General features: G+C 44.2%; 2 protein-coding genes across 2 annotated transcripts; both read left to right on the top strand.

Moving 5' to 3' along the window:
• Positions 1 to 12008: 12008 nt before the first annotated feature.
• Positions 12009 to 26354, top strand: LOC144328547 (uncharacterized). Its single transcript, XM_077932506.1, has 6 exons — positions 12009 to 12249; positions 12712 to 12792; positions 20279 to 20422; positions 22189 to 22338; positions 24364 to 24510; positions 26182 to 26354. Exons 1-6 carry the CDS (start codon positions 12009 to 12011, stop codon positions 26352 to 26354), a joined length of 936 nt encoding a protein of 311 aa, XP_077788632.1.
• Positions 26355 to 30121: 3767 nt separating this feature from the next.
• LOC144328548 (uncharacterized) lies at positions 30122 to 50976 on the top strand. The gene is made up of 5 exons (XM_077932507.1): positions 30122 to 30490; positions 36934 to 36940; positions 44812 to 44961; positions 48983 to 49129; positions 50804 to 50976. The coding sequence occupies exons 1-5, from the start codon at positions 30122 to 30124 to the stop codon at positions 50974 to 50976; spliced, it is 846 nt and encodes a 281-aa protein (XP_077788633.1).
• The last annotated feature ends 21113 nt before the right edge of the window (positions 50977 to 72089 follow it).

The raw sequence follows: 72089 nt of genomic DNA on the forward strand, positions 1-72089 counted from the left end.
GATTTCCCCCTCTAAAAACTAGGTGCGTCCTGTGGTCCGGTGCGTCCAATAGAGCGAAAAATACGGTAACCAGCAGCATCAGAGTGCACCTGAAAATCATTGTGGAGGTTCAAAACGTCCTGCCACAAGGATACACAATTGAATTCCTCTAGGAATTCCAGCCAAACCTGCAGGTCCGCCCGTACCTGCGCGGACAGTCACACTCGATGCTGTGGGGCCCTTAATCCAGCCGTGAGCCTGGCCAGACGGGAGGAGAAGGGGCGACCAGGCACCACCACTCTGCATGCAAAATTCAAATGACCCAATATGACTGAAGCTGCCTCAGAGTAACCTTCCGCAATGGAAGGATCTCCTGAATAACCTTACGCAATATAATTATCTTATCGGGCGTAAGCTGGATGTTTGAGCATTGGTATCCAACCGAATGCCCAAATATGTCAATTGAGTAGCTGGGCCTTCTGTTTTATCCACCACCAAGGGGACCCCCAGGTCTCCCATAAGGGAAACAAAGGCCTTCAGTAACACAGTGCAGTTGCCCGTGTCGTGTGCTGAGGCCAACAAAAAGTCGTCCAAATAATGGGACACGCCCCCCAGGCAAGCCTTAACACGCAAGGCCCAATCCAAAAAGGTACTAAAACACTCAAAGGCAGCACATGCTATGGAACAGCCCATAGGCATAGCCTTGTCAAAATAAAACTTCCCCTCAAATTGGAATCCCAACAGCCAAAAGTCCTCAGGATGAATAGGCAGCAGGCAAAATGCCGACTCAATGTCACACTTTGCCAGCAAGGCCCCAGGGCCAAATTTCCTGATCATCTTGATCGCCTGATCAAGAGATGCATATTTCACTGAACACAGCTCCGGGGGAATGATGTCATTTACTGACGTGCCTCTAGGGTGAGATAAATTATGAATAAGGCGAAATTCCCCCGCAGCCTTCTTTGGGACAATACCCAAAGGTGAAATATGCAAATTAGGAAACGGAGGTGACGTAAAAGGGCCAGCCATACCTCCTAAGGCCAACTCCTTTCCAATCTTCCTACGGGCGATGTCAGGCATCTCCCGCACTGACTTCTGATTGTGAGGATTCTGTGCCACGGGCGCCGTGGCTACAGGAATCCTAAAACCCATTGAAAACCCTTCCCTCAAATAGTCTGCAGCCTCGCGCTTAGGATAAGACTGCAGCCAAGGCAACAATGCTGACAATCTTACCGGCGTATAGGCCATAGACAATAAGTCGCTACTTTCCAGCTCCAGTGGAGGAAGCAGGGGTAGTGGCCTTTGGGGGCTGCTGGGAGCCCCCTTTCCCCCTCGAAAGGGCCACTGGCCACCCTGACAGTTGGTAGCGGGGTGACCCCCACTGCACTTCTCGCATGTATGGGGATATCTGCAGGGTTGTCGCTGACACCCTCCTTTATTAAAATCCCAACAGACTATCTTACGCCCAGGCCGAACAGGGGCTGCCTTCTGCTTGGACTGATCTAAGGTCTTCTTCTCAAAGTGTGGAACCACATAAGTGGTCCACACATCCAAATCCCTGCGGTCCCATCGAGCCGTCAGGATATGGGCAGCACGGCGTTGAAAATTTTCATCGTAATTGATAGCCGCCACCTCTCCGGCCATGGCATAAGCCGAGTGCACAATTGACATGTACACAAAGAGATGCAACGCTCTCCTTGGATAAGAAGCCGAGACGATTCCAGTGAAGACCTGGAAGTTATCCAACCAGCGCTCAAATATCCTGTCAGCCTTCTTAAGCACCGTCTGCTTCTTTGAGGTGGAAACGGCCTTATCTTGAGCGTCCAAGCTCGCGGTCGGTGGTGCCAGGTCAAAAATGTCCACATAGCGGCCATTCAAAATCCTGGACTGCAATTTGGAGGACAAATGAGCCCCCGGTATAATGTCCCTAACAGAATTAGTAGAGACCCTTACATCAGGGACCAGTCTACTATCGTGGCAATCAAGGATTGCCCAGTACCTAGCCCTATGTGAATTAGCCATGTGTTGCCAAGCCCACCCTGGCAATCCGCCGACGGCTTCTCCAAAACCCCAATAAAGGTCAAGAGAGGAGTCAGTTTCGTCCCCCGAACTCTCAGAAGACATACCAGTGGAGGAAGATGAAGTCTCGACCCTCCTCCTCTTGGAACGCCTTCTGGAACTCTTCTTACGGCGACGGTGCCCCCGGAAGAAGATTTCACAGGAACGGGCAAGTTGTCTTCCATTGAAGAGTCCGTGTCAACCCCAACTTGTGCAGCACCTGAGGTAGACTGAATAGAAAAATCCTGTGAGAGACCCGAACCAGATGGTAGAACGGGGGAGGACTGAGCTGGGAAGATTGCCCTGGCAGGAGTCGACCCCCTGGCCCACTTCCCCAAGCAGCGCCTAGCTGAATGTCTTCCCCCCCCTAGGGCCAACCTGAGGCACAGGTAAGGTAAGGGACTGAGACGGGGGTTCCGCCAACAAATCCCCAGTCCCTAATGCTTCTCTCTCATCTTCACTAGATGATGACAGAACAGGGGAAGAAGCAAACACTGTAGGAGCAGGCACCACCGAAGTCGATGGTTGGGAAGCACAGCGTCAAATAAGGCCATCCACCTCTGCAGCAAGATGCGCTAGAGCCAAAGGGTCACCTGCTATCCCTGATACCAGAGATTCCAATTGGCCTCCGGACTGAGTTAGGGTGGGAGAACGCAGGGATTGTGACGGACCCTTAATGGGCCGCTTAGAGGAGACAACCGTCACAGCCTTCTTCCCAGCAGCCTTTTCCCCAGCAGCCTTCTTTGGGGCCATGTCTGGTTAATAGAAGAATAGCAAGATTAATGAATAGCACTAAACAATGAAATAGTCTTGGTATAAGAAAAATACTAAATACTAAATACTAAATACTAAATACTAAATAATAAATAGTAAATAATAAATAATAAATAATAAATAATAAATAATAAATAAATAAAATGTAAATTGAAATAAATGAATTCATAATTAAAGTCAATAGACCGAAAGAAAATAATAACAAAATTCCAAGAAATAAAGCACCCCAGAGGGAGGGCTGCTCAAATGAAAGCAGCAGTATTAAATCTCTAAATAATATTGCAGAGTGCAATTCACCTCAGTCGCCACCAGATGGCAACCAAACACAGCAACTGAAAAATAATCTAAAAATAAAGCTGCAGTTACAGATATTGGCCACAAGAGGCCGCTGTTGCCTAAGAAATTGAAATAAGGCCTTGCTGCACAGAAATAAACTGTGCTTCGCAACGGAGGGCCAGAGAGCGTGCGCAAAAGCGCCGGCCCCTGAAATGAAGCCAGCCCCTCACCCACCTAAGGTAGGGGGAATGCCCAAAGGCTGCGGGTGCAACCCCCCATGGCCTAGATAAGTTTTTTGGGCCGAGAAAAGGCCCAACGCTGAAGGCCGAAACGGCCAAAAGAAAGCCTATGGAGTGCCCGCGCGCGCCCCAGGTGCTGGAGGAAACTAATACAAAGGGGGCCCAAAATCAAGGAATTACCTTGGGCCTACACAGGACAATAAGGCAGAAAAAACTGGGGTGCGACGACTGGCAAGGTGCACTTCGCCACTCCCCAGGAGCCTGCACAGAGCTGCCTCGCCCAAGAACGGCAGTAGGCGGCGGCAAAAGGAAAAGGTAAGCCCAGGCATAGAGGCCTAAACTCCGATAAGGCTAGGGCCAGGGACAGGACCCCCCCCCCGGAAGCGCAAGGGTGCCCTTTCAGAGGCGACCCCAGGTAACGGTGGGGAGGTATGGGGGGATAGGGTAAGTAGAAAGAAGGAAAATTGAGTAAAATAAAGGTTTTAAAAGGTACAAATATCACCAATTTCTCTCGCTGCAACTGCACTGATCCAACTGATCCGATGCACTCTGCAAAGAGAAAGAGAAACCAGAGTGCACCAATATTTAAAGACTATGGTCCCACCCACCCAATTTACAACATACAATTTGCCCCAACAACCCGGTTATCCAATCACAATGCCAGGCAACAAGTATTAACCTGCCTGGCAACAAGAGGCCTGGCCCAGCGGCCCACACCGCAACACGTGCTCTCATTTATTGGAGAACACGCTTTGGAAAAATGGCATAGTCCTGAGTAAAACTCCACTTCCCTTCTCTCCCACTTCCTCATTTGTCAACAGCACCACCCCCTCTATGGTTGCCTCTTAGGGCCATTTGTCTTTGAACTCTTTGCTTGCAGGGTTCAGGGAGATGGTGGATCTGAAATGCTTTCTAGTGATAACGTATCAGCCAGCTGCTCCGGCTCTGCCTCCTCCTACTCCCCCATTATTTCCCAACTTCTCCCCTTATCTTCCTATGAGCTGTGATCTCCCTCAAACCTCTGTTTTAATTCTAAACTGCCTTCTTCTCTGGAAGGGTCAGGTTCTCTCCAGAGCCCTCCTCAACCCATCCCAGTAGTTTTGGTCAGTTGGGGTGGCATGTATGCAACGCCCTTTGCAAGTATGGTGAATGGACATGTTCTGCATACTCCCATGATCTTTCTGTTGGGATACTGCCAGGGAGATAATGTCCATCTGAAGCCCCAAGCCGGCTGCCGGATGATCCATCGACCTCCCGTAGTCACGCAGTCACGCAGTATCAGCAATTCGCGACACGAAGCCTTAGGAATAGATTGCCACATTCCTAGGCTGGTGCACACTCTTTCAGCAGAATCCACACAGCAAAAGATGCACAGCAGGAGAGCATATTTACAGTTTATTCAACGTTGGTCAGAACAAAGAAAAGACATGACCGTCTGCTTCAGCGTTCAAGCACAGACAGAGAAAACGAAAGCAATAGCAAACATAAACATCCTGTAACAGGAAATACGCAGACTCTGTGACTCACAGCCTGCTCCCTTTTAAGGTGGAACGGAAATATCCTAACATCCTCCCCCTTTCCGTGTAACCTGTAGTACCTGTGGTTCAACCCAATTGCAACCTCTGTACGTAAACCTTAAGTTGTTCTCTGTTAACAACCTTAGACAACAGATCAGCAGGAATTTCATTTCCTGCCATGTAGGACACCCGAATCAGTCCCTTTTGAATACACTCTCTTGCACGATGTAGCTTAATCTGCAAGTACTTGGTTCTCTGCTTGCAACTCTCTGAGTTCAGCAAAGCCAAACAAGATCTATTGTCTTGGTACACTTGTATAGGACATTTCACAGAAACTCCGATGTCCTTAAACAGTTGCATCAACCATTCACAATCCATGAGTGAAAATGACAGAGCATTGAGTTCTGCTTCACAGGAACTTAGGCTCACTGTCGTCTGCTTCTTGCACAACCAGTCAAACAGGCAGTGGTTGTACATGTAGCATACTCCAGAAGTGCTTGTACCATCCGTGGTGTCACTTCCAAAACTTGCATCTGCAAAGATTTCAAGACCTCCAGTCTTCTGACTGGTGAACCTCAGCCTGTAGTGCATAGTCCCTTTTAAATAGCGGGCTATGCGCTTCAGAGCTTTCCAATCCTGAACAGTAGGATTGTTAGCATGTCTGCTAAGCAGGTTAGTGCTTACAGCTATGTCAGGTCTTGAGCATCTAGCAATGAAATTCAACTTGCCTAGAATACATCTGTACAGCGTAGTGTCAGAAAACGCTTCAAGCAGTACTATCTACCTGGTAACCTGTCACCATCGGTGTGTCTGCTGGGTTTGCATCAACCAAATTCAACCTGGTTAATACATCAGCAATTTTCTGTGTTTGGTGTACCAGAAAATTACCTGCTTGGTCCCTCTCCACCTGCAGAGAAAGATAGTTGGATACCTCACCAAGATCCTTCATGTCAAAGTGCTCCTTCAGTTGAGCTAGGGTGCTTTGGTAAAAAGCCTGATTCTTCCAAAACATCAGAAGATCATCAACAAAACATAAACAATACAGTTTGTCTTGCCCCTCCTCCTTGACAAACACACATGGATCAGCTTTGCCCTGGTGAAAACCTAGAGAAAGCAACGTCTCAGTGAGTTTTGTGTTCCAACACCTGGCACTCTGCTTGAGACCATATAAGGATTTCTGCAGTTTACAGACCATTCCCTTCTGTATCTGCATCCCGTCAGGTGGAAGCATAAACAGCTCCTCGTTCAAAATCCCGTACAAAAAAGCTGTATTTATGTCATGATGGGAAACATGCAGTTTCTCCTCCGCAGCGATCTTGAGCATCAGCCGAATGCTCTCATATTTGACGGTGGGCGAGTAAGTCTCGTGGTAATCCTGTCCTGGTACCTGTGAAAAACCTCTGGCAACCAATCTGGCTTTGTGTCTGACAACCTTGCCATTCTGGTCTGTCTTGGACTTGAAGACCCATTTGCTGCCAACCAGTGTCATTCCTGGGACTACCGGTACCAGTTCCCAAGTTTGGTTCCTGTTCAAGGAATCAACTTCAGCCTTCATGGCATTTAGCCAAGGCTCAGCATCTTTAGAGGTTAACTCCTGAACCTCTTTGAAGCTTGAAGGTTCCCACACCTTCTTTGAGCTACTAAGAACAGCAGTTGCCGTCTTAGCAAACTCATCAGCAAATCTCTTAGGAGGTCTGCCTTTGGTCGCCCTTTCAGACCTGCGAACCAGACGCAAGTCTTCTGGACTCATCTCTTCTTTCTTAGGAGAAAAGTGACCTATGGTGAACAGTGGTTCTTCCAGTTCATTGTCAGACGCATCAGATGGTCTGACTGAGGCTTTTGCACTCTTGTAGTCTGCTGTGTCATCACTGTCACTGACACCAGCAGCAGCGCCGCCCACTGAACTGGAATCCGAACTCTGATCATCATCATCATCATCATCCTCAGTTTCCTCAGCTTTCTCAGCATGATCTGCTTTTTTCACATCACCTACATCTTCATCTGGGTAACTCTGGAAAATTCCCACATTTCCCCCCCACTTAGGATTGTACTCAACACTCCTTGTGAACTTTATGGATTTAGAGTCAGTCATCCATACCCTGTATGCACCCTTTTCATACCCCATGAACAAACCATGTGCCCCACGCTTCCCAAGCTTGTTGCTTTGTGGGGTGTGCACCCACATGTCAGAACCAAAGATTCTCATGTGCTTGATGTTCGGTTTCTTTCCAAACATCTTCTCATACGGAGTACAACCTATAGGTGATGACAGTCTGCGATTAACGGTATAAACTACCGTTGACAGAGCTTCCCCCCAAAACTTCTCAGGGAGGTTGGCATCATGCAACAAGGTTTTCATTCCTTGCAGCAACGTTTGATTTGCTCGCTCCGCAAGCCCATTCATCCATGGTGATCTAGGCGTTGACATGTCATGCTGGATTCCCTTCTCAGTCAGGAAAGCTTCAAACTGCTGAGAAGTGAACTCCCCGCCCCGATCGGTAAACAGACAGCCGATACGTTTACCGTGAGCATTCTCCAGCCAAGCACAGAATGCTTTGAACCTAGGAAACGCTTGCGATTTCTGCTCGAGCATAAACACATGAATGTACCTGGAAAAAGAATCAATTAGAACCATGAAGTACCTTGCTCCTCCCAAAGAGGGCGCAAGAGGACCAACCAGGTCTGCGTGCACTAGCTGGTAGGGTTTGAAAGCCTGCCTGCTAGACTCCTTGCCTTTTGAAGCAACCTTCACCTTGTTCTCTGCACAAGATACACATTTCATGTGAAATTTACAAGGTTTGATGTTCAAACCTTCAACCAATCCTGGCATCTTGGCCAGCGCTTGCCAAGAGAGGTGACAAAATCTTCGATGTGTATCGTGAATGCATCCTGCATGAAGAACTTTGTTAGTTTGTGCAACACAACAAGAATCAGCATTAGACACAACAGCATTGTCATCATAAGTTATACAGAATAAACCATCTATAAACTTTGCATGCAAAATGTCCTCTTTGCCTTTCCTGATGACACAGCCGTTCCTCTTGAAAGAAACCTCAAAACCATGCAGAATCAGCTGTGGGACGCTAAGCAAATTGTCCGCAGCTCCTGGAACAAAAAGTACATTACTGATGGTTGTATGCAAACTTGCAAGTTTAACAGTCCCTTCTCCTGCAATTTGCACCGTCCTTCCATCAGCCAGGTGGATCTCTCCGTCTTGAGGTGTGAAGGAGATAAACAGGTGCTTATCCTTTGATAAATGGCGGCTCGCACCAGAGTCCACAATAAACCTGGCTTTAGCCTTTGGAGCAGTCTTTGCAGCAAGCAAAACCTTGTTTTCCACCGGCGTGGGCTTTTGCAGCTTGCCCCCCTTCTCCTGGCCATCAAACTTGCCTTTAGCCTTTGGTGAAGCAGTGCCAGCAAACAACACTTTGTTTTTCCCTGACGTGGGCTCTTCACCCCCCTTCTGCTTCGGGCCATCTGCAGGCATCTTGTTCTGTTTACCTCTGGCCTTCCGGCCTCTGCAAAGGCGATGACCTTGGTTCCCACGAGAAGCAGAGCTCTCAGCTGCTGACTCCTTGGCTCCCCCTGGAGACTGGAATGCTGCCTGGGATGACATCACAGTCTGCTCCCCCTGCAGCTTGCAACCGGTGCTCTCAGCATCCCTGCATTCATATGCATTCTGGGAAACAGCCAGGACCTCCGATGCATTCACACTCTGGGCATTCAGACTCTGAGCTGGGATGACTGGCAGATGAGCCTTTTTCAAAGCATTCCACATCTTACGTGCCGTGACGTTGCCAGCAAGTGTTTTTATTTCCTCCAGAGAGACGGATAGTACTATTATGTCCATGGCCCTCGAATTCTGGGCCTCCCATTTCCCTGTCAGAGGAACTGGAGGGGCTTGAGACACAGTATGCCACACTCCATACTGACGTAGCAAACTCTCACACCATTTTGCCCAGGTCTGATAATTTTTCCCATTTAACTTTGGGCATTCAGCAGCTTCAGACGCTTGGAAAAACTCCATCTCAGGTCTTGCCTTGAGCCCGAGTCTTTATGCCTTCAAAGACTCCTTATCCTGGCCCCCATTAATCACAAAGCCTTCTTGGCTCGGCTCCCAGGCCAATTAAGCCCTGCTGGAGATCAAAGGCTCTTTGCCCAACAGAAAAGCCTCTGCTTTCGCTTTTCCAACACATACCTCAGCAGTCTGTCGCAGCTTTACTCTCCTGTAAGTGCCGTGAATCTGGGCCCATAAGCTTGTTGTTGGGATACTGCCAGGGAGATAACGTCCATCTGAAGCCCCAAGCCGGCTGCCGGACGATCCATCGACCTCCCGTAGTCACGCAGTCACGCAGTATCAGCAATTAGCGACACGAAGCCTTAGAAATAGATTGCCACATTCCTAGGCTGGTGCACACTCTTTCAGCAGAATCCACACAGCAAAAGATGCACAGCAGGAGAGCATATTTACAGTTTATTCAGCATTGGTCAGAACAAAGAAAAGACATGACCGTCTGCTTCAGCGTTCAAGCACAGACAGAGAAAACGAAAGCAATAGCAAACATAAACATTCTGTAACAGGAAATATGCAGACTCTGTGACTCACAGCCTTCTCCCTTTTAAGGTGGAACGGAAATATCCTAACACTTTCTTCCGGTCAACACCCCTCCCATGCTATTAGGTATTGCAACTTCTTTCTTTGCATCCTGGAGTCTAGAATTTGTTCTACTTTGTACTCTTCCCCTCCTTCTACCATGTTTAGGTGCCTGGTAAGGGTGTGCAGGCACGAAGGGTGACAAGACTGATCTGTGCAAGATGGGGTGAATCTTCATAGACACAGGCAATCGGAGCCAGAAAGTCAGAGAGTTGATCTGGTCCACAACTTCAAACAGGCCCACTCTCTGTGGGTTCAGTTTCCTGAACCTGCCCTTCTGTGGGAAACCAGGTTTTGACAGCCACACCTGATCTTCCACATTAATTTTGGTGCCAGGTTGTCAGTGCACATCGGACAATATCTTATAGGCCTCTTTAGCACAGTCCAAACACTCTTTTAGCAAAGTCTGCATTGTTGACAGTTCTTCTACAATGTCTTTTGCTGCCAGAACCGACGGGGTGTCAGTCGGGGTTGGGAAGGTTGCGAGGATGTGGTAACCATCTCACAAGAGGATGTGGTAACCATCAATGCATGTGTATCCCTTTATAGATCACATTTTCCGCTGTGATCTGCAACAACAGATATTCAGAGGCTTACTAGTTCTCATACTGGAGGGAAAATAGCTATCATAACTATATTAAAAACAAAATACTGATAAGTTACAAAACTGACAGTGTAAACTTGAATGACCCCATGGATACAAGCAAGTTCCAGGTTCACCTGATTTCTGGGAAGAGCATGTGTGTGACATGCTAATTGTTTATTACTTTGTGCCTCATTAGGATTAGTTTGTTTCCAGCTCAGCTTTACCATAAAGACTGAGGGAGGAACACATTTATTAAAAGTACCTACTTACTGAGAGTGTAAATGTGGTTGAACTGGAAGAGGCACCTGGCTAACTCCCACAGAGTTCCTTAAAAAGATTGCATCCAGTATGAAAAAAGAGATTTGTGTTACAATATAAAAAATATAGGATGCACTCCCTATTTTCATAATTTCCTGCTCCTCACTGGACCAGTCCTTCCCAACTGGAATCCTTGCTCACCCTTCCTTGGCCCATGAATTCCTCCATGTCAACTTCTTCTTCCAGAGGTCACCTGTTGGTTCATTCCTCATTGGCTTCTAATCACTCAGGCATTATGAGGGTCTTCTTGAGTATATGCTTCTTCCTTGAAGAGTTGGTTTTGACTACTGCCCAGGCTAAACAATACAGAGGTGTGGGAGCAGTGCAATGGTTGGGTAAGCCCCTTCCTTCTGGTCTGAAAGAATTAACAAAAGGAGGTGCTTCTGGCAGGAGGTGTGAGGACTCTGAGAGGATCCTGGAGTCAAACGGCCTTTCCCCCAAAGCCTTTTAAGCGCTAACTAGGCTTTGGGAAGCAGCCCTCCTGTCTCTTTCCCAATGCTGCTGCCACCCCAGGAGCTGCTTCTGTGACCCTTCCTTGCTGGCAGGAAGAAATCAGGACACCCTGGAATCAAGGCACAACCCAGGACAGCTTAATGAATTCCGTAGCCATTCCGGCCAAATCAGGACTGCTGAGGCGTATGCATTTAAATCAGCTTTAAAATAAATTTGTCTCCAAGGTGAATGGACTCTTGAAGTGTAAGGAGAATATGAGAACATTTACAAAGCAAAATGGTCAGAGCTGGAGGACCATAGGATTGGCGTAAAAGTCCATTGCCTTTTGAATATGACTTTTTCTATGTTGTGTTTTTAAAAGGCTAAGGTACCTGAAGAAACAAAGATCATTAGGCCCAGCCATTCTCTTTCACCACCTGTTCTAACTCTTTTATCATTTCACTTATTTGAGAGATCTGTCCTTTTGCATTGGGGTCAGATGACATAACCATGCATTCAAAAACTGTCAAATCTCTGCTTGCCTGCAGTTTTGCATTAAAAACAAAACTTTGATGCTTTATATCAGGAAAGACCATACTTCCCCATTCCAAACTATTGATTTGAAGGATACACATTTTAGAAGCAACTTTTTATTTGCCGCAATCATTTATATTTATCATAATAACCACAATGATAGACAGCACTCTTTTCTCTGTGTACTGCACGGGTGTCAAACACAAGGCCCGTGGGCCAAATCCGGCCCACCAGACCTCGTCATGTGGCCCGTGTAGCTGCTGTTCTCGCTGCTGTTCTCTCCTGTCCACTGCACCATCGCCTGGTTGTGCGCCGCGTCACCTTTCAGCACGAAGGAGGTGGTGAGCAGAGAGGCCGCCTCCGGAACTCCCCCGCTGGTGCGACCCCGCAGGCTGCCCGCCTCGTCTCGCGGGCTGCCGCGTCTCTGGCAGCCACTCCGGTTCGGCGGGCGTGCCGCCCAGGAGGCGCCCAGCACGAGCAGCAGCAGCAAGCGGAGCGGAGCTGCCCGGCCGGACACTCCTCCGCACGCCCCGGCAGCCGCTGCTGGCGCCATTCTCGGCCTTCGCTGCGCCGCTGCCGGGCAGGGATGCGAGTCTGGCAGGCGAGGCGCGGAGGCGGAGGACGGGAGGGAGTGAGCCGAGATGGAGGTGGGAGCGTGGCGCAGACGCGCCGTGGGAAACAACGTGCCAGCAGGGCTTCCACACCCAGGCGAGGCGCAGCGCCACCCTCAGCCGGCTGGCCCCACCGAGCCCCGGAGCCTGGCCGGCCGCCATCCCCGCCGGCTGCTGGCAGCAGGGATGCAGCGGGCGGCCGGAGCAATTGGACGGGAGCCCGGCGCCTGGGCAAGCGAATATCCCCCTCAGCCTCGGCTTGCCACGGAGGGCAAGGGGAGGCGGCTGCCTCAGGCAGCAGGATCCACAGGGGCAGCTCGTCCCGTCGTGGAAATGTGCTTCCTCCACCAGCGCCAGATTTGGGTCCGTGCGGGCGCCTCACCCGCCCCGAGCCAAGGGAGCACAAAATAATGATAACGATGCCTATTTATTCTATTGGGGGGGGGGACCAAATTTTGTCCTCACTCAGGGTGGGTGCCATATTACCAAAGTCCGCCCCTGCCCCCCCTCAATGGGATTTGAAATAAATTCCTAGGAGTGCCCCTGTCCGTACTGAGTAAGCCCCTCAGCCCCTAAAAGCAGACGATACCAACTTTTCAACATTGTGATAGTAATGTTGTGATACGGTAGCGATATATTGCAGTGTTGAAAAGCAGAGGGAGGAACAAGCAGCATTGGCCCCTGTCAGAAACTGGGGTGCAACCGGCACATCTCTCTCCCCCCCCCCCACCAGCACCTGGCACAGGGAGGAGGCAGCAACAGGCGGAGAAGGAAGAGAAGGCGCAGACAAGCCCCAGCCACAAGACGCAGTCCGGTAAAGGTGCCCTCAGACTGGGCCTGCACAATGTTATGATACATCACCACAGGGCAGACTTTAGTAATCTTTCATAACAGGGGTGTCAGCCTGAATAAAATATTGAGGGGGGGCAGGTAGGCCCCACCTCACATCACCATCATCATCATAATAATTTATTACTGGTCAAAGACCAGCTCGAACCTCACATAATTTATCACATGCCACACATACCCCATTTAAATGTCAAAGCCAATCAACTTCGGGGGTCTCAGCCTGCTCAAATATTTTAGGCCGATACAACCGGCCCTTTGAGGGTGACCAAACTGCTGATGCGGCCCCCAATGAATTTGAGTTTGACACCCCTGGTGTACTGCATCCCATTTCCCCCCATGAACAGCAAGAGAGAGAGAGAGAGAGAGAGAGGGTGTGGGGGGGGAGAGACAGGGATCCCAATGCCTGACTCTCACCACTAGTAATCACCCTCACATTGCTATGAATTATTGAATTCACAAGGAGGAGATTAATGCTGAACCATAATTACCCATCAATGTGAGGCTGGTGTTAGATATGTGAAGCATTATAATAGTTATTTCAACTGGAAAAGCGTTTGAGGCAGTGGAGATAAAGGGAAGTGCCAGAGAAACCAAAACTCCAAAGTATACTTTGAGGAAGTTGCAATACAAAACTATACACACTTATCTGTGAGTAAGACCCATTGAAATCAGTGGCAGTTACATCTAGATAGACAGGTATAGAATTGCACTGTAATCCCTTTGAAATAAATGGTTGTTACTTCAACCAAAAGTGCATAGGAGTGTGCTGAAATCCCTAGGAGTTTGCTCCAATCCTTCCAGCCAAATATATTTATTGGTGAGGGGTGGGGTGGAAAATTGAGAAATATCTTTCGCTTTCAAGGAAGGAAGCAAACTTCCTTTGAAACTGGAGGTGGAACATAGATATTGTGGGTTATTTTGCCCTGCCTGAGTTTGTCTAATACTCTTTTCAAGTAATCTAAGCTGGTGGCCATCACTGCCTCCTATGGAAGTGAGTTCCATGATTGAACTATGAACTGCCTAAAATATTATACAGCATATAGCTTCTTAACTGCACTAGCCATGCTTTACCCCTCCTTTCAACTATCTCAGCTAAAATATTTGTGATATTATGGGGTTAATCATTAAATAGAATACTTTTCTTTTTTCTTTAACTTACTAAACACAAGCAAAATAATTAAGAAACATTAGATTACCTTCTCCAGGACATCGGAAATTTTTGTTAGGTCTAATTGGAGATGAATCTATGTATGCCACAATGGCCACAAGGATACTCCTGGCCCAGAAATGAAAATCACAGGAGATTCCAACATTGGAAGAATGGTGGAGTAAGATGTTGGAATACGTTGAGTTAGCAAAGCTGACGGGGAAGATCCAGAATCTGCACGACGAACTGTTTCAAAAGGATTGGAGCAAATTTATATTATATATGAATGAATATTGTAAATATCTGAAAACATTTGTAGCTGTGAGTTGAAATGTTTTGTAATGACAATATAAGGAACTGATTTACATTTAATAAAGGGAAATATAAAAATAAGAGAGAAGGTAAAAAAGTGGTTATAGAAGTGCTAAGAATAAAGTAATTACGTACTGAAGTCAGAAAAAGCGGCGGGAGGAGGTCGATGCTCGGATAGAGCAATGTTTGAGCATATGGATTAATGTATGGATATTGTGATTTCAAAACACTGAAAATGTAGTCGGGTGGCAGGATTTAAATTAAACAAGCAAAAAACTAAGGTTTTGGAAAAAAAACTTGACAACTATGGAAAAAGAAAGGTTTCAGAAGGAGACAGAGTTAAATGTGGTTAAAAAGGTGAAATATCTAGGGATTAATATGACGGCTAAAAACTTGAATTTATTTAAAGATAACTATGAAAAATGTTGGTCAGAAGTTAAAAAGGATCTAGAAATTTGGTCAAAATTGAAGCTTTCCTTGTTGGGTCGAATCGCTGCTATAAAGATGAATGTATTGCCAAAAATGTTGTTTTTGTTTCAGACTTTGCAGATTGTGGATAAGATGGATTGTTTCAAGAGGTGGCAGAGGGATATCTCTAAGTTTGTCTGGCAGGGCAAAAAGCCCAGAATAAAATTTAAAATACTGACTGATGCTAAAGAAAGAGGGGGGTTTGCCCTGCTAGACATGAAACTGTACTATGAATCAGCAGCTTTCTGCTGGTTAAAAGATTGGCTACTTCTAGAGAACACTGATATTTTGGATCTGGAAGGGTTCAACAATGTGTTTGGGTGGCATGCATATCTGTGGTACGACAAGGTTAAAGCTCATAAAGCATTTAAGAACCACATTGTCAGGAAAGCAGTGTTTAATGTCTGGACAAGATACAAAGATTTACTGGAAAATAAGACCCCAAGGTGGTTGTCACCAATGGAAGCTAAGGCTCAGAAAAGACTCAATATGGAGGCCAAGTGGCCGAAATATTGGGAGATATTAGAAAAAGAAGGAGGCACATGGAGATTGCAGAGTTTTGAGAAACTAAAAGATAAAGTGCAGGATTGGTTACATTATCGTCAAATTAGGGAGGTCTTTAATATGGACAAAAAAATAGGTTTCCAGAATTAGAAACAGAATTGTTAGAACCTAAAGCTAAGGTACTTTCAAGAATGTATAACTTGCTGTTAAAATGGAACACTCAGGATGAAACGGTCAAATCAGCTATGATAAAATGGGCGCAAGACATTGGCTATAATATTATGTTTGCTGACTGGGAACGGTTATGGACCACTGGTTTGAAATTCACGGCATGTAATGCCTTGAAAGAAAATATTATGAAAATGGTATACAGGTGGTACATGACCCCAGTCAAGCTTGCAAAAATATACCATTTGCCAGACAATAAGTGTTGGAAATGTAAAGAAACCGAGGGAACATTCTTTCACCTTTGGTGGACGTGCCCAAAGGTCAAGGCTTTCTGGGAAATGATCTATAATGAACTGAAAAAGGTATTTAAATATACCTTCCCTAAGAAACCAGAGGCCTTCCTTTTGGGCATTGTTGGCCAAATGGTGCCAAGAAAGGACAGAACTTTCTTTATGTATGCAGTAACAGCAGCAAGAATACTTATCGCAAAGCACTGGAAGACACAAGATTTGCCCACTCTGGAAGAATGGCAGATGCAACTGATAGACTATATGGAATTGGCAGAAATGACTGGCAGAATCCGAGACCTGGGAGAAGAGCTAGTGGAAGAGGACTGGAAGAAATTTAAAGACTACTTGCAAAAGTATTGCAAATTGTATGAATGTTAGAATGATGCGGGATATAAAGATAATATGGTATTAGTGATATAGTTGAAAGGAGTATGTAAAAAATGGTTTACAGAACAAAGGTGAAGTCAGAATAATATTATGTCAAACTTAAATAAAATGAAAAAATGGGGAAAAATTGGAGGCATAATAGTTGAAATGTATAATATGAAATAAGATTTGAAAGAAGGTGAGGTATTGCTGAATAAGATTGTGTAAAAGGGAACACAGAAAAGGGAGATGCGAGGGAGTCTGGAAGGAGGATTATGAGAACAATACCTAAGAAATTGGTTTTTTTAATGTCTTTTTTATGTCTTTTTTCTTTTGCTTTTTATGATGGGTTTTCTATTGTGCTTTTCTGTTTTTTGGATTGATTGTGATGGTGTTTTTTCTTTTTTCGTATCCTGTTTTGTGAAGTTTGTTTTATTGTTTGAAACTTTAATAAATATCTTTAAAAAAAACACACTGAAAATGTAATAAAAATATTTTAAAAAAGAAAAGAAGTGAAGCATAATCTGCATCAGCAAAATTCTTCAACTTAATCATAGAATTGTAGAGTTGGAAGGGACCTCAAGTGTGATCTAGTCCAACCACTGTAACTCCCCCCATGGGACTCGTTCATGAGATTGAGAGTTTCATGCTCTACTGGCTGAGCTATAGAAAACCCACATCAGCAGTGAAAGCCACAGTTGGATAGACCTAACAGCAGTCTAGTCATATTTATGGAAGAGGATATCAGTGGCAATTAATTTGATGGATATACCATTTCCAGTTGCTGGGGGAGAACAGGGAGAGTGGGCGATTGCCCTCCTATCATGATAGTCCTGTACCAATGGACATCTGATCAGCCACTCCAAGAAGGAAGCTGCTACACTGCAGGGTTCTTCTTGTCTTCTGAAAATGGAGGGTGGGATTTGAAGCAGGGATAAACAACTACGTAGCTGGATTCAGTTCAAGACAATGTGACTAAGTCTAGTCATCACTAAACAAATCAGCTGGCTCAAAGTATCCTCTGCCTTTCACAACAATCTGACACAATTAGAACAAGGAGGGGCAAAGTTCAGTAAAATGATTTAATCAGCTCTCAGTAATAATCTTAGAGTCACTGTATTCTATTAAGTGCCTACCACTGTGTCCCTGGCACCTTTCAACAGCCCTGAGGTATGTCTAGTTTGCCAGCTGAGCAGTCACCTGAGCAGTACCTTGAGGCTTTGATTGCACTTTGATTGCACTTAGTAGCCTGGAAGAAGAGAAAAAGTATATTGTTCCTTCCAACTCAGTAAGCGAAGGCAAAAACAGAGGAATTGGATCAGAATTATTTTTTCTACTTTTAATGATGAGCATAGTCACATGTCCTCAATTGACTTTGCAGCCTTCTTGGAACAAGTTGCTCATTTGGAGCTGTTTGTGGTCCTGCAGTAACATTACCTTACAGTGGTACCTCTGGTTAAGAACTGAATTCATTCTTATCCTCAGGCGCACTTTCACTAATGGGGCATCCTGCTGCGCGCGATTTCCATTCGCATCCCGGGGCAAAGTTTGCAACCAGGAACAGCTACTTCCAGGTTAGCGGAGTTCGTAACCCGAATCATTCGTAGCCAGAAGTGTTCGTATCCAGAGGTACCACTCTCCTTTCTACCTCAGCCTTTCTTGCCTGCACCTGAAGTGATTGCTTCGCTGCCACTGAGTCACCCTCCTTTTTTCTGTGAGGATCAGTTTTACTGGTTGAAACCTCCATTGCAGCCGCGTGCGCTGCAATATGAAGTCAACATTTTAACCACAGTTCATCCTTTACTTCGCAGCCTTGCTGGGATGGATCTAGTATCCAGGCTTTTCTCTTCTTTAGAAGAGGAATCCTTAGATGGAGACTGTATTGAGGAGGTTTCTTGTAGGTGGCTTCCGGGCTTTGCCATTGTCTTTTTTGGTTCTCAGCTCCTTTATTGGGTGCCGTCAGAATTTAAATTTTATATTACCGTATTTTTCGCTCCATAGGGCGCACCTGACCATAGGGCCCACCTAGTTTACAGAGGGGGAAATCAAGGGAAAAAATATGATTCCCCCCCCCCCAGCTCTGGGAGCAGCGGACAGGCTGCCGGCAGCCTGTGCGCTTCTCCCAGACCTTCTTTCTTCTTTTGCGGGAGGTGGGGGAATTCCCCCACCTCCCGCAAAAGCCCACAGTTTGGGGAGAAGCGGACAGAAGTGCGCAGCCTGTGCACTTCTCCCAGACCTTCTCCCTGCTTTTGAGGGAGGTGGGGGAATTCCTCCATCTCCCGCAAAAGTCCACAGGAGCCACGCACCCTTTAAGGAGCGCACGGCTCCTGTCGACTATTCTACGAGGAGGGAGAAGGGACTGATGCAGCCAGTCAGTCCCTTGTCCCTCCTCGGGGAAAAGCCCCCAACAGTGGCCCTGCAAAAGCCGTGTGCTCTTTAAAGGGGCTGTGCGGCTTCTGCTGGCTTTTCTACGAGGTGGGGGAATTCCCCCACCTCTTGCAAAACCTGTAGAAGCCGCACGCTCTTTAAAGGATGCGTGGCTCCTGTGGGCTTTTCTACGAGGTGGGAGAAGGGACTGGTGCGGCCAGTCAGTCCCTTCTCCCTCCTGGGGAAAAGCCCCCAAGAGTGCACGGAGCTTGTGTGCGGCTCTTGGGGGCTGTTCCCAGCTGCCTCCCCCCTGCATTCGCTCCATAGGACGCACACACATTTCCCCTTGCTTTTTAGGAGGGAAAAAGTGTGTCCTATGGAACGAAAAATACGGTAACTGTATAGAAGAAGAAATTTGAAAAGTGCCTGTTGACAACTAATGAGATTGTGGTGAAATAATTCAGACAATTTCAACAGTGAGCTTTGAGTTTCATCATTTTCTCTATGTCTTTATGCCAAAGTGTTGCCTGCAGCACAAACACGCAGCCTATAAATCCCTCCAAGTAAGCCTCTACGGGCATCAGTTCTCTTTCTAGAATGATGAAGGCACTCCTGAGCACATGCCTCCTCTTGGCCCTGCTTTCTCCAGGTAAGTAGGAACCAGTAGGATGGGGAACTTTTACAGTAATAATATTTAGAGGACAGAGGAATCCGGAGAGCTGAATTTAAGAGAGCTAGTGTGTTGTAGTCACTAGAGGGTCAGACAAGGATCCAGGAGACCAGGGTTCAAATCCCCACTCAGCCACAAAGCTCACTGGGAGATCCTTGACCAGTCACTATACCTCAGGTTAACCTACCTCACAAGGTTCTTGTGAGGATAAAATGGGGAGTGGAGAACCATGTACACAGCCTTGAGCTGCTTGGAGGCAAGTGCAGAAATCAAATAAATAAAAAAATAGAAACCAAGAGCAACTGAAATGGATAGAGTTTTAAAATGATATTTGAAATATGCTAGTAACTGAAGGTACTATGTTTAGTAGCCACTGGTAGCCTAATTCTGCATCATTTGTGTAAACCTTTTGGGTAGCCATTCAAATTGGTAGCTTTGTCAGTCTTACGAGACAGGGATCAAAATGTTTGTATTTCCACTTTGTCCATGTCATGCAGAACAGTATGTGCTTCCAGGAAGTCCCCTCTTTCTCCCCTCTTAACTGTCCTAACCCCCCCTTAAAGTCCAACTCTCTTCACCTGCATCTAACCCTGTTCATTTAACTCTGCTTAAAACTGGTTGAAATGCAAAATCTTCTCCCTAAGAGGTCTAGTAAGTGATGGTACAGAGTATTCCTACAGAGGGTTCCCAGTTTCCCCGATGCTTTTTTTCATGCCTAAATGATGGGATAAGACCAATTTAGATTTAAAAGTGGACCTGCAGGTGAGGGGGAAAGGATTTGCACACTGTCATAATTTGCCTTCCTGCTGCTCATCATCTGACCATTGCTCCTTTGTCTTAGCTCACATCTATGATTGTAATCGAACTGTAGGGGGGGGGGGAGGCATTGAAGTGGATGGGAGGGAAAATGGGCCATGGTAAAGGGAGGGTTTACCTTCAAACCTCTTGGAAATAATTAAACCAGTGTTCTGGCCAATGGCTTTTACTCATTTAATTTTTTTTAAAAAAGAACTTACTAACTTGAACCCCATTTCATTTAAAATATTTAATTCTCTCTCACCTCCTTCTCTGTGTCAAATGAAAGAAACCACAAAACCAAATAATAATAATGTTAATGACAATAAGAATCCATGAACTAATCTTTTGCTCCTGTCCTCAGGAACAATGAAATATTTTGCATTTCAACCTCTGTACTGCAGACACGTGTTTAACAGTACTGGACTGACATATGATCACTATGTAAAAAAACCTTGTAACTGGCGAGAAGATTCCTGTGTTTCCAGTGTTCTGCGTACAAATATAGGTAAGATTTATCTGGTTTTTTGTCTTTTGTTTTTGAAATTAATAAGTTAGTGGTAAGGAAGCTGTGTCACATAAGCTGTAGATGAATGAGAACTCCCATCTGCCTCATCTATCCTGGCCACCAGTCAGAGATGATGGGAGATGAAGTCCAGAAACATCTGGAGGATCACAGCTTCCCAATCCTGCAGTAAGGAATCGCTAACATTTGAAAATGGGGAATCTAAAATCACCTGATCACAAGCATCAGATTTCCAGCTTGATGTACATGTTCACCCATCCTTCTTCCCTAGAGTGTGTGGTTGCCATCTTGTGGTTCACCTCAGCTGCTAAAATACTGTGGGGCTATTCTGGGTGGGATGGTTGTGCTCACTTGACCATCTGTTCCTGCATCATTGCTACATACTTGGAGAGAGAGGGGAAATGGGACAGTGAGGTTGGTGCAGTTGAAGTGCCCTGCCAAGTTTTCTTCCTTGGCGATCACTTGTAGCTGAGTAAGATTGTCTTCCATAAACATGGTTTTAACAATGAGTCCGTAAGCGCCTGTGGAGGCTAATTCTGGATCCACACGTCCTTCCGCAATGGGGGCATTGGTTTCCAGACGGGAGTTGATCAAGGTGTGGATTTGCCAAGCCTGCCTTCCTGCTAGCATGTTTCTCCCTTGCGTCCTGAGTTCAAGTGTCTTCAAAGCCTATGACACCTTTGGTTAAAGGCTGTTCTCCAACTGGAGTGCTCGCAGGCCAGTGTTTCCCAGTTGTCAGTGTTGATACTACATTTTTTAAGATTTGCCTTGAGACAGTCTTCAAACCTCTGCCAAGTATCTTGGGTTGGGCAACAGGAGTTCAGAGAAGTATTTTCCCGCCCTGTAAACAGTTATGATCGACTAGCAGAGAGAATGCAGTGTATGGCACATGTATTGTCAGAAGTATAGAAAAAACCATGATTCTTCATGCTGCAGATTGGACCTGAAATGAAGTTCTACATTCATTCCAAATTTAATGCCTTTTACTCTGGTCTATGATCGTAATAAAGCTTTGAAAGCTTCGGTTATATTTTACAAACTACAGTTGCAATCGAAATTATTCACGCCCCATTGCAAATTGGGTTGATTATCAAAATTTACAGACTTCTAGTTGTTTGCATTGAGCAAATCAAACAAAAGCCATTGAAATAGCTCTGCACAATGGCTGCTTCAAGTGGTTCCCCCAAATTCAGCTGAAAATGCAACTGATACTGCCAAGAAGAACAACATTATTTATTTCAGTCGAAAGACCTACAAAGCCATTTCCAAAAACAAGATAAAAGAGAAATACAATGAAGATTAAAAGGTGGTCACTTTGTTTTATCTGGAGTATGTAGGTTACTATTTCTTATTACTTCTAAGAGGAACCTAGCCATGGCCAGGGTAGTATCACCTGACTTATATTTGCTTCTCTTGTCTCACTATTATTCAACCCATCCTTGGCAAGCATCTTTTAAATGGCTGCAGAAAAATGTGTATACCACCAGGCTCATACAAGCCATTCAGAATACATCTTTCCACTGGTTAATTGATATCTGTTTCTTTACTTTTAATAGCTTTTATTGAATGCTTTAAGTATTATGGCTGGAAGACATTTTGATATTTTTTCTTTCTATGACATAGTGGTGTGTACATATTTTAATTCATAAAACCCATCACTTTATATTGCCGAATTTAATAATAATGAATGTGTCTTAGCAGGAATAAACCTCCATATCTAGATAATTCTTTCAAATTCTTTTTCATAGTGAAATTCCAAGAGGAACTTTTGAATCAATGCTCGTCATCCAGCTACTGTTCCCCAGGCAATTACAGCTTCACTGCAGGGGATGGTAAATTTTTTCAGATGAAGAAGCACTGCTGCAGGACTAAAATGTGTAACAATGCAACTCTCAGCCGTACGTTTCTGCATCAATTTAGAATCATTAACATGTTAGGGTTTTGCACTGAATTTGGCCATGGCCTGGATCCTTAGTCAATCAGCAGTACTTAGAGAATCTGTGCCTCATTCAAATGGGGTGAGACAGCCCCAGGTGGCTACAGGTTGGGTTGAGCAGCTCAGGACTATTAGGGGCTCTCAAGGGATGGAGAGTCAGGCAGGATGGGGAGGCAGTCAAGAGGAGAAACTGTGAAAAAGAGGGACCTAGCTAGAGACACGGGTGGCACTGTAGGTTAAACCACAGAGCCTAGGGCTTGCCGATCAGAAGTTCGGTGGTTCAAATCCCCACAATGGGGTGAGCTCCCGTTGCTCGGTCCCTGCTCCTGCCAACCTAGCAGTTCAAAAGCACGAAGTGCAAGTAGATAATAAGGTACTGCTCCAACGGGAAGGTAGACAGCATTTCCGAGGGCTGATCTGGTTCACCAGAAGTGGCTTAGCCATGCTGCCAGATGACCCGGAGGCTGGTTCCACACAAACGGCGGCTCCCTTGGGCAATAAAGTGAAATGAGCACTACAACCTGAGTCGTCCGCGACTGGACCTAAAGGTCAGGGGTCCCTTTACCTTTTACTTGGCAGATATGTCTGCCAGAGAAGGGATGGGTTGCCTTTCCAACCAGGACTCTCCTTCTTCCTGCCCCTCAAAGCAGCACCATGCAGAATCAGATCATCCTTCTGATAGGTGGGAGGATCTGATCCTGCACAGTGCCAGTGCCCCTTGTCCCAGCCAGGTTTTTACTGTATGTTAAGATATGGTTACACATCACCCCTATATCCAAGTGATGTGAGATTCCATGGGTACTAGGCATGCTGTAACCCAGGCTCTGTGTTTCCTGTGGGACCATAATGCACTGTGGTGTCTTTATGGTATATGGTTATGCATAAATATATACAACCCGAGGCCTACAATGAAGACATCCACGAGAATATGTCCTGCCCCTCTGGTAGACACAGTCCCATCCTTGCCTTGGCAGTTTGTCTTTTCCTGAGAACGGTCATATCCCTCATATTCTAATAAAACCTAATCCTCGTTTATTGCTACACAGGGAGCAGCTTCTATTCCTTTGTTGTGCTGCTGTGCTAATCTGCTATTTTAATGACTCACTTCCCCAAAATGGTTACCTCAGACGTAGATTGCTTCTGACATGAGTCATGTTGATTTCCTAGGATTTAGAAATGTCTAAAGAAGTGTCAGTTATGTCAGTTTAGGAACTTTGCCTACATTAATTAACCAAGGGGATAAGTAAAAAAAATAAAAATAAAAATCGGGGCCAAGAATACAGTCTTCAAGATGCCTTTATAACATTCCCTACCCATAATTAGCCGTGAATGATATTTTAAGCAATATAATTGGATACCTCGGTGCATGAACAGCTCATAAACAGGTTATGGTCCCTGTAAGTTAACATTCAATTAGATGGTCCAATTAGATGGTGACAACCCACCTATCTTATCCAGGTGTCATCCTAAATGACCCTTGAACTGCTTCTGGTCAGTCTTTTAATTGACAAAATAAGCACTGACTTAGCTGGCAGTTATTCTTAATTATTATTATTTATTGAATTTACATACTGCCCTGTACCTGCAGATCTCAGGGAATTCACAGAAAGTGACGGATAGTTCATTGCAGAAGTGCAAAAGACAGCCAGAAACTCTGTATGAAGATAAGGGACTAAGAGCATACATTTTCATACAGGCTACACCATAACCAATGGCAGGAAAACCTTCTGAGAGATTGAGAAGGGAAGAAAGTTCACACTCCCCCAGTTCCCTCTATGTAAAGGTCATTCATCTCAGAGAACAATGGTGACTTTGTCCCATGCTCAGTCCTGAACCCAGATTGTGTCTAGATTATATTTTATCCAAGAGTGCTTGCAACTGCCCCACCAAAACTAAAAGGCCCTAGGGTGGATTCCATTAAGACAACACAGAGATACAAAAACAGACAAAGACATTAACATGCTCACTATACTTTTGACTTTGGCAGTTCCTGATCGCAACATGCTGGCTGAAAATGGTTTGCAGTGCCCATCCTGCTTTTCCAAAGGAACAATAATGTGTAAAAGTGAGAAGACCATCAACTGCCTTGAGAATGAGACCCAGTGTATTCAACTTAAAGCTTATCTTCATATAGGTAACATTGCTACTCAGATAAGGAAAAAAAGCCCTAGTAATTCTTGGTCATGCAGACTCTCTCCTTGTCTCCTTCTCTCCCTTCCTCCTTTTCCCTTGCATGTTGCACGAACAATGAGAGGGATCATATCTCTCACTGGCCCCACTCTGCACCCTTCCGTATTGTTTTGCCTGCCTGGTCTGTGTCCCTTAACTCTCAAAATGCCACTTGCTTGTCCGGAAGGAGGATTCAGAGTGAGATGTGTATATAAAATACCCTTCTGAACAAAAGTAAAAAAAGTGCATTGATTGCTTCACCCCAGTTGAATCCAGATCTCTCCACCACTGGGATGCAGTCCAGGACAAAATGTGTCCGTCTTGCTCAAAACAAATATTTATTATGTAAGGAATGTATTACATTTCCTTAAATTCTGTGACAATGAGCAGTATCTGGTTAACTCAGATCATTAGTGTAACGATTTACAGTTGTGCAAGAGAATTTCCTCTCTCTTCTACAGGTATGTGCTCTGAATCCTCCCAAAATCTGCTCCACAGAATTGGGGAAAACCTCAGAATTCATTTAGGGGATACACAGAAGGAGGAAGAGAGGGAGGATATGTTCCTTTCTACAACCATATATTATTTTTTTGATGTCATGATTTAGCTACATCCGTAAAGAGTCTTTAACCCAAAATGTTTGTAACCCGAGGTACCACTGTAAATCAATTTTTGATGTGTCTAGGTCCAGTTTTAGATGGAGACCTCCCTATCAGCAAATTTTTCAGGAATAATGCTACATTGGGAGGGAATTTGGAATGAATGGGGGAGGGGCATATGGCTGATTTGCCTCAGGAGGACAGAGGCAATTTCCAGGCCTTTTGTGATGCTTCTGCCCTACATTCTTTCTTCTCTTATTTCTGCTGCCCTTTACAGCCTTGGCTTTGCTAGTTTCTCTTTTAAGGGTTGAGTAAGAATTCCGAGGTGAGTACCTGATTGGCCCTTGGGAGTCGCCTTTTTCACCTGCTTTATTTTTGATGTGTTTAACATGAAAATAGATATGGTAAAATAAAAGGAGGATTCTCTGGATACTTAGATCACAGTGGGGCAATGAGGGAGCCTCAGTTGGCACCCAACCATCCTGAGAGACAATGAAGTGCATCGCCAGCTTTTTTTGCTGTTGGATCACCCTGTTGACTTATGGCAGGTTCACACACTCAAGGTTCAGACACCAAGGTGGGAGTGTTGTTTTCAGATCTTGCTGTGTGGCTGTAGCATGTGACTTATAATATGCCCAGGAGATTGGGGGGGGCGGATAGAATTCCTCCCATTTTATTGCTACTCACCTGCCCACAAGAATTTGATTTGGTTAATCTTATCAATTAGGCCTGTTTTCAAATTCTCTGATTTCATTATATCTTATAAGTATAACCTGTTTATTAAAAATCTTTGTGTCTTGAGAGTCCTTTGGGTATGATAGCAATTTTAAATTATATCTGATTTAACTTTTTTACCTGAAATTCTAATGTTGAAAATTTTGTATATTCATGATCTGACGAAATTATGATATTTCTCAGATTTCTTAAATATACTCTTTTAAAAACTAACTTATTAAAATTATCATTCACCATCACAGGCATAATCTCCTAGTCCTTGAGTAAAGGACTAATGTCAACATCTCTCCCCCCCCCCCCAGGTGCATTTAAACCCCACAATTTCACTTCCCAAGGTTGTGGAACAACAGATTTTTGTGCCATCGGGAAAAATCAAAGAAAAATAATCGGAGCTGGGAGCTTTCTCCTTTCTGTTATCCATGAAAGTTGTTACAATGCTTCACAAATCTCACACCAGCCTGAACATGAAGAGTGAATGGGACAGTGTAGACCTCCAAAATCTATGGCAATGAGGGGGAATTGGAGGCCTAGTGTTGAACTTCAGGACTCAGGATCTCTGTTTCTTTCTTTTTTGCTTTTGGTTGAAGAAAAGGGAAGCAAGGGGCAGAGAAAAAGAGGTCAGAATACGGGAATTGTGGATTCTAACTTCAAAGAATCTTGTTGTGTATCATTAAAAAACAGTTAAGTTTTCATTATGACGATTACAATGCAAAATAAATGGTTATGGAGAATCAAATGCTGGTTCTCAGATCTGTTTCTGTCAGATAGAAATGCAATTATCATGTATTGTTTAGCCACACCGATTACGAAAGACACAATACATAAAACAGAATAAAAACAAAATTAACACATTGCACAACTAAAATCATTAATAGAATCAGAGGAGTCATTAGATAAGAGGTTTCTCCTTTGAAAGATTTAAATTAGGGAATATTTTAAGGCAGAATTCATTGGAGCTCAGCTCAGGCATCTCTCAGGTTAGTGCCATTGCCATTCTAAGAGAACAAGGAACAAGTTCGTGCTGAACTCTGGCACCGGCAAATCTAGAAAAATAGCGCTGATCCTTACAAACCTTTCTCCTTATAATCGTAACTGTAAAGGCAAAACAGATCAATTTTTCAGAGGGGCAAGGGGATTTCCCCATTAATAAATAGTTCAGCATACAACCAACCCATCTCTCAATTGGGAGATTTAAATATTTGAACAAAGCTTCTCTTAAGTCCTCATAGATGGAACAAACCAGTAAGTAGTTGGGTGAATATTCAGGCTTCTTACCTTTACATAGGCAAACGACATAGGGGATCTGGCGAGAGCAGCCTTCAACTATGACAGAGTTGTAAAAGCTTTTCCCCGTTTGGTATTTGTGATGTGCTTACATAGTGTGGGAGCGGAATGCATAGTTTGGCCTACGAATGTTCAGGACTATCTCCCTCCCCCATGAGACATGGTGAGGCAACCATTTTAGATTGCTGGATCCATAGGGGCAGCAGATCTGGCCTCCAAGGAATTCCTTGCCCCTGCTGCTGGCACAGTGGCAACAACAGCCGCACTGCGCTTCTTAAAGACCAGATTTGCCCCTCCCTCACAATCAGGTTGGCTCTTCAGTGGCCTCTTGGCCAATAGGAGGCGTTGCTGGTCTCCTCCTATCCTTGTTTCCTGTGGTGATCTTTATTCCTCACCCTTCGTATTCTTCTGGATGTCGATCTGCACTTATCTCTTCTTCACTGGAATGGGGAGGTACTATTTTGTGGTTTGCCTCATCTGCCAACATGTCTAGGGACAGACTTTCCAAGGAGCACATTTGACCATGAAATCATGCTTTAAAATATGAACACTCAGAATATCTCAAGGAAGATCATAATCATCAATAATATGTAGTATTATCTTATTCCAAAATGGAGGCTCTCTATTGTTAAAAGTCTGAATCTCCTTGAAACCTCCATCCCATTTTTAAATTTTATCAATAAATACCTCAGGGAAAGGATATGTGCTCTGACCTTCACTGAACAAACACCAGTTTACATAGGAGGCAACTCCAAGGTGGCAAGGGGTCTTCACTCCCCCCCCCCATAAAATGTCTGAGGGAGCCGGTCCCTTCCAAAGTTGATGGGCATGGCAACTGGTCTATACGTCTCTCCTTCAGACAGAGTGCCATAGGCACTGCCCCCCCCCCCAATTCCTCTGATTGAGCAGTCTGGCAGGATACTTTGGTCAAGCACACAACAGGCATCTGTAGTATTAGTATACTACTTCCTGTCTATTGGTTATGCCCCAACCCCTCTAGAGTTTGATTAAAGATGTCATATGACACTCCACCCCAAAAGTCCCATCTTAGATGTCCCACCTCCAAGGGCCACTATGAAATAACTTGGGGGGAGATCCACGTAACCCATCTGTGATGATGGCACACCACTGCCTCCTTCAAGTAGATAGGGACCACCCCCTCTTTCAAGGAGGCATTAATCACCTCCCAGACCCAATCAGCTCTCCCCTCCCTGCTACTTTTACTCAGACAAGAGGGGCAAGGGGCAATGTCCTTGAATCTTACCAATTGAAACTCATCCAACACATCAGGGCTAGACAGTGCTCTGATCACCCCTTGAGTTTCATCTGCTGTAACAGCTGAGTCAGGTTCCCAGTGGATGCAAGCAATTTCATCCTCTTGAGTTTCATCTGCTGTAACAGCTGAGTCAGGTTCACAGTGGATGCAAGCAATTTCATCCTCAAAATGCTTTGCAAACAAGTCACAGCATTGACAAGTCACAAGCACATTCCCCAGCTCCCAATGACAGGTCCTCCCCATTTTCACCTTGTACTTTCCTTTTTCTCACCCAGCCTCTCACCCTGGGAGATGCCCACTTCTCCACCTCTCCACCTCATCATTGATCAGTTAATTAAAATTATTACTTGCTATCTTGCCCAGGGCAGCTCAAAGTGACTAACAAACAACACCCCACAGAGAGGGGGGGTATTGGTTTGTGAGAAGGGGTCAACCTGGTTTTCATTATGTGCTTTGTGTTTTTCTCTTGTAAACTGCCCTGAAATCAACAGCTGAAGGGCAGTATTTCAATGTTTTAAAAATAAAAATAAACCAGACTTCCGGAGGTGGCGCGAAACAGCAATGGCGGTCCACTTCGCACTCTGAAGAGGGGCTCCGCAGGAAAGGGTCGTCCGCTGCGGCACAGTGGTGACCCAGTAAGAAAAACCACAGGCAGAGTGAGCCCGTGGCCGTGGGACTCGGTGGGCGCCAGAAGACCCTCCGGAAACGTAGAAGGAACCCCGTAAGGAGCTCCGGAACGTGAAAGGGGGAGCGGCACTGTGAGTTCATCGCTCTTCCTGCGGAAGCAAAGCCGCGCGGCTGCTGCTGGTGAGCGCTGACCTTTCTTCTTGGAATATTAGATCTGCAACTACAACCCGTGAGTAAGAGAGCTTAAAACTACCGGGACTAAAGTATTTTTATTTGGCTGAAAGCGGGAGACGTAACCAGGAAGTCCGCCTCCCGACTGTGCTAAAAAGATCAAAGCAAAAGTTTTGACAAGCGGGAAGCGCTTTGAAAAGAACTGAAAAAAGATTGGATTATCGTGCAAACAATTGAATCTTTCGGTTGGGAAATTAAAAGAACAATTTTGGAGTATCTATATTGGACTTTTGACGGGATTTTCCCTCTTTCTTTGGGATTTACAAATAACTGAGGAAACCAAAGCCTCGGGCTGCTAGGACAAAGAAGAACTGTCAAATTGCTGAAACTGAATCTAATTCTGAAAGAGTTACATATAAACGTTACATTTTGGAAGAAATAGGAAACTGTTTCTTGCACTCTCTTTGAGACTTTGTATTAACTTGGGAAAAGCTCTACAGGCTAAAAAGAAGTTAAAGGTCCTTTGGATTTGTTCTGGACTGCAGGGATTTTAATGGCGGAGAAACTTCTTTCTTTCTGAGGAATTATATCTGTACTCCCCCTAGAGGACTTTGGATTTATAACTCTCTGGGAACTACATTTTGTTTGGATTCTTTGCTGCCTTGTTGTTTATACTTTGGAACTGCCTTTCCATGGGATTGTTTACAGTTTGACCTTGACACATAGACGGGACTGGAATGAGTGGTACAGGAAAAACAAGATTGGCTAAAGCAAGGGCAAGACAATTGGTACAAACAACTTTGACTTCCCAAGCTTGCAGATCATCTGTCCCAGCTGTTTTAGAAGCACAAGAAGGGGCAGTTGAGCTGACATCTTCAGGGGATATGGCTTCAGGAGGATCTGAAACAGTCTTAAATCAGATTTTGGAACAACTGGCAATTCTAAATAAAAAGGCGGATGAACATTCGACCAAAATTGACCAAGCCACATCCTCTATTAATAAATTGACTGATCAGGTTGCTCAACATACACAAGCAATTGGGAGTCTTCAGGAAGCAGCATTAGAGAACCGTAAATTGGCCGAGGAAGCGAAGCAAAAAGCAGAGGAAGCCAATTTGAAGGCCGAGGCAATAAAGGTGGAGGTGAAGCCGCTGCACAAACAGATTAGTGAACAGCAGGCCTACCTGTCTATGACTGAACTGAGAAATCGGGAAAGGCAGATCCAGAGACTGCTTGATTATCTTGAGATCCAAGCAAGAGAGAGACAAAATATTGGGCCTTCATTTTGGAAAATCGCTTGATATTCAAGGCAACAGAGCAGAAATTTACAGAGACATACCGAAACAGCTTTTGGACCTTAGAGCTACGTATACAGAACTTGCAAGACTACTGAGAGGCAACTCAATCCCCTATAGGTGGGAGTTCCCCCAATGACTATCCTTTAACTTGAAAGGAAAGAAAGTTAAAATCAAAACGGCAGAAGACCAACAAAAATTCTTGAACCAACACGGAGAAGATCTTCAAAAGGGAGCAGTAGGACCTTGGCCACCACCTTTGCCTGCACCTGATTTGACACCTGAGCCCTCGGGACCAGAGGATCAAAAGAAAGAGACGCCACCACAGGACTAACAGATTGATTCAGGATGTCTCTGCAGCTCCTCAGTTGGAATATTAATGGTGGAAACTCCCCGGAAAAAAGAAGAAGAATCTTTCACATATTGAAAAAGGAACAATTGGACATTGTAGGTTTGCAGGAAACACATGTGACTAGGCTTCACAGGAAAGTATTAATCAACAAAAGACTAGGCCAAGAATTTATCTCATCAGACAGAGTTAAAAAAAGAGGAGTGGTGATCTATGCAAAGGAAAGCCTGTCACCAAAATTTTTATTTAAAGATGAGCAAGGAAGAATTTTGGCAATTGAAATACAGACGCAAGGAGAAAAATTATTAATATTAGGAATTTATGCACCGAATGAGGGGAATGAGGGGAAATCAGAGTTTTACAAGAAGCTGCATGAGATAATGCTGGATCATCTAGACTATACCAACATCATTATGATGGGAGATATGAATGGGGTGGTCTCTACAAACATGGACAAGTCACAAAATCAAAACTTAACAAAAGATGGCAGACTACCTAAAACTTTTTTTGAACTAACTGACAATATGGACTTGATTGATATATGGAGGACAAAGAACCCCTTAGGTAAAGAAGGAACTTTCTTTTCTGAGGCCCATTTATCATGGACAAGAATAGACCAAATATGGATAACTAGAAGGCTGGCTCCTAAGACTAGAAAAGTGGAAATCTGCCCAAAAACTTGCTCCGACCATAACGCCATGAAAATGGAATTAAGACTTACTCCAATCGGCTCCTTTAGATGGAAAATGAATGACACCCTATTAAGAGATCAGGAGATTGTGAAGAAGGCCCAAAAGACTTTGAAAGATTATTTTGAAATAAATTTGAATACTACGGTGGAAAGGAGAACTATCTGGGATGCAAGTAAAGCAGTTATGAGAGGTTTTCTGATACAACAGAACACGATAAAGAAAAGACTTTGGAATGGAAAAAAAGATAAGATCTTGGAGAAGATAAGAGATGGAGAGAAAAAATTGAGATGCAAACCAAAATCGAAGGAGATTTTAAGAGAAATTAAATTTTACCAAGCACAATATGCGAAATTTATAAATCAAGAAGTTGAGTGGAAAATTAAACAAATGAAACAAAGATCATTTGAATCAGCAAATAAGTGTGGGAAACTGCTAGCATGGCAGTTGAAAAAGAGACAAAAATTGAACACAGTTACTAACTTAGAGATTGATGGGAAAGATATTCAGAAACCTGAAGAAATCAGAAAGTGCTTCCAGAGATATTTCAAAAAACTTTATACTCAAGGGCCGCAAGAAGAGACTGAGATTGACCAATTCTTGAAAATTAATGGATTACCAAAACTTGCTCAGGAAAAGAGAACAACCCTGAATTATAAAATAACACAACAAGAAGTTGAGGGTGCCATTCAGAACATGCAACTAGGCAAATCTCCAGGCCCGGATGGGCTTACCTCCAAGTATTACAAGGTATTAAAAGATTCTTTGACACAACCACTAATGGAGGTATGCAACCAGATTTTGGAGGGGAAGAAGGCACCGGAATCGTGGAAAGAAGCTTTCATCACATTGATTCCTAAAGTGGAAACTGAAAAGACTCAACTTAAGAACTACCGTCCCATCTCACTCCTAAATGTGGATTACAAAATTTTTGCAGACATTCTGGCAAGTAGACTTAAAAAAGTACTAAATGAAGTAATTCACAAGGATCAGGCAGGCTTTCTCCCAGGAAGACATTTGTTTGATAACACTAGGAATATTATTGACATTTTGGAACTTTTGCAAACTAATATCAACACAAAAGCAGCGTTAATTTTTATTGATGCGGAGAAGGCCTTTGACAACATTTCTTGGATGTTCATGAAGAAAAACTTGGAAGGGATGGGAGTGGGACGGGGGTTTGAAAATGGAATAGAGGCAATTTATTCAGAGCAAAAAGCTAAACTGATAGTTAACAATGTGGTGACATAAGAGTTCAAAATTGAAAAAGGAACACGACAAGGTTGCCCCCTATCCCCTTTGTTATTTATTTCTGTCCTGGAGGTGCTTTTGAACATGATTAGGGAAGACCGGTTGGTACAAGGAGTACAGGTTGGAGAGAAACAATTTAAACTGAAAGCCTTTGCAGATGATTTGGTTTTGACATTACAGGAGCCAGTATCTAGTACCAAGAGAGTGTTAGAATTAATCTGTGAATTTGGTCGGGTGGCGGGGTTCAAATTGAACAAGCAAAAAACTAAGGTTTTGGAGAAAAATTTGACACCCTTGGAAATAGAGGGGTTTCAGAAAGAGACAGAATTAAATGTGGTTAAAAAGGTGAAATACCTAGGGATTAATTTGTCTGCTAAAAATTTGAACTTATTTAAAGATAATTACGAAAAATGTTGGTCTGAAATTAAAAAAGATTTAGAGATTTGGTCAAAATTGAAACTTTCCTTGTTGGGTCGAATCGCAGCTATAAAAATGAATGTATTGCCGAAGATGTTATTTTTGTTTCAGACCCTACAGATCGTGGACAGAGTGGAATGCTTTGGAAAATGGCAGAAGGATATTTCTAGGTTTGTCTGGCAGGGCAAAAAGCCCCGAATAAAATTTAAAATACTAACTGACGCAAAAGAAAGAGGGGGGTTTGCCCTGCCAGATTTAAGGTTATATTATGAAGCTGCAGCTTTCTGCTGGATGAAAGATTGGCTACTTCTCGAGAACACTGATGTCCTAGATCTGGAAGGGTTTAATAATGCTTTTGGATGGCATGCATACTTGTGGTATGACAAGGTAAAGATTCATAAAATGTTCAAAAACCATATTGTCAGGAAAGCAATATTCATGGTCTGGACAGAATATAAAGACTTACTAGAAAGTAAGACCCCGAGGTGGCTATCACCAGTGGAGGCCAAGGTTCAAAAAAGACCCAATATGGAGGCCGGTTGGCCGAAATATTGGGAAATAATAGAAAAAATTGGAGATAACTGGAGGCTGCAGAGCTTTGAAAAATTAAAGAATAGGGTGCAAGATTGGTTTCTTTATGCCCAAGTTCAAGAGCTTTTTAAGTCGGACAAAAAAATAGGATTCCAGGTGGAAAAATCGAAACTAGAGACAGAACTGTTAGAACCTAAGACTAAGGTACTTTCGAGAATGTATAACTTGTTGCTTAAATGGAATACTCAGGATGAGACAGTTAAATCAGCCATGATAAAATGGGCTCAGGATATTGGGTACAACATTATGTTTGAAGACTGGGAAAGGTTATGGACCACTGGAATGAAATTCACGGCATGTAATGCCCTGAAGGAAAATATTATGAAAATGATATATAGGTGGTACATGACCCCAGTCAAGCTTGCAAAAATATATCACCTGTCCGATAATAAATGTTGGAAATGTAAGGGGGCTGAAGGGACATTCTTTCACCTCTGGTGGACTTGCCCAAAAGTGAAGGCCTTCTGGGAAATGATCTATAATGAGTTAAAAAAGGTGTTTAAGTACACCTTCCCTAAGAAACCAGAGGCCTTCCTCCTGGGCATTGTCGGCCAAAAGGTGTTAAAGAAGGATAGAACTTTTTTTATGTACGCAACTACAGCAGCAAGAATACTTATTGCAAAATATTGGAAGATACAAGATCTTCCCACACTGGAAGAGTGGCAGACGCAATTGATGGATTATATGGAACTGGCTGAAATGACTAGCAGAATCCGAGATTTGGGAGAAGAAACAATGGAAGAGGACTGGAAAAAATTTAAGGACTATTTACAAAAATACTATAAGTTGTATGAATGTTAAGAAGTTGCATGATTTGGAAATTTTAGCTTCAGCAACTAGATTTGGTGAGCAGGAAACTAAGACAAAAATGCAAGAAAAGGTTGAAATTCAAAGTTATATTATGTTTATTTTAAGGTACAAGTTATTGACAAAAAGTACTTTAAATTTAGAAGTACAATATTTGAAAGATACAAGTAAGGTATGAAACAAGGTAATAATTTGCTGATATGTTTATTGATAGGAACGCAGGGTGAGGGAGACGTGGGGAAGTCCGGTTGGCAACGTAAAAATGTTTTTGAAAGTTGGATTCTTTCTTTTTCTTTCTTTCTTTGTTTCTTTCTTTCTTCTTCATGTTCTTTACACTTCTGACTTTGTATTTGAAAACGCAATAAAATTTTTTATTTTTTATTTTATTTTATTTATTTTATTTTATTTTTAAAGCACAGACCAATACTTATCACCATGTGTTTTTGATACATACTGTACCAATGCCTTGTCATCTTCACACACACCCCAGCTCTGCTTTAGTGGTTTCCTAAATAATGAAACATTGAAAATAAAAAAGAGGGAAAATGCCACATTTTGTTAGATGTGATTACATACATATTCCGTTGTTTAGTCATGTCCAACTCTTCATGACCCCATGGACCAGAGCACACCAGGCACTTCTGTCTTCCTCTGCCTCCCTCAGTTTGGTCTACTAACTCATGTGAGTAGCTTCGAGAACACTGTCCAACCATCTCGTCCTCTGCCATCCCATTCTCCTTGTGCCTTCAATCTTTCCCAAGATCAGGGTCTTTCCCAGGGAACCTTCTCTTCTCCTTTCTCCATCCCTTTGAAATTCTGTTAGTATAAGCAAATACTAAAGACACACCGATTCAAAGGGAATGAATAGAAAGAGGTATATTTAAATAATATTAATAGCAATAATGATGGTCATGATGATGATGATGATGATGATGATATTAGGGTATATAAAAAAGAGAACACAATAAAAGCAGGAATGGGAGGAGAAAAGAAAGGGGTAAATATGAGGAAAAGTAAAGGAAGGAAGGAAGGAAGGAAGGAAGGGCAAAAGAGAAAGATTGGGAAGGGAGGAATGTGTGTGCGTGTTTAAAATGCAGATGAAAGCCGCTCAGAAGTCAGATCACTGAAAACAGGTTACAAGAAAAGATGTCATCTACAACTCTTTCATTCCTGTAGCTTATGAAATGGACCCATCGTTTCAAGAGCTTGTTCTCTTGTTGGCTCTTAAACACAAGGCCAAACTCCCAGAATATTAGTATGTCAACACTCTTGCTAACAATTCTTCCCTTCAGGTCCAGGGAACACCTGTGGGTACAAAGGACATCTGAGTGATTCCAGAAAGTAGGAGCTAAATCACCAAAATATATAGCACAGAATACTCAAAAAGATCTGATGCACTGGTTTGGATCAAAAAATACAGAATTACATATTTATTTAAGACAAATAAAACAACAGTGTAGTAAGCACCCTGTTACCAAATAGGAATAAAGGATGGTAGAAAAAGGTCTGTTAGGAATTTGGGAACATTTGGGAAAATATGTACACAGAAAAAAACAAGTCTAAACTAGTATATTTTAACAGCTGTCAGGTGGCAGAGGAACCAACAACCGCGGCAGGTTGCCAGGAACGGATAACACAAGAAAAATTCCTTCCCATCTGCTTTTTATTCAATGTTTACAGGGAGATGCTTGCGAATGCAGCCTCTTGGAGAAATGGCGTAGTCCTGAGTAAAACTCCACTCCCCTTCTCTCCCACTTCCTCATTCGTCAACAGCACCACCCCCTCTATGGTTGCCTCTTAGGGCCATTTGTCTTTGAGCTCTTTGCTCGCAGGGTTCAGGGAGATGGTGGATCTGAAATCTTTTCTAGTGATAACGTGTCAGCCAGCTGCTCTGGATCTGCCTCCTCCTACTCTCCCATTATTTCCCAACTTCTCCCCTCATCCTCTTCTGAATTGTGATCTCCCTCAAACCTCTGTTGTAATTCTGAACTGTCTTCTTCTCTGGAAGGGTCAGCTTGGGGAGGCAGTCTCCACCATTCCTCCTCTGCCCAGTCCCTGACATCACTCCCCACTCCAGAGCCCTCCTCTACCCATCCCAGTAGTTTTGGTCAGTTGAGGTGGCATGTATGCAACGCCCTTTGCAAGTATGGTGAATGGACATGTTCTGCATACTCCCATGATCTTTCTTCCGGTCAACACCCCTCCCACGCAATCAGGTATTGCAACTTCTTTCTTTGCATCCTGGAGTCTAGAATTTGTTCTACTTCGTACTCTTCCCCTCCTTCTACCATGTCTAGGTGCCTGGTAAGGGTGTGCAGGCACGACGAGTGACAAGACTGATCTGTGCAAGATGGGGTGAATCTTCATAGACACAGGCAATCGGAGCCAGAAAGTCAGAGAGTTGATCTGGTCCACAACTTCAAACGGGCCCACTCTTTGGGTTCAGTTTCCTGCACATGCCCTTTTGTGGCAAATCAGCCACACCTGATCTTCCACATTAATCTCGGTGCCAGGTTGTCAGTGTGCACCGGACAATATCTTATAGGCCTCTTTAGCACAGTCCAAACGCTCTTTTAGCAAAGTCTGCATTGCTGAGAGTTTCTACAATGTCTTTTGCTGCCAGAACCGACGGGGTGTCAGTCGGGGTTGGGAAGCTTGCGAGGATGGTATACATAATGGACAACACCACTTTGTGACCCACAAAGAGGATGTGGTAACCATCAATGCGTGTGTATCCCTTTATAGATCACATTTTCCGCTGTGATCTGCAACAACAGATATTCAGAGGCTTACTAGTTCTCATACTGGAGGGAAAATAGCTATCATAACTATATTAAAAATAAAATACTGATAAGTTACAAAACTGACAGTGTAAACTTGAATGACCCCATGGATACAAGCAGGTTCCAGGTTCACCTGATTTCTGTGTGTGACATGCTAATTGTTTATTACTTTGTGCCTTGTTAGGATTAATTTGCTTCCAGCTCAGCTTTACCATAGAGCCTGAGGGAGGAACACATTTATTAAAAGTACCTGCTTACTGAGAGTGTAAATGTGGTTGAACTGGAATAGGCACCTGGCTAACTCCCACAGAGTTCCTTAAAAAGATTGCATCCAATATGAAAAAAGAGATTTGTGTTACAATATAAAAATATAGGATGCACTCCCTATTTTCATAATTTCCTGCTCCTCACTGGACCAGTCCTTCCCAGTTGGAATCCTTGGTCACCTTTCCTTGGCCCATGAATTCCTCCAAGTCAACTTCTTCTTCCAGAGGTCACCTGTTGGTTCATTCCTCATTGGCTTCTAATCACTCAGGCATTATGAGGGTCTTTTTGAGTATATGCTTCTTCCTTGAAGAGTTGGTTTTGACTACTGCCCAGGCTAAACAATACAGAGGTGTGGGAGCAGTGCAATGGTTGGGTAAGCCCCTTCCTTCTGGTCTGAAAGAATTAGCAAAAGGAGGTGCTTCTGGCAGGAGGTGTGAGGACTCTGAGAGGATTCTGGAGTCAAACGGCCTTTTCCCCAAAGCCTTTTAAGCACTAACTAGGCTTTGGGAAGCAGCCCTCCTGTCTCTTTCCCAATGCTGCTGCCACCCCAGGAGCTGCTTCCGTGGCCCTTCGCTGTTGGCAGGGAGAAATCAGGACACCCTGGAATCAAGGCACAACCCAGGACAGCTTAAGGAATTCCGTAGCCATTCCGGCCAAATCAGGACTGCTGAGGCGTATGCATTTAAATCAGCTTTAAATTAAATTTGCCTCCAAGGTGAATGGACTCTTGAAGTGTAAGGAGAATATGAGAACATTTACAAAGCAAAATGGTCAGAGCTGGAGGACCATAGGATTGGCATAAAAGTCCATTGCCTTTTGAATATGACTTTTTCTATGTTGTGTTTTTAAAAGGCTAACGTACCTGAAGAAACAAAGATCATTAGGCCCAGCCAGTCTCTTTCACCACCTATTCCAACTCTTTTATCATTTCACTTATTTGAGAGATGTTTCATCTTGTATTGAGGTTAGATGATATAACCATGCATTCAAAAACTGTCAAATCTCTGCTTGCCTGCAGTTTTACATTAAAAACAAAACTTTGATGCTTTATATCAGGAAATACCATACTTCCCCATTCCAAACTATTGATTTGAAGGATACACATTTTAGAAGCAACTTTTTATTTGCCACAATCATTTATATTTATCATAATAACCACAATGATAGACAATAATACAGCACTATTTTCTCTGTGTCCTGCAACCCATTTCCCTCCATGAACAGCAAAAAAAAAAAAAAAGAAAGAAAGAAAGAAAGAAAAAAAAGCGAGGAAGAGACAGGGATCCCAATGCCTGACTCTCACCACTAGGAATAACCCTCACATTGATATGAATTATTGAATTCACAACGAGGAGATTTATGCTGAACCATAATTACCCATCAATGTGAGGCTGGTGTTAGATATGTGAAGCATTATAATAGTTATTTCAACTGGAAAAGTGTTTGAGGCAGTGGAGATAAAGGGAAGTGCCAGAGAAACCAAAACTCCAAAGTATACTTTGAAGAAGTTGCAATACAAAACTATACAGACTTATCTGGAAAGCGTGTTCTCACTAAAGGAGAGCACGTGTTGCGGATGGGGCCTAGCAAGACACCCCGTAGTTGCCAGGCAGGATAAGATAGAGGGGCCTGGCAAGGATTGGCTGTTTGTGTTGCTGGGGTAAAATTGATGTTGCCAATTTGGGGGTGGGAACAGAAGTTATTTAAACAAGGTTCACAGCAAGCTGCTTTCTCTTTCAATGTGGGAACTGGATCACCCGCTCGCCCTCCCTTTTGGGCTTGTGCTTTGACCTTGCTATGCCTGTCATGGGGTCGTCCGCCTTGGTGCGGGGGCCTGGTAGGAATTTTTCCATTTGGCTGATTAGTGTGTGCCATTTGGTTTTTGCCTACTGCGTAGCAAATCGTCACAACTTGTAAGGTTGGTGGTTAGGCATTGGCTTAAATTGGTTGGTGGAGGGGTATGGATTGGCTGTGCCTGCCCCTCCAATGCTGCTGCTGCACGGGAATTCCGTTAAAGGAATTCAGGGGCATACCATCCTCTCGTCCAAACCCTTGGTGCAGGGTGCGGGCCGCGTAAGCTCCTGGGAGCATGCGGGGAGTAGCTGAGGGTCTGTGCCGCAGCTCCAGTTATCCCTGATCTTGTTCCTCCACACTGGCTCTCGCTGGAATCCGGGAGTCAGTGCTGTCCCCCAAGGCGGGGGGGACAGATAGTAATAACCATTTCCTAAGCAACCACTCACAATTTGTATGTTTAATAAAGTTGTGGCCAAAATTATGCCAAAAACCTTAAACAAAAATTTATGAGTGATGTGTGAGTTATTGGGGTAGGGGTGTTTTGGGGGACCTCAGCATGCAAGTAAGACCCATTGAAATCAGTGGCAGTTACATCTAGATAGACAGGTATAGAATTGCACTGTAATCCCTTTGAAATAAATGGTTATTAGTTCAACCAAAAGTGCATAGGAGTGTGCTGAAATCCCTAGGAGTTTGCTCCAATCCTTCCAGCCAAATATATTTATTGGTGAGGAATGGGGTGGAAAATTGAGAAATATCTTTCGCTTTCAAGGAAGGAAGCAAACTTCCTTTGAAACTGGAGGTGGAACATAGATATTGTGGGTTATTTTGCCCAGCCTGAGTGTGTCTAATCCTCTTTTCAAGTAATCTAAGCTGGTGGCCATCACTGCCTCCTATGGAAGTGAGTTCCATGATTGAACTATGAACTGCATAAATTATTATACAGCATAATCTGAACTGCACAAGCCATGCTTTACCCCTCCTTTCAACTATCTCAGCTAAAATATTTGTGATATTATGGGGTTAATCATTAAATAGAATACTTTTCTTTTTTCTTTAACTTACTAAACACAAGCAAAATAATTAAGAAACATAAGATTACCTTCTCCAGGACCTCAGAAATTTTTGTTAGGTCTAATTGGAGATGAATCTGTGTATGCCACAATGGCCACAAGGATATTCCTGGCCCAGAAATGAAAATCACAGGAGATTCCAACATTGGAAGAATGGTGGAGTAAGATGGTGGAATACGTTGAGTTAGCAAAGCTGACGGCGAAGATCCAGAATCAACGCGTCAAACTGTTTCAAAAGGACTGGAGCAAATTTATATTATATATGAAAGAATATTGTAAACATCTGAAAACATTTGTAGCTTTGAGTTGAAATGTTTTGTAATGGCAATATAAGGAAATGATTTACATTTCATAAAGGGAAATATAAAAATAAGAGAGAAGGTAAAAAAGTGGTTATAGAAATGCTAAGAAAAAAGTAATTACGTACTGAAGTCAGAAAAAGGGGCGGGAGGAGGTCGATGCTCGGATAGAGCAATGTTTGAGCATATGGATTAATGTATGGATATTGTGATCACAAAACACTGAAAATGTAATAAAAATATTTTTAAAAAGAAGTGAAGCATAATCTGCATCAGCAAAATTCTTCAACTTAATCATAGAATTGTAGAGTTGGAAGGGACCTCAAGAGTGATCTAGTCCAACCACTGTAACTCCCCCCATGGGACTCGACCATGAGATTGAGAGTTTCATGCTCTACTGGCTGAGCTATAGAAAACCCACATCAGCAGTGAAAGCCACAGTTGGATAGACCTAACACTGGACTAGTCACATTTATGGAAAAGGCTATCAGTGGCAATTAATTTGATGGATATACCATTTCCAGTTGTTGGGGGAGAACAGGGGGAGTGCGCGACTGCCCTCCTGTTATGATAGTCCTGTACCAATGGACATCTGATCAGCCACTCCAAGAAGGATGCTGCTACACTGCAGGGTTCTTTGTGTCTTCTGAAAATGGAGGGTGGGATTTGAAGCAGGGATAAACAACTAGGTGGATTCAGTTCAAGACAATATGGCTAAGGATAGTCATCACTAAACAAATCAGCTGGCTCAAAGTATCCTCTGCCTTTCACAACGATCTGACACAATTAGAACAAGGAGGGGCAAAGTTCAGTAAAATGATTTAATCAGCTCTCAGTAATAATCTTAGAGTCACTGTATTCTCTTAAGTGCCTACCAGTGTGTCCCTGGCACCTTTCAACAGCCCTGAGGTATGTCTAGTTTGCCAGCTGAGCAGTCACCTGAGCAGTACCTTGAGGCTTTGATTGCACTTTGATTAGTGGCCTGGAAGAAGAGAAAAGTATATTGCTCCTTCCAACTCAGTAAGAAAAGGCAAAAATAGAGGCACTGGCTCGGAATTATTTTTTCTACTTTTAATGATGAGCATAGTCACATGGCCTCAATTGACTTTTCAGCCTTCTTGGAACAAGTTGCTCATTTGGAGCTGTTTGTGGTCCTGCAGTAACATTACCTTATAGTGGTACCTCTGGTTAAGAACTTAATTCGTTCTGGAGGTACATGCTTAAGCTGAAACCTTTCTTATCCTGAGGCGTGCTTTCACTAATGGGACCTCCTGCTGTGCGCGATTTCCATTCGCAACCTGGGGCAAAGTTAACAACCAGGAGCAGCTACTTCCAGGTTAGCGGAGTTTGTAACCCGAATCATTCGTAGGCAGAAGTTTTCGTATCCAGAGGTACCACTCTGCTTTCTACCTCAGCCTTACTTGCCTGCCCCTGAGTCACCCTTCTTTTTTCTGTGTGGATCAGTTTTACTGGTTGAAACCTCCATTGCAGCCACGTGCTCTGCAATATGAAGTCAACATTTTAACCACAGCTCATCCTATACTTTGCAGCCTTGCTGGGATGGATCTAGTATCCAGCCTTTTCTCTTCTTTAGAAGAGGAATCCTTAGATGGAGACTGTATTGAGGGGGGGTTTTGTAGGTGGCTTCCGGGCTTTGCCATTGCCTTTTTTGGTTCTCAGCTCTTTTATTGGGTGCCGTCAGAATTTAAATTTTATATTACCATATTTTTTGCTCCATAGGGCGCACCTGACCATAGGGCCCAACTTGTTTTCAGAGAGGGAAATCAAGGGAAAAAATATGATTCCCCCCCAGCTCTCCGAGCAGCGGACAGGCTGCCGGCAGCCTGTGCGCTTCTCCCAGACCTTCTTCCTACTTTTGCGGGAGGTGGGGGAATTTCCCCACCTCCCGCAAAAGCCCACAGTTTGGGGAGAAGCAGACAGAAGCGTGCAGCCTGTGCGCTTCTCCCAGACCTTCTCCCTGCTTTTGAGGGAGGTGGGGGAATTCCCCCATCTCCCGCAAAAGTCCACAGGAGCCACGCACCCTTTAAGGAGCGCACGGCTCCTGTCGGCTTTTCTATGAGGAGGGAGACAGGACTGACGCAGACTGCACGCTCTTTAAAGGGTGTGTGGCTTCTGTGGGCTTTTCTACAAGGTGGGAGAAGGGACTGATGCGGCAGTGTGGGGATCATAAATCAGGCTTGCACGCAGGCTTCTCTTATCTCTAAACACTTTTATTCGGGTAGCATAACATCGTAAATTCAGTCTCAAGCTCCCGGAGACGACTCGCACATCCTCCCTCTCGGATAGAGCGGAAGAGAAGAACACATGCAGAGAAACCACTCCCATACGTGAAAACGTAACCACGCCTCATGATTTAAGACGTCACACAGAACCTCTTAACCCTGTAGGTTCTGATTCCTCCACATGGTGGTGCTCACTTGACCATCTGTTCCTACATCATTGCAACATACTTGGAGGGAGAGGGGAAATGGGACAGTGAGGTTGGTGCAGTTGAAGTGCCCTGCCAAGTCTTCCTTGGCGATCACTTGTAGCTGAGTAAGTTTGTCTTCCATAAACACGGTTTTAACAATGAGTCCGTAAGTGACTGTGGAGGCCAATTCTGGATCCACACATCCTTCCACAATGGGGGCATTGGTTTCCAGACAGGAGTTGATCAAGGTGTGGATTTGCCAAGCATGCCTTCCTGCTAGAATGTTTCTCGCTTGCATCCTGAGTTCAAGTGTCTTCAAAGCCTATGACACCATTGTTAAAGGCTGTTCTCCAACTGGAGTGCTTGCAGGCCAGTGTTTCCCAGTTGTCAGTGTTGATGCTACATTTTTTTTTTTTTGCCTTGAGACAGTCTTTAAACCTCTGCCAAGTATCTTGGGTTGGGCAACAGGAGTTCAGGGAAGCATTTTTCCGCCCTGTAAATGGTTATGATCGACTAGCAGAGAGAATGCAGTGTATGACACATGTATTGTCAGAAGTATAGAAGAAGCCATGATTCTTCATGCTGCAGATTCGACCTGAAATGAAGTTCTACATTCATTCCAAATTTAATGCCTTTTACTGAGCACCGCAACCCCAGAGTCGGTTACGACTGGACCTAATGGTCAGGGGTCCCTTTACCTTTACCTTTTATGATCGTAATAAAGCTTTGAAAGCTTTGGTTGTATTTTACAAACTATGGTTGCAATCAAAATTATTCACGCTCCATTGCAAATTGGGTTTATTATCAAATTTTACAGTTCTAGCTGTTTGCATTGAGAAAATCATACAAAAGCCATTGAAATAGCTCTGCAAAATTGCTGCTTTAAGTGGTTCCCCCAAATTCAGCTGAAAATGCAACTTATACTGCCAAGAACAAGAACATTATTTATTTCGGTTGAAAGACCCACAAAATCATTTTCAAAAGCAAAATAAAAAAGAAATACAGGGAAGATTAAAAGGTGGTCACATTGTTTTATCCACAGTATGTAGGTTTCTATTTCATATTACTTCTGAGAGGAACTTAGCCAAGGCCAGGGTAGTATCATCTGAGTTATATTGGCTTCTCTACTCTCACTATTATTCAACCCATCCTTGGCAAGCATCTTTTAAATGCCTGCAGAAAAATTTGTAATCCACCAGGCTCATACAAGCCATTCAGAATACATCTTTCCATTGGTTAATTGATATCTGTTTCTTTTCTTTTTACAAAGTTTTTATTGTATGCTTTATGTATTATGAGTGGAATCATTTTGACATTTTTCTTTCAATGATATATAGGTGTGTGTACGTATATATAAATTAATAAAGCCCATCACCTTAGATTGCAGAATTTAATAATATTTTGCATGTTGTTTGTTTGAAAAGGTTCTCATTCAGACATTACAGAAAATTGGAACCATTACAATGAATGTGTTTTAGGAGCAATAAACCTCCATATCTAAATATTTCTGTCAAATTCTCTTTCATAGGGAAATTCCAAGAGGAACTTTTGAATAGATGCTCGTCATCCAGAATCTGTTCCTCAGGCCATTACAGCTTCACTGCAGGGGATGGTAAATTCTTTCAGATGAAGAAGCACTGCTGCAAGACTGAACTGTGTAACAATGCAACTCTCAGCCGTACGTTTCTGCATCAATTTAGAATCATTAACATGTTAGGGTTTTGCACTGAATTTGGCCATGGCCTGGATCCTTAGTCAATCAGCAGTACTTAGAGAATCTGTGCCTCATTCAAATAGGGTGTGACAGCCCCAGGTGGCCACCTGGGTTGAGCAGATCAGGACTATTAGGGGCTCTCAAGGGATGGAGAGTCAGGCAGGATGGGGAGGCAGTTAAGAGGAGAAACTGTGAAAAAGAGGGACCTAGCTAGAGACACGGGTTGCGCTAGGGCTTGCCGATCAGAAGTTCGACGTTTCAAATCCCGGCAATGGGGTGAGCTCCCGTTGCTCGGTCCCTGCTCCTGCCAACCTAAGCAGTTCACAAGCATGAAGTGCAAGTAGATAAATAGGTACTGCTCTGACGGGAAGGTAAACAGCATTTCTGTGCGCTGATCTGGTTCGCCAGAAGTGGCTTAGTCATGCTGCCAGATGACCCGGAGGCTGGTTGCAGACAAATGCCGGCTCCCTTGGCCAATAAATTGAGATGAACACCGCAACCCCAGAGTCGTCTGCAACTGGACCTAATAGTCAGGGGTCCCTTTACCTTTTACTTGGCAGCTACGTCTGCCAGAGAAGGGGTGGGTTGCATTTCCAAGCAGGCATCACCTTCTTCCTGCCCCTCAAAGGAGCACCATGCAGGATCAGATCATCCTACTGATAGGTGGGAGGGTCTGATCCTGCACAGGATCCTGCACAGTGCCAGTGCCCCTTGTCCCAGCCATGTTTTTACTGTATGTTAAGATATGGTTACACATCGCCCCTATAGCCAAGTGATGTGAGATTCCATGGGTACCAGGCATGCTGTAACCCAGGCTCTGTGTTTCCTGTGGGACCATAATGCACTCTGGTGTCTTTTTGATATATGGTTATGCATAAATATATACAACCTGAGGCCTACAATGAAGACATCCACCAGAATATGTCCTGTCCCTCTCATAGGCACAGCAGCATCCTTGCCTTGGCACTTTGTCTTTTCCTGGGAATGGTCACATTCCTCATATTCTAATAAAACCTAATCCTGGTTTTATTACTTCACAGGGAGCAGCTTCCATTCCTTTGATGTGCTGCTGTGCTAATCTGCTATTTTAATGACCCACTTCCCCAAAACGGTTACCTCAGAAGTAGATTACTTCTGACAGGAGTCATGTTGATTTTTGAGGGTTCAGAATTGCGTGTCGAGGTCCCCAAGCCACCCCCCAAATAACTCACAACGCACTTATTTTTTGTTTAAGGTTTTTGGCATAATTTTGGCCACAACTTTATTTAAATACAAAACCGTGAGTGGTTGTTTAGGCATTGGTTAAGACTATCTGTCCCCCCGCCTGGGGACAGAACTGACTTCCGGGCACCACCGAAAGACAGTGCGGGGGAAAGCAAGTCGGGGAGAAATGGAGCTGAGTCACAGACCCTCACTTCTCACCCGCATGCTCCCCGAAGGCTTGCCGGCCCTAGTCCCATTCCAGGGATTGGATGAAAAGATGGCAAGCCCCAGGATTCCTTTAACGGAATTCCCTTTCCGCAGCAACCATGGAGGGGCAGGCCCAGCCTATCTTAACCCCACCTCCACCAATTTATAACCAATGCCTAACCGCAACCTTACAAGTTGTGACGATTTGCTACGCAGTAGGCAAAAACCAAATGGCCCAGCCAATCTGCTAGATGGACAAAATTCCTACCAGACCCCTGCCCCAACGGCAGACGACCCCATGACAGGCATAGCAAGGTCAATGCAACAACCCCTTACTCAAGGGCAGGTGGGCAAGTGATCCGTTGCACGCAGCAAAGAGAAAGCTCCAGGCTGTGTGCAGAGTATTTAAACATTATACCCCTCGCACCAAAATTGCAACATAACTTTTACCCCGAGCAACCCAGTGAACCAATCGCTGCCCCAGGCAATCTTTAGAGACCCTGCCTGGTAACAGAGGGGTGGCTCAGCAGACCCCACCGCAACACGTGCTCTCCATGAAGGAGAACACGCTTTGTCTAAAGAAGTGTCAGTTATGTCAGTTTAGGAACTTTGCCTACATTAAGTAACCAAGTGGATAAGTAAAATAATAAAAATAAAAATCGGGGATAAGAATACAATCTTCAAGATGCCTTTATAACATTCCCTATCCATAATTAGCCGTGAATGATATTTCATGCAATATAATTGGATACCTAGGTGCATGAACAGCTCATAAACAGGTTATGGTCCCTTTAAGATAACATTCAATTTGATGGTCCAAATTAGATGGTTACAACCCACCTATCTTATCCAGGTGTCCTCCAAAATGACCCTTGAACTGTTTCTGGTCAGTCTTTTAATTGACAAAATAAGTACTGACTAAGTTGGCAGTTATTCTTAATTATTATTATTTATTGAATTTATATACTGCCCTGTACTTGCAGGTCTCAGGGAATTCACAGAAAGTGACGGTTAGTTCATTGCGGAAGTGCAAAAGACAGCCAGAATCTCTGTACAAAGATAAGGGACTAAGAGTATACCTTTTCATCCAGGCTACACCATAATCAATGGCAGGAAAACCTTCTGAGAGATTGAGAAGGGAAGAAAGTTCACACTCCCCCACCCCCCTTTATGTAAAGGTCATTCATCTCAGAGAACAATGGTGACTTTGTCCCATGCTCAGTCCTGAACCCAGATTGTGTCTAGATTATATTTTATCCAAGAGTACAGTGGTACCCCGCAAGACGAACGCCTCACAAGACAGAAAACCCGCTAGACGAAAGGGTTTTCCGTTTTGGAGGCGCTTCGCAAAACGAATTTCCCTATGGGCTTGCTTCGCAAGACGAAAGCCCATAGGGAAATCTCCAGGGACCTCTTTTAAATGCTAGCGGTGGGGAGCAAAGCCTTTCCCCCCCCCTCCGGCCTTCAGAAGAGGTCCAGGAAGGCTGGCGGGGGCCGAAAGGCTTTGCTCCCCACCGCCAGCATTTTAAAAGCAGTCCGGGATAGCAGGGAAGCGCTTCCCGCTATCCCGGACGGCTTTTGAAGGCAGGAGAGGTCCGCGAAGCCTGGGCGCGCTGATCTCAGCGCGCGCAGGCTTCGGCATGCCGGCAACTCACCGCAAGCAGTGGCAGCGCTGCCGCTGCTTGCGGAGAGGTCCGCGAAGCCTGGGCGCGCTGATCTCAGCGCGCGCAGGTTTCGGCATGCCGGCAACGCACCGCAAGCAGCGGCAGCGCTGCCGCTGCTTGCGGAGAGGTCCGCGAAGCCTTGGCTGGACAGCTTTTGAAGGCAGGCGGGGGGGGAGCAAAGACTTTCGCCCCCGCCAGCCTTCAGAAGAGGTCCTGGACCTCTTCTGAAGGAGGGCGGGGGGCAAATGTCTTTGTCCCCCCTGCCTGCCTTCCCGGGAGAGCGGAGAAACGCGCTGCATTTCTCCGCTCTTCCGGGAGGGCTTTTAAAGGCAGGCAGGGAGGACAAAGACTTTCGCCCCCCGCCAGCCTTCAGAAGAGGTCCAGGACCTCTTCTGAAGGCTGGCGGGGGGCAAAAGTCGTTGTCCCCCCTGCCTGCCTTCCCAGGGGCTTTTAAATCGCCCCGGACAGCGGAGAAGTCCTCCGCTGTCCGGGGCGATTTTAAAATGCCGCCCACCAGCATTTTAAGATCGCCCCGGACAGCGGAGAAGCCCTCCGCTGTCCCAGGGTTTTTTAAAATGCTGGGGGTGGGAAGAAAAGCCCTTGTCCGGCCCCAGCCTTCAGAAGAGGTCGGGGGACAGACTGTCCCCGGACCTGGTCTGAAGTCGGTTTCCCTAGGAACGCATTAATTGATTTTCAATGCATTCCTATGGGAAACCGTGCATCGCAAGACGAAAAACTCGCAAGAAGAAAAAACTTGCGGAACGAATTAATTTCGTCTTGCGAGGCACCACTGTACTTGCAACTGCCCCACCAAAACTGGAAGGCCCTAGGGTGGATTCCATTAATACAACACAGAGATACAAAAACAGACAAAGACATTAACATGCTCACTATACTTTTGACTTTGGCAGTTCCTGATCGCAACATGCTGGCTGAAAATGGTTTGCAGTGCCCATCCTGCTTTTCTAAAGGAACCATAATGTGTAAAAGTGAGAAGACCATCAACTGCCTTGAGAATGAGACCCAGTGCATTCAATCCAAAGTAGCTCTTCTTACCGGTAACATTGCTACTCAGACAAGGGAAAAAGGCCTAGTAATTCTTGGTCATGCAGACTCTTTCCTTGTCTCCTTCTCTCCCTTCCTCCTTTTCCCTTGCATGTTGCACGAACAATGAGAGGGATCATATCTCTCCCTGACCTGACTCTGCACCCTTCCGTATTGTTTTGCCTGCCTGGTCTGTGTCCTTTAACTCTCATAATGCCACTTGCTTGTCCAGAAGGAGGATTCAGAGTGAGATGTGTATATAAAATACCCTTCTGAACAAAAGTAAAAAAAGTGCATTGATTGCTTCACCCCAGTTGAATCCAGATCTCTCCACCACTGGGATGCAGTCCAGGACAAAATGTGTCCACCTTGCTGAAAACAAATATTTATTATGTAAAAGGAATGTATTACATTTCCTTAAATTCTGTGACAATGAGCAGTATCTGGTTAGCTCAGAGCATTAATGTAAGGATTTACAGATGTGCAAGAGAATTTCCTCTCTCTTCTGCATGTATGTGCTCTGAATCCTCCCAAAATCTGCTCCACAGAAATGGGGAAAACCTCAGAATTCATTTAGGGGATACACAAAAGGAGGAAGAGAGAGAGGATATGTTCCTTTCTACAACCATACATTATTTTGTTGATGTCATGATTTAGCTACATCCGTAAAGAGTCTTTAACCCAAAGTGTTTGAAACCCGAGGTACCACTGTAAATTAATTTTTGATGTGTCTAGATCCAGTTTTAGATGGAGATCTCCCTATCAGCATATTTTCCAGGAATAATGCTACATTGGGAGGGAATTTGGAATGAATGGGGGAGGGGCATATGGCTGATTTGCCTCAGGAGAACAGAGGCAATTTCCAGGCCATTTGTGATGCTTCTGCCCTACATTCTTTCTTCTCTCATTTCTGCTGCCCTTTACAGCCTTGGCTTTGCTAGTTTCTCTTTTAAGGGTTGAGTAAGAATTCTGAGGTGAGTACCTGATTGGCCCTTGGGATTCGCCTTTTTCACCTGCTTTATGTTTGATGCGTTTAACATGAAAATAGATATGGTAAAATAAAAGGAGGATTCTCTGGATACTTAGATCACAGTGGGGCAATGAGGGAGCTTCAGTTGGCACCCAACCATCCTGAGAGACAATGAAGTGCATCGCCAGCTTTTTTTGCTGCTGGATCATGCTGTTGACTTATGGCAGGTTCACACACTCAAGGTTCAGACACCAAGGAGGGAGTGTTGTTTTCAGATCTTGCTGTGTGGCCATAGCATGTGACTTTTAATATGCCCAGGAGATTGGGGGGGGGGGATAGAATTCCTCCCATTTTATTGCTACTCACCTGCCCACAAGAATTTGATTTGGTTAATCTTATCAATTAGGCCTGTTTTCAAATTCTCTGATTTCATTATATCTTATAAGTATAACCTGTTTATTAAAAATATTTGTGTCTTGAGAGTCCTTTGGGTATGATAGCAATTTTATATTATATCTGATCTAACTTTTTTACCTGAACTTCTAATGTTGAAAATTTTGTATATTCATGTTCTGACGAAATTATGATATTTCTCAGATTTCTTAAATATACTCTTTTAAAAACTAACTTATTAAAATTCTCATTCACCATCACAGGCACCATCTCCTAATCCCTGAGTAAAGGACTAATGCCAACATTTCTCTCTCCCCCCCCCCAGGTGTATTTCAACCCCACAGTTTCACTTTCCAAGGTTGTGGAACAACAGATTTTTGTGCCATCGGGAAAAATCAAAGAAAAATAATCGGAGCTGCGAGATTTGTCCTTTCTTTTACCCCAGAAAGTTGTTACAATGCTTCACGAATCTCACACCAGCCTGAACATGAAGAGTGAATGGGACAGTGTAGACCTCCAAAATCTATGGCAATGAGGGGGAATTGGAGGCCTAGTGTTGAAATTCAGGACTCAGGATCTCTGTTTCTTTCTTTTTTGCTTTTGGTTGAAGTAAAGGGAAGGAAATGGCAGAGAAAAAGAGATCAGAATACGGGAATTGTGGATTCTAACTTCAAAGAATCCTGTTTTGTATCATTAAAAAACAGTTAAGTTTTCATTATGACGATTATAGTGCAAAATAAATGGTTATGGAGAATCAAATGCTGGTTCTCAGTGTTGGAATTCTGCCCGGGTCAGAGGAATGTGCCACAGCGTAGGCACCGGCAGATATTCCTTGTCGACCTCCCCGCGTCTCCCTCTGCTGATAAGCAGGCGAGGTCTCGGCGATTCTTCTCAGAAGTGTGAGAGGAACACACCGTTCTTCCTCTCTCCCCTTTGGTGTCCCCCAGGGAGGGGAAAGAAGCAGACAGAAAACTATTTACATCTTTTATTTTCTGTCTCTCATATCAGTACAGAGAAACATGTCTGCACTCGACAACAGCAAGAAGAAACTCCACCCAAGTACATCCAGTACGGGTCATATGACACACACACTGAGCTAACATCCGGTGCTCAGTACAGAATGGACTGCCCCTTTGTTCCCATGGCAACAGTCACAAACATCCTGTCTGGCTTTGCAGCCACAAGCAGCTGACTGAGCTGCTGGAGCCTTTGCTTGCTGCAGCATTGGTGCTTTATGGTAACATACTCCCCCTAAAGCATCAATGCTTGCCGCGAGCAAAGCGTCATCCAGAGAAGAAAACAAACAGTTGTTATACTTATAACATTCCTCTGTTGTTTCAGTTCCACCCTTGGAACTACCCGCCACTGGTTTAACCAATGTACCTCTCTGGTTGTGTGACTTCGCATTACCTTGGTTAACAACTCTCTGTTGTGCCTTTGTCTCTGACTCAGACACAGCTTCAATCTGTCCTTGATCGTTTACAACAGCAACATATGCAAGGTTAGCAAACTCTTTTGAATACCTCTTGGGTGGTACACCCTTCGTTGCTCTCTCAGACCTACGTAAGAGTTGCTTCTCTTCTCTGCTTTCTGGTTCAGCCTTTGAACTCTCTGGAGAACCAGTACTAAGCTTAATCAGTGGTTCATCCTTCTCTTCTGAGGGTCTAGTCATTATTTGAGATTTCCTCTCAATGACTGTGACAACTGAGCTGTCTGAGCTATCGCTGTCATCGTCAGTGCCACTGAACTCAATAAGATTAAACTCATCATCATCAGAATCATCAGAATCCTCTGTGGGAAAAGTGTGAACAATCACTCTCTCCTGTTCAGGAGCACTCTCTAGAAATTTTGTGAGAATCACCTGACCAGATTCAGACAAAATTACTCTATAGAGACCTTTTTCATAACCCACGAAAATGCCTCTGGCATTCTTTATCCCACCTGGAGCTTCTGTTCTCACATGAGACCCGAAAACCTTAAAATAGGCAACAGAAGGTTTTCTATTAAATAGCTTCTCAAAAGGAGAACATCCCAACTCTGTTGAGACTTTTCTCAACCACACATGAAGATAGGACGCTAGCGACTCGGCCCAATATTCATGTGGTAAATGTGAACTAAGCAATTGCGCATGCATTCCCTTTTGCAATTCTTTGTTCACTTTTACACAGACACATTTCTTCCATGCTTCTTCAGAACTAGCAAGTTTGTGTCTTATCCCTTTTCCATCCAGGAACCTCTGGAACTTCTGTAACAGAAAAATTGGCTTGTCATCTGTGAAAAGACAATCAATGTTAGCATCATGCATACTTTTAACCTTGTCACAAAACTCCTGAAACTTTTCTAAAGTTTCCTGCGGTTTCTTCATCACATAAACCCAAGAATAATTAGTGTAACAATCAACACACAAAAGGTAATATTTTGCACCGCCTCTAGATGGTTCTAAAGGACCAATCACATCAGCATACACCCGCTGAAAAGCTCTGTCGACCTTCTTATTCACCTTCTTGGTGTCCTTGTTGGTCAGATCTGCAAGAGAAATTTCGTTAGAATCAAAAGTATTACATTTCATGTAATCACTTTGATCAAAAGTCAACAAATACAGTCCATCTTTCTCTTTGGCAGTAAGAAACAGTTCTCCATCTTTGTAGATCTTGCATCTTTTAGCATCATAGTACAGTTTTAGTCCCTTCTTTGCAATCTGCGAAGCACTCAGCAGACTAAATCTCAGTTCTGGAACCAGGTAAACTTCGCTTATAGTCAAGTTCAGACTCTCAAGATACACAGTTCCAATTCCGGTCGCTTCCAGTTCTTGACCGTTGGCTTGTTTCACAGTGAAGCTTTGCTTCTTCAACGTCGAAAACAGTTGTCTGTGTGGGCAGAGATGCTTCGTTGCACCCGTGTCGATTATGAAAGCGTTCCCAACATCTGGCGTGGTTCCTTTCGCCATCATAGCCTTTGCAGGTTTCACCTCGCACTTGGTACGGCTTTTGCTTGAGGCCTCAGGCTTTGCTGAGCTGTTCTTGGCTCCTTTTGACTGTCGCGGCTTCCTACAGTTCCGCTGTAGATGCCCAGTCTGTCCACAATTATAGCATCTGACGGCGCTCAATGCTACAGCATGCTCTCCAGTAGCATTAGCAGTGGGAAGATTTGAACTCTGTTCTTGCCTCCCTCTGTCCTTCACTTCCAGTGCAGCAAGTCTGTCGTGTTCGTTCAGGACCACCGCACACACTCTCTCCGCGGTCAACTGAGCCGCCGATAGCGAACCAAGCTGACTGGCAACGGATTTGTAAGTCCGATTCAGGCTGTTTATCATCATGAAGCAAAACACTTCTTCCTGTAGACGAAAATTGCGTTCCACCATCTGTTGACGCAGAAACTTCATCTCTGTCAGGTGCGCTTGAACATCTCCATCAGGCGCTAATCTCAGATTGGTCAATTTCTCAAAATACAGCAACGCTGAAGAACCTGCATCTCTCTGATGCGTTGTACGCAGCGTATCCCAAACCTCTTGCGCATGTTCCAAATGCTGAATATGCACCAATTGATCATCTGAGACGCACAGAATTATAGCAGTCCTAGCCTTCACATTCTGTGACTCCCAAGCACGCGTTGGTGCAGCAGGGATGGGGTTCTCAATCACTCCAAACAGTCTCTGATTCTGCAGCAGGGCCTTCATCTTTACAGACCAAGATGAATAATTGTCATTGGTCAGGAGGGGTGGAGAAGGCAGGCCTCCCCCCTTCTTAGCATCCATTTTGAGTCCTTGCATTGACTCTGAAACACAAGCCTCTAAAATCCAATAGCTGGCTTGTTTACTTCCTTTGCACCTGGCAGCTCTGACACTGGCTGCGTTGGAAAGTCCCTTCCACCAGTTCGTGAGGACCTAGTCATAACAAAACTTTGTTTTCGCCTCTCTGAGGCATAGACTGACTGTCCAGCCCTCTCGAGTAACTTTCCAGTCCTCCTTCACTGAAGGACGTCACTTAGCAACAGCGCATATCTTTCCTCGGACAGGAAACCACAAAAATGCTTGGCATGCAGGCCTCTTCTAAGTTGGAGCTGCTTTCCCACACACGCTCTCCGTGAAGCAGAGAATGAATCAATCTGCATTCACACTTTTAAGCCCTTAAAAGTCTCATACCTTGGGCATCGTGGCTTGGCTGTCAGCTTCTTCTGGTCAGCTTCTGGCTGCAGAGAATCAGCCTCTCACAACAGGCTTCCATGGAGCAGAGGAGGATTCACCAGCCTCTCATGCAGATGTCCGATGAATCGCAACCATCCTCTGCTACCACTGTTGGAATTCTGCCCGGGTCAGAGGAATGTGCCACAGCGTAGGCACCGGCAGATATTCCTTGTCGACCTCCCCGCGTCTCCCTCTGCTGATAAGCAGGCGAGGTCTCGGCGATTCTTCTCAGAAGTGTGAGAGGAACACACCGTTCTTCCTCTCTCCCCTTTGGTGTCCCCCAGGGAGGGGAAAGAAGCAGACAGAAAACTATTTACATCTTTTATTTTCTGTCTCTCATATCAGTACAGAGAAACATGTCTGCACTCGACAACAGCAAGAAGAAACTCCACCCAAGTACATCCAGTACGGGTCATATGACACACACACTGAGCTAACATCCGGTGCTCAGTACAGAATGGACTGCCCCTTTGTTCCCATGGCAACAGTCACAAACATCCTGTCTGGCTTTGCAGCCACAAGCAGCTGACTGAGCTGCTGGAGCCTTTGCTTGCTGCAGCATTGGTGCTTTATGGTAACACTCAGATCTGTTTCTTTCAGATACAAATGCAATTTATCATTTATTGTTTAGCCACACCGATTACGAAAGAGGCAATACATAAAACAGAATAAAAACAAAATTAACACATTGCACAACTAAATTTTTTATTAGAATCAGATGATTCCTTAGATAAGAGGTTTCTCTTTTGAAAGATTTAAATTAGGGCATATTTTAAGGCAGAGTTCATTGGAGCTCAGCTCAGGCATCTCTCAGGTTAGTGCCATTGTCATTCTAAGAGAACAAGGAACAAGTTCGTGGTGAACTCTGGCACCGGCAAATCTAGAAAAATAGCGCTTATCCTTACAAACCTTTCTCCTTATAATCGTAACTGTAAAGGCAAAACAGATCAATTTTTCAGAGGGGCAAGGGAATTTGTCCCTTAATAAATAGTTCAGCATATAAGCAATCCATCTCTCAATTGGGAGATTTAAATATTTGAACAAAGCTTATCTTAAGTCCTCATAGATGGAACAAACCAGTAAGTAGTTGGGTGAATATCCAGGCCTCTTACCTTTACATAGGCAAACGACATAGGGGATCCAGTGAGAGCAGCCTTCAACTATGACAGAGTTGTAAAAGAATTTCCCCGTTTGGTATTTGTGATGTGCTTACATAGTGTGGGAGCTGAATGCATAGTTTGGCCTACGAATGTTCAGGACTGTCTCCCTCCCCCATGAGGCAAGGTGAGGCAAACATTTTAGGTTGCTGGATCCATAGGGGCAGCAGATCTGGCCTCCAAGGAATTCCTTGCCCCTGCTGCTGACACAGTGGCAACAACAGCCGCACTGCGCTTCTTAAAGACCAGATTTGCCCCTCCCCCACAATCAGGATGGCTCTTCAGTGGCCTCTTGGCCAACAGGAGGCGTTGCTGGTCTCCTCCTGTCCTTGTTTCCTGTGGAGTTCTTTATTCCTCACCCTTCGTATTGTTCCAGATGTCGATCTGCACTTATCTCTTCTTCCCTGGAATGGGGAGGCACTATTTTGTGGTTTGCCTCAGCTGCCAACATGTCTTGGGACAGACTTTCCAAGGAGCACATTTGACCATGAAATCATGCTTTAAAATATGAAATTTCATATGACAAGGTGTCACCTCAATATATAACACATTCAGAAAATCTGGCAAAGGGTCTTCAGTCCCTCCCCCATAAAATGTCTAAGGGAGCCAGTCCCTTCCAAAGTTTATGGGCATGGCAACTGTTCTACAGGTCTCTCCTAGTTGCCTTCAGACAGAGTGCCATAGATATTGCCCCCCCCCCCCATTCCTCTGATTGAGCAGCCTGGCAGGATACTTTGGTCATGCATACAACAGGCATCAATAGTATTAGTATACTACCTCCTGTCTATTGGTTATGCCCCACCCCTCTAGAGTTTGATTAAAGATGTCATATGACACTCCACCCCAAAAGTCCCATCTTAGATGTCCCACCTCCAAGGGACACTATGAAATAACTTGGGGGGAGATCCACGTAACCCATCTGTGATGATGGCACACCACTGCCTCCTTCAAGTAGATAGGGACAACCCCCTCTTTCAAGGAGGCATTAATCACCTCCCAGACCCAGTCAGCTGCCCCCTCCCTGCTACTTTTCCTCAGACAAGAGGCGCAAGAATCTTACCAATTGAAACTCATCCAACACATCAGGGCTAGACAGTGCTCTGGACACCCCTTGAGTTTAATCTGCTGTAACAGCTGAGTCAGGTTCCCAGTGGATGCAAGCAATTTCATCCTCAAAATGCTTTGCAAACAAGTCACAGCATTGACAAGTCAGAAGCACATTCCCCAGCTCCCAATGACAGGCCCTCCCCATTTTCACCTTGTACTTTCCTTTTTCTCACCCAGCCTCTCACCCTTGGAGATGCCCACTTCTCCACCTCTCCACCTGGTTACTGGCACCAGGTTCAGATTTCCCACCACCACCACTTGCAGCACATTAAGCATTTTATTTTATTTTTAAAGCCCCAACCAATGTTTCATATCATCATGTGATTGAGATATCTTAGCATTGCCTCATCTTTGTGTCCCCCCTTTTTTTAGTGCAAGGGGGTTTCCTAATTTATGAAACATTGAAAATAAATGGAGAGGGAAAATGCCATATTTTCTTAGATGTGATTACACACATATTACTTTACTCCATCCTTTAGAAATCCTGTTAGTATAAGCAAATACAAAAGACACAACTATAGAAGGGAAATGTGTAGAAGGAGGTATATTTAATATAAAATTAATAGCAATAATGATGGCAATGTTGATGCTGCTAGGATGTCTAAAAGCTAGAACATCATAAAAGTAGGAAAGGGAGGAAAAATAAAGAGGGAATTATGAGAAAAAGTAAAAAGAGAAAGAAGGCAGGCAGGCAGGCAGGAAGGAAGGAAAGAGAAAGAGAAGAGAAAAATGCAGAAGAGAGGAATATGTGTGTGTGTGTGTGTGTTTAAAATGGAGATAAAAGCTTTTCAGAAGTCAGATCACTGAAAATAGGTTACAAGAGGAGATGTTATCTACAACCCTTTCATTCTTGTAGCTCCACAATGTCCAACCTGTAGATTGCAATTGACTATTTGATCGTGAAAAGAATTCTGATGGATCACTGTTGCTGAGGCCTCACACTCCTTATCGCCCAACCTCTGCCAGAGACAAACCCAAGCAGCTGCCACCTCATCCCAAGCTCCTCTTTTTTTAAAAAAAAAAATAATAATTTTTATTAACAGGCCAATCAAATCACATTATTTCCAAATCACATTAATTCCAAATTATACAGCCAGATTTTTAAATTTTGTTGGGGGTACCCATACTTCAAGCTCCGAATGGGGGTCCAAGCATCACTTATATTGCTGCTTTAATTAGACAGTTCTATCCAGTTCTGTCCAGATAGTCTCTTTATTACTTTCTTCATCTTCTTGTTGTTCATATATTCCTTTCTTTGCGATCTCTGATAATCTTCACAAGCGGGTTGGAAACAAACATCCTCTGTGTGGGTTTTACACTTCCAAAAATCATATCACATAGGGACAGACGCCATTCCACACTTCCGTAAAGAATTTATCCTTGGTCTGTCCTTTAATTTTCCCAGGCTCCCAAGCTCCTCTCACGGAAGGGGATGTTCTGATGCTGCACAAGTCCACCCTGCGCCCACCCCTGTCCCATCAGGGAAGCAGCTGGTGAGCTCCTCTCACAAGATGGGGTTTTTTTAAACCCGCCCCTGCTCCTTACCAGAAGAAACCTCGCATGTTGGATGCAGCCCCTGCAAAGGACGTGCTTGCCCCACCCTGCGGGAGGACAAGCCCCCACCCCATCAAGGTTTGGTGCACAGGGTTGCAGCAAAAGCAAGTTTCTCTTTGGATGCCATGCTTGAATTGCTTGCATCATCATCATCATCATCATCATCATCATCATTGATCAGTTAATTAAAATTATTACTTGCTATCTTGCCCAGGGCAGCTCAAAGTGACTAACAAACAACACTCCACAGAGAGGGAGGGGGGTATTGGCTTGTAAGAAGGGGTCAACCTGGTTTTCATTATGTGCTTTGTGTTCTTCTCTTGTAAACTGCCCTGAAATCAACAGCTGAAGGGCAGTATTCAAATGTTTTAACAATAAAAATAAACCAAAGTGTGGGCCTGTTGTCTTTGTCCATGGAGTTTTCTTGGCAGGGATACTGGAGTGGCTTGCCGGTTCCTGCTCCAGGTGGAGCAGGAATTTTAAAAGATGGTGCTGTTAAGGTGCTACACTCAATATGCCAGCAAATTTGGAAAACTCAGCAGTGGCCAGAGGATTGGAGAAGATCAGTCTATATCCCAATCCCAAAGAAGGGAAGTGCCAAAGAATGCTCCAACTACCGCACAATTGCACTCATTTCACATGCTAGCAAGGTTATGCTTAAAATTCTACAAGGCAGGCTTAAGCAGTATGTGGACCGAGAACTCCCAGAAGTGCAAGCTGGATTTAGAAGAGGCAGAGGAACCAGAGACCAAATTGCAAACATGCGCTGGATTATGGAGAAAGCTAGAGAGTTCTAGAAAGACATCTACTTCTGCTTCATTGACTATACAAAAGCCTTTGACTGTGTCGACCACAGCAAACTATGGCAAGTTCTTAAAGAAATGGGAGTGCCTGATCACCTCATCTGTCTCCTGAGAAATCTCTATGTGGGACAAGAAGCTACAGTTAGAACTGGATTCGTTCAAAGTTGGGAAAGGAGTACGGCAAGGCTGCATATTGTCCCCCTGCTTATTTAACTTATATGCAGAATTCATCATGCGAAAGGCTGGGCTGGATGAATCCCAAGCCGGAATTAAGATTGCCGGAAGAAATATCAACAACCTCAGATATGCAGATGATACAACCTTGATGGCAGAAAGTGAGGAGGAATTAAAGAACCTATTAATGAAGGTGAAAGAGGAGCGTGCAAAATATGGTCTGAATCTCAACATCAAAAAAACGAAGATCATGGCCACTGGTCCCATCACCTCCTGGCAAATAGAAGGGGAAGAAATGGAGGCAGTGAGAGATTTTACTTTCTTGGGCTCCATGATCACTGCAGATGGTGACAGCAGTCACGAAATTAAAAGACGCCTGCTCCTTGGGAGAAAGGCAATGGCAAACCTAGACAGCATCTTAAAAAGCAGAGACATCACCTTACCAACAAAGGTCCGTATAGTTAAAGCCATGGTTTTCCCAGTAGTGATGTATGGAAGTGAGAGCTGGACCATCAAGAAGGCTGATCGCCGAAGAATTGATGCTTTTGAATTATGATGCTGGAGGAGACTCTTGAGAGTCCCATGGACTGCAAGAAGATCAAACGTATCCATTCTTAAGGAAATCAGCCCTGAGTGCTCACTGGAAGGGCAGATCGTGAAGCTTAGGCCCCAATACTTTGGCCACCTCATGAGAAGAGAAGACTCCCTGGAAAAGACCCTGATGTTGGGAAAGAGGGTCGAGATGGTTGGATGTTTGTTCTCGAAGCTACAAACATGAGTCTGAACAAACTGCGGGAGGCAGTGGGAGACAGGAGTGCCTGGCGTTCTCTGGTCCATGGGGTCACGAAGAGTCGGACATGACTAAACAACAACAACAAAGTGTGGGCGGGGGGTGGGAATTACATTAGAAACACCCCGCCCACTCCCAGGATATTAGGATGGCAACACTCTTGCCAACAATTCTTCCCTTCAGGTCCAGGAGACACCTGTGGTTAAAAAGGACATCTGGGCAATTCCAGAAAGCAGGAACTAAATGACCACTCTCTGTTGCCCGATGTCTCCAGCAAAATATATCACCAAGGATGCCAAAAGAGATCTGAGGTACTGGTTTGGATCAAGACTGTATCCATATATCCACCAAAAGTACAGAATACATATTTATTTCAGAAAAATACAATAACATCATTTTTTAAAATACTGATAAGCTACAAAACTGACAGTGTAAACTTGAATGGTCCCATGGATGCGAGCAGATTCCAGGTTCACCTGCTGTCTTGGAAGAGCATGTGTGTGACATGCTAATTGTTGATTACTTTGTGCCTCATTAGGATTAGTTTGTTTCCAGCTCAGTTTTACCATAAAGCCTGCAGGAGGAACAAATTTATCTAAAGTACCAATTTACTGACAGTGTAGGTGTGGTTGGACTGGAAGAGGCACCTGGCTGAATCCCACAGAGTTCCTTAAAAAGATGGCATCCAATATGAAAAAAGAGATTTGTGGTACAATATAAAAATATAGGATGCACTCCCTATTTCCATAATTTCCTGCTCCTCACTGGACCAGTCCTTCCCAGTTGGAATCATTGGACACCTATCCTTGACCCATAATTCCCTCATGGTAGCTTCTTCTTCCATAGGTTACCTGCTTGGCTTTTGATCACTCTGGCATTATGAGGGCCTCCCTGAGGATATCTGAGGATTTTCACAGTTTGTTTTGACTAGTGCCCAGGCAGAACAAGACAGAGGTCTGGGAGCAGTGCAATGGTCGGGCAAGCCCCTGATTTCTGGTCTGAAAGGTGCTTCCAGCAGGAGGCATGAGGACTCTGAGAGGGTCCTAGAGTCCAACTGTCTTCTTCCCAAAGCCTTTTAAGGACTAACTAGTGTTTGGAAAGGAGCCCTCACATCTCCTTCCCAATGCCACTGCCACCCTAGGAGCTGCTTCTGTGACCCTTCTCTGCTGGCAGGGGGAAATCAGGACACCCTGGAATCAAGGCACAACCTTGGACTCTTGAACTGTAAGGAGAATATGAGAACATTTACAAAGCAAAATGGTCAGAGCTGGAGGCCCATAGGATTGGTGTAAATGCCCACTGCCTTTTGAATATGACTTTTTGTATGTTGTTTTTTAACAAGACTAAGGTACCCGAGGAAACAAAGATCATTAGGCCCAGCCAGTCTCTTTCACCACCTGTTCTAACTCTTTTATCATTTCACTTATTTGAGAGATGTGTCATCTTGTATTGAGGTTAGATGATATAACCATGCATTCAAAAACCGTCAAATCTCTGCTTGCCTACAGTTTTACATTAAAAACAAAAGTTTGATGCTTTATATCAGGAAATACCATACTTCCCCATCCAAACTATTGATTTGAAGGATACACATTTTAGAAGCAACTTTTTATTTTCCTCAATCATTAATATTTATCACAATAAGCATAATGATACACAATACAACACTCTTTTCTCTGTGTGCTGCATCCCATTTCCCTCCACCAACAGCAAAAAAAGGAAGAGACAGAAATCTCAATTCCAAGCGTTGCCACTAGGCATCCAACCCACTCACACAATTGCTGTGAATTCACAAGGAGAAAGTTTATGATGAACCAAAATTACCCATCAATGTGAGGCTGGTGTGAGATAATAATAGTTATTTCAATTGGAAAACAGTTTGAGGCAGGGGAGATAAAGGGAAGTGTCAGATAAACCAAAACTCCAAAGTATATTTTGAAGAAGTTGCAATACAAAACTATACAGACTTATCTGGGAGTAAGACCCATTGAAATCAGTGGCACTTACATCTAGGTAGGCAAATGCGTGTGGAGGTCCCCAAGCCACCCCTCAAAATAATTCACAAATCAGACATAATTTTAGTTTAAGGTTTTTGGCATAAAGTTTTGGGCCACAACTTTATTAAAATACATAATTGTGAGTGGTTGCTTAGACATTGGTTATGACTATCTGTCCCCCCGCCTGGGACAGAACTGACTATCCGAATTCCCTCGCAAGCCAGTGAAGGGATAACAATATTGGGGATCAGTTGAGCTGAGTGTCAGTCTCTCACCGCTCACCCAATCTGCTCCCCAAAGCTTGCCGGCCCTGGACCCATTTCAGGGATTGGACAAAATCGTGGCAAGCCCCAGGATTCCTTTAACGGAATTCCCTTCCACCACCATTGGAGGGGCAGGCCCAGCCTATCCTGACCCCTCCTTCACCATTTTTTATAACCAATGCCTTAAAACCAACCGCAACCTTACAAGTTGTGACAAATTGCTAAGTAGTAGGCAAGAATCAGATGGCACCAGCCAATCAGCCAAATGGCAAAATTCCTACTAGGCCCCTGCCCCAAGGCAGACGACCCCATGACAGGCAAAGCAAGGTCAACCAGAACACAAGGTGGGCGGGCGGGTGATCTGATGTACTCAGCGAAAGAGAAAGGAAAAGGCAAAGTGCCCCAATATTTAAAACCCTTGGTCCCACCCACCCAATTTCCAACATGCAATTTGCCCCAGCAACCCAGTCATCCAATCTCGCTTCAGGCAATAACCATTTAACCTGCCGGGCAACAGAGGTTTTGCCTGGCAGACTCCACCGCAACACATGCTCTCATTTCAGGGAGAACACGCTATATAGAATTGCATTGAAATCCCTTTGAAATAAATGGTTACTACTTCCATAAACAGTGCATAGGAGTGTGCTGAAATTAATACGAGTTTCCAGTCCTTCCAGCCAAATATATTAATTGGTGAGGGATGGGGTGGAAAATTGAGAAACATCTTTCGCTATCGAGGAAAGAAGCAAACTTCCTTTGAAACTGGAAGTGGAACATAGATATTGAGGGTTATTTTGCCCTGCCTGAATTTGTTTAATCCTCTTTTTAAGTCATCTAAGCTGGTGGCCATCACTGCCTCCTATGAAATTGAGTTCCATGATTGAACTTTGAACTAAATAAAATATTACACAGCACATAGCTTCTGAACTGCACTAAGCATGCTTTATCCCTCCTTTCAACTATCTCAGCTAAAATATTTGTGATATTATAGGGTTAATCATTAAATAGAATACTTTTCTTTTTTCTTTAACTTACTAAACACAAGCAAATAATTAAGAAACATTAGATTACGTTCTCCAGGACACCAGAAATTCTGCTGAAGCGAAGCATAATCTGCATCAGCAAAATTCTTCAGTTTAATCATAGAATTGTAGAGTTGGAAGGGACCTCAAGAGTGATCTTGTCCAACCACTGCAATTCCCCCCATGGGACTCGATCATGAGATTGAGAGTTTAATGCTCTACTGGCTGAGCTATAGAAAACCCACATCAGCAGTAAAAGCCATGGTTGGATAGACCTAACAGAGGACTAGTCACATGTATGGAAGAGGCTATCAGCGTCAATTAATTTGATGGATATACTATTTCCAGTTGCTGGGGGAGAACAGGGGGAGTGTGCGACAGCCCTCCTGTTATGATAGTCCTGTACCAATGGACATCTGATCAGCCACTCCAAGAAGGATGCTGCTAGACTGCAGGGTTCTTCTTGTCTTCTGAAAATGGAGGGTGGGATTTGAAGCAGGGATAACCAACTACGTAGCTGGATTCAGTTCAAGACAATGTGGCTAAGGATAGTCATCACTAAACAGATCAGCTGGCTCAAAGTATCCTCTGCCTTTCACAACAATCTGACACAATTAGAACAAGGAGGGGCAAAGTTCAGTAAAATGATTTAATTAGCTCTCAGTAATGATCTTGGTGTCACTGTATTCTGTTCAGTGCCTACCAGTGTGTCCCTGGCACCTTTCAACAGCCCTGAGCTATGTCTAGCTTTGCCAGCTGAGCAGTCACCTGAGCATTACCTTAAGGGTTTCATTGCACTTTGATTAGTGGTTTGGAAGAAGAGAAAAGTATATTGCTCCTTCCAACTCAGTAAGAAAAGGTAAAAATAGAGGCATTGACTCAGAATTATTTTTTCTACTTTTAATGATGAGCATAGTCACATGGCCTCAATTGAATTTTAGCCTTCTTAGAACAATTTGGAGCTGTTTGTGGTCCTGCAGTAACCTTACCTTATAGTGGTACCTCTGATTAAGAACTTAATTCGTTCTGGAGGTCCATTCTTAAGCTGAAACCTTTCTTATCTTGAGGCGTGCTTTCACTAATGGGGCATTCTGCTGCGTGCGATTTCCATTTGCATCCTGGGGCAAAGTTAACAACCAGGGGCAGCTACTTCCAGGTTTGCGGAGTTCGTAACCCGAATCATTCGTAGCCAGAATCGTTTGTATCCAGAGGTATCACTCTGCTTTCTACCTCAGCCTTACTTGCCTGCACCTGAAGTGATTGCTTCGCTGCCATTGAGTCACCCTTCTTTTTTCTGTGTGGATCAGTTTTGCTGGTTGAAACCTCCATTGCAGCCATGTGCTCTGCAATATGAAGTCAACATTTTAACCACAGCTCATCCTATACTTCACAGCCTTGCTGGGATGGATCTAGTATCCAGGCTTTTCTCTTCTTTAGAAGAGGAATCCTTAGATAGAGACTGTATTGAGGAGGTTTCTTGTAGGTGGCTTCCGGGCTTTGCCACTGCCTTTTTTGGTTCTCAGCTCCTTTATTGGGTGCCGTCAGAATTTAAATTTTATATTACCGTATTTTTCGCTCCATAGGGCGCACCTGACCATAGGGCCCACCTAGTTTTCAGAGGGGGAAATCAAGGGAAAAAATATGATTCCCCCCCCCCCCCAGCAGCGGACATGTGCACTTCTCCCAGACCTTCTTCCTTCTTTTGCGGGAGGTGGGGGAATTCCCCCACCGCCCGCAAAAGCCCACAGTTTGGGGAGAAGCGGACAGAAGCGCGCAGCCTGTGCGCTTCTCCCAGACCTTCTCCCTGCTTTTGAGGGAGGTGGGGGAATTCCCCCATCTCCCGCAAAAGTCCACAGGAGCCATGCACCTTTTAAGGAGCGCACGGCTCCTGTCGGTTTTTCTACTAGGATGGAGAAGGGACTGATGCAGCCAGTCAGTCCCTTGTCCCTCCTTGGGAAAAAGCCCCCAAGAGTGGCCCTGCAAAAGCCGTGTGCTCTTTAAAGGGGCTGTGCGGGTTCTGCTGGCTTTTCTACGAGGTGGGGGAATTCCCCCACCTTTCGCAAAACCGGCAGAAGCTGCACGCTTTTAAAGGGTGTGTGGCTCCTGTGGGCTTTCCTACGAGGTGGGAGAAGGGACTGATGCGGCCAGGCAGTCCCTTCTCCCTCCTGGGGAAAAGCCCCCAAGAGTGCACGGAGCTTGTGTGCAGCTCTTGGGGGCTTTTCCCAGCTGCCTCCCCCCTGCACCCTGCATTCACTCCATAGGACGCACATACATTTCCCCTTGCTTTTTAGGAGGGAAAAAGTGTGTCCTATAGAACGAAAAATATGGTAACTGTATAGAAGAAAAAATTTGAAAAGTGCCTGTTGACAACTAATGAGATTGTGGTGAAATAATTCAGACAATTTCAACAGTGAGCTTTGAATTTCATCATTTTCTCTATGTCTTTATGCCAAAGTGTTGCCTGCAGCACAAACACGTAGCCTATAAATCCCTCCAAGGAAGACTCTATGTGCATCATTTCTCTTTCTAGAACGATGAAGGCACTCCTGAGCACATGCCTCCTCTTGGCCCTGCTTTCTCCAGGTAAGTAGGAACCAGTAGGATGGGGAACTTTTACAGTAATAATATTTAGAGTACAGAGGAATCCGGAGAGCTGAATTTAAGAGAGCTAGTGTGTTGTAGAGGGTCAGACAAGGATCCAGGAGACCAGGGTTCAAATCCCCACCCAGCCACAAAGCTCACTGGGAGATCCTCGATCAGTCACTATATCTCTGGTTAACCTACATCACTAGGTTCTTGTGAGGATAAAATGGGGAGCGGAGAACCATGTACACAGCCTTGAGCTGCTTGGAGGCAAGTGCAGAAATCAAATAAAAAAAATATAGAAACCAAGAGCAACTGAAATGGATAGAGTTTTAAAATGATATTTGAAATATGCTAGTAACTGAAGGTACTATGTTTAGAAGCCACTGGTAGCCTAATTCTGCATCATTTGTGTAAACCTTTTGTGTAGCCATTCAAATTGGTAGCTTTGTCAGTCTTACGAGACAGGGATCAAAATGTTTGTATTTCCACTTTGTCCATGTCATGCAGAACAGTATGTGCTTCCAGGAAGTCCCCTCTTTCTCCCCTCTTAACTGTCCTAACCCCCCCTTAAAGTCCAACTCTCTTCACCTGCATCTAACCCTGTTCATTTAACTCTGCTTAAAACTGGTTGAAATGCAAAATCTTCTCCCTAAGAGGTCTAGTAAGTGATGGTACAGAGTATTCCTACAGAGGGTTCCCAGTTTCCCCAATGCTTTTTTTCATGCCTAAATGATGGGATAAGACCAATTTAGATTTAAAAGTGGACCTGCAGGTAAGGGGGAAAGGATCTGTCACAATTTGCCTTCCTCTTGCTCATCGTCTGGCCATTGCTCCTTTAGCTAAGCTCACATCTAAGATTGTAATCAAACTGTAGAAGAAAAAAAGGCATTGAAGTGGATGGGAGGGAAAATGGGCCATGGTAAAGGGAGGGTTTACCTTCAAACCTCTTGGAAATAATTACCGTAAACCAGTGTTCTAGCCAATGGCTTTTACTCATTTAATTTTTTTTAAAAAAGAACTTACTAACTTGAACCCCATTTCATTTAAAATTAAATTAAAATTTAATTCACTCTCACCTCCTTCTCTGTGTCAAATGAAGGAAACCACAAAAGCAAATAATAATAATGTTAATGACAATAACAATCCATGAACTAATCTTTTGCTCCTGTCCTCAGGAACAATGAAATATTTTGCATTTCAACCTCTGTACTGCAGACATGTGATTAACAGTACTGGACTGACATATGATCACTATGTAAAAAAACCTTGTAACTTGCACGAAGATTCCTGTGTTGCCAGTGTTCTGCGTACAAATATAGGTAAGATTTATCCTTTTTTTTGTCTTTTGTTTTTGAAATTAATAAGTTAGTGGTAAGGAAGCTGTGTCACATAAGCTGTAGATGAATGAGAACTCCCATCTGCCTCATCTATCCTGGCCACCAGTCAGAGATGATGGGAGATGAAGTCCAGAAACATCTGGAGGATCACAGCTTCCCAGTCCTGCAGTAAGGAATCGCTAACATTTGAAAATGGGGAATCTAAAATCACCTGATCACAAGCATCAGATTTCCAGCTTGATGTACATGTTCACCCATCCTTCTTCCCTAGTGTGTGTGGTTGCCATTTTGTGGTTCGCCTCAGCTGCTAAAATACTGTGGGGCTATTCTGGGTGGGATGGTTGTGCTCACTTGACCATCTGTTCCTACATCATTGCTACATACTTGGAGAGAGAGGGGAAATGGGACAGTGAGGTTGGTGCAGTTGAAGTGCCCTGCCAAGTCTTCTTCCTTGGCAATCACTTGTAGCTGAGTAAGATTGTCTTCCATAAACATGGTTTTAACAATGAGTCCGTAAGCGTCTGTGGAGGCCAATTCTGGATCCACACGTCCTTCCACAGTGGGGGCATTGGTTTCCAGGCAGGAATTGATCATGGTGTGGATTTGCCAAGTGTGCCTTCCTCCTAGCATGTTTTCCCTTTCATCCTGAATTCAAGTGTCTTCAAAGCCTATGACACCTTCGGTTAAAGGCTGTTCTCCAACTGGAGTGCTCGCAGGCCAGTGTTTCCTAGTTGTCAGTGTTGATACTACATTTTTAAAGATTTGCCTTGAGACAGTCTTTAAACCTCTGCCAAGTATCTTGGGTTGGGCAACAGGAGTTCAGAGAAGTATTTTCCCGCCCTGTAAACGGTTATGATCGACTAGCAGAGAGAATGCAGTGTATAGCACATGCATTGTCAGAAGTATAGAAGAAGCCATGATTCTCATGCTGCAAATTGGACCTGAAATGAAGTTCTACATTCATTCCAAATTTAATGCCTTTTACTCTGGTCTATGATCGTAATAGGGACGCGGGTGGCGCTGTGGGTTAAACCTCAGTGCCTAGGACTTGCCGATCGCATGGTCGGCGGTTCGAATCCCCGCGGCGGGGTGCGCTCCCGTCGTTCGGTCCCAGCGCCTGCCAACCTAGCAGTTCGAAAGCACCTCCGGGTGCAAGTAGATAAATAGGGACCGCTTACCAGCGGGAAGGTAAATGGCGTTCCGTGTGCTGCGCTGGCTCGCCAGATGCAGCTTGTCACGCTGGCCACGTGACCCGGAAGTGTCTGCGGACAGCGCTGGCTCCCGGCCTATAGAGTGAGATGAGCGCACAACCCTAGAGTCTGGCAAGACTGGCCCGTACGGGCAGGGGTACCTTTACCTTTACCTTTATGATCGTAATAAAGCTTTGAAAGCTTTGGTTATATTTTACAAACTACAGTTGCAATCGAAATTATTCACGCCCCATTGCAAATTGGGTTGATTATCAAAATTTACAGACTTCTAGCCGTTTGCATTGAGCAAATCAAACAAAAGCCATTGAGATAGCCATGTACAATGGCTGCTTCAAGTGGTTCCCCCAAATTCAGCTGAAAATGCAACTGATACTGCCAAGAAGAACAACATTATTTATTTCAGTCGAAAGACCTACAAATCATTCCCAAAAACAAGATAAAAGAGAAATACAATGAAGATTAAAAGGTGGTCACTTTGTTTTATCCAGAGTATGTAGGTTACTATTTCTTATTACTTCTAAGAGGAACCTAGCCATGGTATCATCTGACTTATATTTGCTTCTCTTGTCTCACTATTATTCAACACATCCTTGGCAAGCATCTTTTAAATGCCTGCAGAAAAATGTGTATTCCACCAGGCTCATGCAAGCCATTCAGAATACATCTTTCCACTGGTTAATTGATATCTGTTTCTTTACTTTTAATAGCTTTTATTGAATGCTTTAAGTATTATGGCTGGAAGACATTTTGATATTTTTTTCTTTCTATGACATAGTGGTGTGTACATATTTTAATTCATAAAACCCATCACTTTATATTGCCGAATTTAATAATACTTTCCATGTTATTTGTTTGAAAAGGTTCTCATTCAGACATTACAGAAAATTGGAACCATTACAATGAATGTGTCTTAGCAGGAATAAACCTCCATATCTAGATAATTCTTTCAAATTCTTTTTCATAGTGAAATTCCAAGAGGAACTTTTGTATCAATGCACGTCATCCAGATACTGTTCCCCAGGCCATTACAGCTTCACTGCAGGGGATGGTAAATTCTTTCAGATGAAGAAGCACTGCTGCAGGACTAAAATGTGTAACAATGCAACTCTCAGCCGTACGTTTCTGCATCAATTTAGAATCATTAACATGTTAGGGTTTTGCACTGAATTTGGCCATGGCCTGGATCCTTAGTCAATCAGCAGTACTTAGAGAATCTGTGCCTCATTCAAATGGGGTGAGACAGCCCCAGGTGGCTACAGGTTGGGTTGAGCAGCTCAGGACTATTAGGGGCTCTCAAGGGATGGAGAGTCAGGCAGGATGGGGAGGCAGTCAAGAGGAGAAACTGTGAAAAAGAGGGACCTAGCTAGAGACACGGGTGACACTGTGGGTTAAACCACAGAGCCTAGGGCTTGCCGATCAGAAGTTCGGTGGTTCAAATCCCGGCAATGGGGTGAGCTCCCGTTGCTCGGTCCCTGCTTCTGCCAACCTAGCAGTTCAAAAGCACGACGTGCAAGTAGAGAATAAGGTACTGCTCCAACGGGAAGGTAGACACCGAGGGCTGATCTGGTTCACCAGAAGTGGCTTAGTCATGCTGCCAGATGACCCGGAGGCTGGTTGCAGACAAATGCCGGCTCCCTCGGCTAATAAATTGAGATGAGCAACGCAACCCCAGAGTCGTCCGTGACTGGACCTAATGCTCAGGGGTCCCTTTACCTTTTATTTGGCAGATACGTCTGCCAGAGAAGCGATGGGTTGCCTTTCCAACCAGGCCTCTCCTTCTTCCTGCCCCTCAAAGCAGCACCATGCAGGATCAGATCATTCTTCTGATAGGTGGAAGGATCTGATCCTGCACAGTGCCAGTGCCCCTTGTTCCTGCCATGTTTTTACTGTATGTTAAGATATGGTTACACATCGCCCCTATATCCAAGTGATGTGAGATTCCATGGGTACAAGGCATGCTGTAAACCAGGCTCTGTGTTTCCTGTGGGACCATAATGCACTGTGGTGTCTTTATGGTATATGGTTATGCATAAATATATACAACCTGAGGCCTACAATGAAGACATCCACCAGAATATGTCCTGCCCCTCTTGTAGACACAGCCCTTGCCTTGGCAGTTTGTCTTTTCCTGACAACGGTCATATCCCTCATATTCTAATAAAACATAATCCTGGTTTTATTGCTACACAGGGAGCAGCTTCTATTCCTTTGTTGTGCTACTGTGCTAATCTGCTATTTTAATGACCCACTTCCCCAAAATGGTTACCTCAGACGTAGATTGCTTCTGACATGAGTCATGTTGATTTCCTAGGATTTAGAAATGTCTAAAGAAGTGTCAGTTATGTCAGTTTAGGAACTTTGCCTACATTAATTAACCATTAATTAGCCGTGAATGATATTTTAAGCAATATAATTGGATACCTCGGTGCATGAACAGCTCATAAACAGGTTATGGTCCCTTTAAGTTAACATTCAATTATATGGTCCAATTCAATTAGATGGTACAACCCACCTATCTTATCCAGGTGTCTTCCTAAATGACCCTTGAACTGCTTCTGGTCAGTCTTTTAATTGACAAAATAAGCACTGACTTAGCTGGCAGTTATTCTTAATTATTATTATTTATTGAATTTACATACTGCCCTGTACCTGCAGGTCTCAGGGAATTCACAGAAAGTGACGGATAGTTCATTGCTGAAGTGCAGAAGACAGACAGAATCTCTGTAAAAAGATAAGGGACTAAGAGCATACGTTTTCATACAGGCTACACCATAATCAATGGCAGGAAAACCTTCTGAGAGATTGGGAAGGGAAGAAAGTTCACACTCCCCCAGTTCCCTCTATGTAAAGGTCATTCATCTCAGAGAACAATGGTGACTTTGTCCCATGCTCAGTCCTGAACCCAGATTGTGTCTAGAATATATTTTATCCAAGAGTGCTTGCAGCTGCCCCACCAAAACTGGAAGGCCCTAGGGTGGATTCCATTAATACAACACAGAGATACAAAAACAGATGAAGACATTAACATGCTCACTATACTTTTGACTTTGGCAGTTCCTGATCGCAACATGCTGGCTGAAAATGGTTTGCAGTGCCCATCCTGCTTTTCCAAAGGAACAATAATGTGTAAAAGTGAGAAGACCATCAACTGCCTTGAGAATGAGACCCAGTGTATTCAATTTAACGTTTTTCTTCATATAGGTAACATTGCTCCTCAGATAAGGAAAAAAGCCCTAGTAATTCTTGGTCATGCAGACTCTCTCCTTGTCTCCTTCTCTCCCTTCCTCCTTTTCCCTTGCATGTTGCACGGACAATGAGAGGGATCATATCTCTCACTGGCCCCACTCTGCACACTTCCGTATTGTTTTGCCTGCCTGGTCTGTGTCCCTTAACTCTCAAAATGCCACTTGCTTGTCCGGAAGGAGGA

Source organism: Podarcis muralis, chromosome 7 (assembly GCF_964188315.1).
Source record: "Podarcis muralis chromosome 7, rPodMur119.hap1.1, whole genome shotgun sequence".
NCBI lineage: Eukaryota > Metazoa > Chordata > Lepidosauria > Squamata > Lacertidae > Podarcis > Podarcis muralis.

Excerpts from the sequence above, each read along its gene's own strand:
- LOC144328547 (XM_077932506.1), top strand. The coding sequence starts at position 12,009 with ATGGAGGTGGGAGCGTGGCGCAGACGCGCCGTGGGAAACAACGTGCCA. Across the intron at positions 12,250-12,711 it reads GCCTCGGCTTGCCACGGAGG|CACCTGGCACAGGGAGGAGG; the intron begins GCAAGGGGAGGC and ends CCCCCCCACCAG. Across the intron at positions 22,339-24,363 it reads TAACAATGCAACTCTCAGCC|TTCCTGATCGCAACATGCTG; the intron begins GTACGTTTCTGC and ends TGACTTTGGCAG.
- LOC144328548 (XM_077932507.1), top strand. The coding sequence starts at position 30,122 with ATGGCTTCAGGAGGATCTGAAACAGTCTTAAATCAGATTTTGGAACAA. Across the intron at positions 44,962-48,982 it reads TAACAATGCAACTCTCAGCC|TTCCTGATCGCAACATGCTG; the intron begins GTACGTTTCTGC and ends TGACTTTGGCAG. Across the intron at positions 49,130-50,803 it reads CAAAGTAGCTCTTCTTACCG|GTGTATTTCAACCCCACAGT; the intron begins GTAACATTGCTA and ends CCCCCCCCCCAG.